The sequence below is a fragment of the Rutidosis leptorrhynchoides genome, chromosome 3 (genome assembly GCF_046630445.1).
Source record: "Rutidosis leptorrhynchoides isolate AG116_Rl617_1_P2 chromosome 3, CSIRO_AGI_Rlap_v1, whole genome shotgun sequence".
Classification (NCBI taxonomy): domain Eukaryota; kingdom Viridiplantae; phylum Streptophyta; class Magnoliopsida; order Asterales; family Asteraceae; genus Rutidosis; species Rutidosis leptorrhynchoides.
This window is the reverse complement of record NC_092335.1, coordinates 244,538,132-244,610,220: the sequence shown is the minus strand read 5'-3', so window position 1 is coordinate 244,610,220 and position 72,089 is coordinate 244,538,132. Positions and strand designations below refer to the sequence as shown.

At 32.7% G+C, this 72,089-nt stretch overlaps 4 protein-coding genes across 4 annotated transcripts; 3 read left to right on the top strand and 1 right to left on the bottom strand.

The window, feature by feature from the left end:
- The first annotated feature begins 15,270 nt into the window (after positions 1-15,270).
- On the top strand, positions 15,271-15,951 carry LOC139900920 (uncharacterized). The gene has a single exon (XM_071883668.1). The coding sequence runs from the start codon at positions 15,271-15,273 to the stop codon at positions 15,949-15,951; it is 681 nt and encodes a 226-aa protein (XP_071739769.1).
- An 831-nt stretch (positions 15,952-16,782) lies between these two features.
- On the top strand, positions 16,783-24,586 carry LOC139900919 (uncharacterized). The gene is made up of 6 exons (XM_071883667.1): positions 16,783-17,169; positions 17,359-17,843; positions 22,020-22,027; positions 22,128-22,139; positions 22,234-22,273; positions 24,463-24,586. Exons 1-6 carry the CDS (start codon positions 16,783-16,785, stop codon positions 24,584-24,586), a joined length of 1,056 nt encoding a protein of 351 aa, XP_071739768.1.
- Positions 24,587-25,336: 750 nt separating this feature from the next.
- Positions 25,337-28,317, bottom strand: LOC139897328 (GDSL esterase/lipase At5g45670-like). Its single transcript, XM_071880022.1, has 5 exons — positions 28,027-28,317; positions 27,044-27,168; positions 26,703-26,948; positions 25,766-26,021; positions 25,337-25,672 (listed from the first exon to the last, which is right to left on the bottom strand). Exons 1-5 carry the CDS (start codon positions 28,280-28,282, stop codon positions 25,449-25,451), a joined length of 1,107 nt encoding a protein of 368 aa, XP_071736123.1. The 5' UTR covers positions 28,283-28,317; the 3' UTR covers positions 25,337-25,448.
- Positions 28,318-29,449: 1,132 nt separating this feature from the next.
- On the top strand, positions 29,450-59,433 carry LOC139900918 (uncharacterized). The gene is made up of 5 exons (XM_071883666.1): positions 29,450-29,624; positions 29,668-30,498; positions 56,904-57,231; positions 57,715-58,912; positions 59,416-59,433. The coding sequence occupies exons 1-5, from the start codon at positions 29,450-29,452 to the stop codon at positions 59,431-59,433; spliced, it is 2,550 nt and encodes an 849-aa protein (XP_071739767.1).
- The last annotated feature ends 12,656 nt before the right edge of the window (positions 59,434-72,089 follow it).

Sequence of the window (72,089 nt, the reverse complement as noted above, 5' to 3'; positions counted from 1 at the left end):
GTCGTAATCTCCACGTACTCTTACCTATTTGTCTGCCATGGTATTATGGCATAAACACTCGAGGTTTTGAGCCTAGTAATGTTCATGCCGCATTTCATGCACCCAGCTTACTGAAAAGATTGTATGGAATCATCATCTCTTTTGAGGAAACCTAGTCAGATGACACTCTTGTTATTCCTTTGAATGCCCTTCGCATTGATAATAAAATGCACATCATAGAAGAGCCTGTAGAAGTTATGGATCGTAAGATTCAAATGCTTGAAACAGAACAATATTTTTGTATTAAAAATTCATTGGAATTCACGACATGGCTCCGAGTATACCTGGGAACGTGACGACCGAATGAAATGGAAAATATTCCCATCTCTCTCTTCTCAACCGCTGATGCATCCGAGAAGTCTACCTAAAACTTCGGGACGAAGTTTCCATTAACAGGGGGATACTATAACAACCCTCAAATTTTCATACTTGAAATGACTATTTAACCCCTAGGGTTTCTGCATGCTTATTAATATTGAAATTAATAAGTAATTACTCTACTTTAATACAACGTTGACCAGATATTAATTTTTAGTCGACACATTTTGTTAATTAAAGTTTATATTATTTTTATAATATACTTTAGTGAATATTACAAGTATTAAAAATTAATGAGTGACTACGTGTTAGTACATTTATACGTAAAACGATTATATTTCAATTAATCGTCTCGGTTTTCAATCCAACGATTATATATATTCGTGATTTCTAAATCCGAATTCTTTTATATGACATTCCTATTTCATTCGAAATAGTAAAATATTCCTATATTTTATTTCTTGAATAATTATTCATCTCGCGTATTATAAATCGTATCTCGCGTATTATAAATCGTGTAACGTTAATTTTGTTTCGAAACGCATTCGTTTAATCGTTCGGGCCAATGTATAAAATCAAAATTTGACGAGTGGGCCATTCCTAGCCCATTTGGCCGAACTCATTATGGGTGGCCATGGGTTGTTCATTTTCTTTTTAATTTAATTTAGCCCATTTGTAAATAAAGAGTTTAAGATTGAATCAACATTTAAATTGGTGATATAGTCAATTATGGATTATATTTCTAAAAAAAATAAATCTATTTTTACATCTAATTCGATCGACCCTTTTCCAAAGGGATACGCCAAAACCATTTAAATCTAATTTTATTGATAAAGTCAAATTATGTATGGATTTGTTTAAAAAAAATATTTATGTTGTTGTTTTGAAATCACGGTCGAAATCCCAAGTCCAAGACTAACTTTTTATTTTGATTGACAATACCTATATTTATCTATTTGTTTTAAAAAAAAAAATTAAATATAACCCCCCCCCCCCTCTAAACTCTCGGCCGACTCCCACAATATTTGGCCAAAATCCCTTTTGATTTTCATTACTTATTATTATTTTAAGTGATGGGATTATTTCTCTATAAAAAAAATAAACCTACAACTAATATTTTCTCTCATATTTTATTTTTTTTATTTTTTTTTTGCTACTTCCGACTTTCATCTTATCACCATCATCATCAAATATTCATCTCATCTCCATATTTGTTGATCTTTGTTCAAGATAATTAGTGTATTCATACTCCACTCGATCCGATCTTCATTTCTATATTGCTAGTTTTCTTGTTGGGTAATTTTCATAAACCCTAACCTTTTCAATTCTTATTATTTATATGTTATATTGATTGTATGTATAGTTATAGTACTTGTGGATAATTTTTATGGTGTTTGGATAATTAAAAACATGATTTTTGATGATTAAATAATTTGGACAGAAATATAAATATTTTTTTTGGGCACCTTGCCAATATTTTATGATGAAACTAACTTGCTCATTGTGATCCTCATGAAGAGTAGTGCAATTTACATATAAGATTTGCGTTAAACGGACGTATGAAACTCAAGTTATGAATTATTGAAGTTTATATAAATTTTATATATATACAAATAATCACAGCTGATGTAACCTTGAAAAACGTGACTGATCTGGACTGATTGGATATTACCATCATGTTGGGATTGATGTTGCGACTCAAAAATATATATATAAAGAACGTTAAAAACGGACGTACGGTTAAAAAGATACGATTAAAACAAGTTTTGGAATAAGTATATTTATACATACGAATCTGATCAGGTCACCTCGAGATGCGTACGACCCGATATCAAATTTCTGGGTTTACGAGTGTGTGTGTATCGAAAAATTAATAATTTTGGACTCTTTATTCATGTCGTTTGCAATTTTTATGAATTAGATATGATTTTTCAAAGTTTGTAAAAATAAATTTCTTTAAAGAATGCTGATTGAGAAAAAGAGTTTTTGTCGAAATCGTGTCGATCACCAAGGTCATTTAAACGCTGTAAAAATCGTCAAATAAATCATACAGTATCTTGATAGCAAGGGGAAGCTATTGGTTCTGCTCGTTTGTCAAACCGAGTCCCGAGCGTCGTTTTAAAAATTGTCAAAGTGGGTCTCCTGAGCACACTTGTACTTTTTCTGAAAAGCTGAAACGAAATTACTGAAATGTCAAAACGGCATCGGTTTCCACGAGTTGCTCAAATTGAGTTGGATCCTTAAAATTTTTTTGTAGTCTCTTTGTGGTAAAAACTAACACTTGGAATTGGCCGTTTTTCAAGTTAGGTCCCATTGATTTTTATAAAAATTCCCAAAGTGGACAGTTTAGGCATTTTTACAATATTTTTGAGTTTGTAATTTTTCTAAGTCATTAAATTACTAATACTAATATTATGATAATATGATTTTAAAATTAGTATAAATAAGTTTTAAAGATTTTTTTGAGTCTTGTTTACTTTCAACGCTGATCGTTGACTTTTGGGTTGACTTTTCGGTTGACTTTCTCATTTGACTTTTGTTTGACTTAAGTGGACTTTCTAAATAAAGAAACTTACTATAAAAAGAAACTTACCTAAAATAGAATATTTTTAAAAGAGGAAACTTACTAAAAATAAAAAGTAAACGTAATACTTATTCAAATCTTTTGTCACATAATTCCAAAGCCACTTCAAGCACTAGGACTATCATACAATGACATGACATAAGTTTGATATATTCAGACCTATCGTATTACTTAGGTTGGGGTCTAGACCACTCTTGATCTTCTTCATTCATGTACTCGTTATATCTTCAATGCACTCTAAGGTGAACTTTATAGCCCCACTTTTTAACTATCTTTATATACTTATTTTGAACTTTTGGGGTGAGACACATGCTTGCTTTCAAACTGTTTTACGCTTAGACACAAGTACATGAAAACTTTATTTTGATTAGTTCAAACTGTGCTATGACATGCTTTGTTTCATGCTTAATCCCTGCCATGATATCGTTAGTTGCTGGAATTTTGGCAAGCTTAATTGTTGTGGGTAGCGCTATTGAGAGTGACGTCTCTATCCGAATGACTGTTGGTCAATGGATACATAATAATGATTTAACGACACGAACGAATAAAGTGATCATGGCGTAACTTGTTTAGTTTCGATATCATACACCTCAGCACTACTAACGAACTGATTAAACTTTATAACTAAATCTTGTGGTCTAAAAACTTGGTTATTATTGATAAACCTATGTTGTTCACTCAACCTTTTGGTTGACACTTTAAGCATGTTTTGTCTCAGGTACATAGATATATTGCTTCCGTTGTAGAACTCTGCTGTTACTTAGAAGTCAAAACAAGCACTGGGGCCAGAGTAAACATTCGCGTCAATGGCGATTTTGGCGGGGTGTTACATTTCTCGGTAGTTTCTTGTATTATCTCCGGACCCGTAATCTGTCTATCCCCCACTTCACTCTAACAGATTGGAGACCTGCACTTTCTACCATAAAGTGCCTCAAACGGCGCCATTTCAATACTCGAATAGTAACTGTTGTTGTAGGAAAATTCTGCTAATGGTAGGTGTCGATCCCAACTGTTTTCGAAATCGATAACACATGCTCGTAGCATGTCTTCAAGGGTCTGTATCGTCCTTTCACTTTGCCCATCAGTTTGTGGATGATAAGCAGTACTCATGTCTAGACGAGTCCCCAATGCTTGTTGCAGTGTCTGCCAAAACCTTGAAACAAATCTGCCATCCCTATCAGAGATAATAGAGATTGGAATTCCATGTCTGGAGACAACTTCCTTTAAATATAGTCGCGCCAACTTCTCCATTTTATCATCTTCTCTCATTAGCAGAAAGTGAGCCGATTTGGTAAGACGATCGACTATTACCCAAATAGTATCATAACAACTTGCAGTCCTTGGAAATTTAGTAATGAAATCCATGGTAATGTTTTCCCATTTCCATTCTGGGATTTCAGGTTGTTGAAGTAGACCCGATGGTTTCTGATGTTCAGCTTTGACTTTAGAACACTTCAAACATTCTCCTACGTATTTAGCAATTTCGGCTTTCATACCCGACCACCAAAAGTGTTTCTTGAGATCTTTGTACATCTTCCCCGCTCCAGGATGTATTGAATATCTGGTTTTATGTGCTTCCTTAAGTACCTTTTCTCTCATATCTCCAAACTTTGGTACCCAAATTCTTTCAACCCTATACCGGGTTCCGTCTTCCCGAATATTAAGATGTTTCTCCGATCCTTTAGGTATTTCATTCTTCAACTTTCCTTCTTTTACAACTCCCTGCCGCGCCTCCTTTATTTGAGTAGTAAGGTTAGTACGAATAATTATATTCATAGCTTTTACCCGCATAGGTTCTCTGTCCTTTCTACTCAAAGCGTCGGCTACCACATTCGCCTTCCCCGGGTGGTAACGAATCTCAAAATATTAATCATTTAGCAATTCAATCCATCTACGCTGCCTCATGTTCAGTTGTTTCTGATTAAATATATGCTGGAGACTTTTGTGGTCGGTATATATGATACTTTTGACCCCATATAAGTAGTGTCTACAAGTCTTTAATGCAAAAACAACCGCGCCTAATTCCAAATCATGTGTCGTATAATTCTGCTCGTGAATCTTCAATTGTCTAGACGCATAACCAATTACCTTCGTTCGTTGCATTAATACACAACCGAGACCATGCTTTGAGGCGTCACAATATATCACAAAATTATCATTCCCTTCAGGCAATGATAATATAGGTGCCGTAGTTAACTTTTTCTTCAACAATTGAAACGCTTTCTCCTGCTCATCCTTCCATTCAAATTTCTTCCCTTTATGCGTTAATGAAGTCAAGAGTTTTGCTATTTTAGAAAAATCTTGGATGAATCTTCTTGTAGTAACCAGCTAGTCCTAAAAATTGGCGTATATGCTTCGGAGTTTTCGGGGTTTCCCATTTTTCAACGGTTACAATCTTTGTCGGATCCACCTGAATATCTTCTTTGTTCACTATGTGACCGAGAAATTGAACTTCTTCCAACCAAAATGCACACTTTGAAAACTTAGCGTACAGTTTTTCTTTCCTTAACAACTCTAGCACTTTTCTTAAATGTTCTTCGTGCTCTTGATCATTCTTTGAGTAGATAAGTATGTCATCGATGAAGACAATGACAAACTTGTCAAGATATGGCCCACACACTCGGTTCATGAGGTCCATGAACACAGCTGGTGCGTTAGTTAAACCAAACGGCATAACCATAAACTCATAATGACCATAACGCGTCCTAAAAGCAGTCTTCGGAATATCATCCTCCTTCACCCGCATTTGATGATATTCGGAACGTAAATCAATCTTCGAATAAACTGACGAACCTTGTAGTTGATCAAATAAGTCATCGATTCTCGGTAGTGGGTAACGGTTCTTTATGGTAAGTTTGTTCAACTCTCGGTAGTCGATACACAACCTGAATGTACCATCTTTCTTCTTGACAAACAAAACAGGGGCTCCCCACGGTGACGTGCTTGGTCGAATGAAACCTCGCTCTAAAAGTTCCTATAATTGGCTCTTGAGTTCCTTCATTTCGCTAGGTGCAAGTCTATATGGAGCAAGGGCTATTGGTGCAGCTCCTGGTACCAAGTCTATTTGAAATTCAATGGATCGGTGTGGAGGTAATCCCGGTAATTCTTTTGGAAATACGTCGGGAAACTCTTTTGCGATGGGAACATCATTGATGTTCTTTTCTTCAGTTTGTACTTTCTCGGCATGTGCTAGAACAGCATAGCAACCTTTTCTTATTAGTTTTTGCACCTTCAAATTACTAATAAGATTTAGCTTCGCGTTGCTCTTTTCTCCGTACACCATTAAGGGTTTTCCTTTTTCTCGTATGATGCGAATCGCATTTTTGTAACAAACGATCTCTGCTTTCACCTCTTTCAACCAGTCCATGTCGATTATCACATCAAAACTCCCTAACTCTACTGGTATCAAATCAATCTTAAATGTTTCGCTAACCAGTTTAATTTCTCGATTTCGACATATATTATCTGCTGAAATTGATTTACCGTTTACTAATTCGAGTAAAAATTTATTATTCAAAGGCGTCAATGGACAACTTAATTTGGCACAAAAATCTCTACTCATATAGCTCCTATCCGCACCCGAATCAAATAAAACATAAGCAGATTTATTGTCAATGAGAAACGTACCCGTAACAAGCTCCAGGTCTTCCTGCGCTTCTGCCGTATTAATATTGAAAACTCTTCCACAACTTTGCCCATATTTTTCTCTGGGTTCGGGCAATTACTCCTAATGTGGCCCGGTTTTCCACATCCATAACAAACAAAGGCGGCATTACTTGTTCTAACATTATCTGTTCTTTTATTTCTGTTATTCATTGGGCCGTAGACCTCACACTTTCTCGAACCATGGCCAGTTCTTTTACACTTGGTGCAAAATGTCATGCAGAACTCATTCGGGTGGTATTCTTCAAACCTTTGGCATGGATTTTTCTGATTATTATTGTTATAGGAATTGTTGTTGTTGCGGTTGTTATTGATGTTGGGACGATTGTTGTGGTGGTTATTGTTGTTAGGATGGTTGTTGTAGTTATTGTTGGAACGATTGTTGTTGCGTTTGTTGTTGCGATAATTGGTGCGATTGAAGTTGTGATTGTTGTGTTGATTGTTAAAATTGTGACCCTTGTCACTGGTTTCTTCCCACTTTCTTTTGATTTGTTTCGTGTTGGCTTCTTTGGCCGTCTGCTCTTTAACTCTTTCCTCAATCTAATTTATGAGTTTATGAGCCATTCGACTCGCCTTTTGTATGGAAGCGGGCTCGTGTGAACTTACATCTTCTTGGATCTTTTCTGGTAACCCTTTTACAAATGCGTCGATTTTCTCCTCTTCATCTTCGAACGCTCTCGGACACAATAAGAACAACTCCGTGAATTGTCATTCGTATGTGGTAATATTGAATCCTTGTGTTCGTAATCCCTTAAGCTCTACTTTTAGCTTGTTGACCTCGCTTCTGGGACGATACTGCTCAGTCATCAGATGTTTGAATGCTGACCACGGTAGTGCGTACGCAGCATCTTGTCCCACTTGTTCTAGATAGGTATTCCACCATGTTAATGCAGTACCTGTGAAGGTATGCGTAGCGTACTTTACTTTGTCTTCTTCAATACACTTACTTATGGAAAACACCGATTCAACCTTTTCGGTCCACCGTTTCAATCCGATTGGACCCTCGGTTCCATCGAATTCCAGAGGTTTACAGGCAATGAATTCTTTGTAAGAACATCCTACACAATTTCTTGTGGCGTTATTTGCATTGCTAGATTCAGAGTTATTATTGTTATTTTGCCTGTACTGCGGCTATGTTTGCTGCAAGGAAAACACGGAAGTCTTCCTCGTTCATGTTCAAATTCCGACGAGTCGTCGGTGCCATTTCCTTCAAAAATAGCCCAAAAGAAATAAGTTAATCATATAGAATATTAAGAGTAGTCAATAGGATTTCGTAGCATAATATGAACTCATTTATAAAAGCTTTTTCTTCATATTAGCGTTTTATAGTTTTAATTCGGGTAGTACCTACCCGTTAAGTTCATAGTTAGTAGCTAATATACCATTCAACTACTACAATTCTATATGAAAAACTGATTGTAATAATATTTCGCATTCAAACTTTTATACAAAAATTTACAAACTTACAATACCGCTATTATACATATAGCATGAAATATAGCACACAATCACTATGATACAAAATAGTTGTGACAACAATCCTAGTTAATACGCAAGTTGTTCAACAAAGGCAATAAAAACACGTAATTCATAAGTCCAGAAACAAGTCATTTATTCTGGTTTTACTAAGACTAGTTCTCATCCTTGGTCTTGTGGAAAATAACCGTCATGACCGTTGGCTAGGCAACATGTTGTAACGTCGTCAAAAGGACGAGGGTTTCGTAATGCCCAACAGCCCCATAATAATCTAAAAACCTTGTTTCTCACCCCCAACTACTGAATCCGTCACTTGTGAGAATGTTTTATTTAACAGTCGTAATCCGATGTTCTTTTTCTTACTTTGGTGAGAAGCGAACATCACTAACCCGTAAGCATAACATGCTTTTTTATGTTGCATGTTAGAAGCTGTTTCTAACTCACGAAGTCCTAGGTTGGGATATGTTGAGTCAAAATAGGTTCTCAACCCGTAGCGTAAAATTGCATTTGGGTTCTCCGCATTTAACGCTTTAAAGAAAACACGGCGTAACTTACGGTCTCCCTAATGTGATATACCCCATCTTTCAAATGAAAGCCTTTTATAAACTAAGGCATGCCTGGAACGTTCATCAAATGTTCTACACACTAATTTCACCGTAAATAATTATGTCGACGAATTTTGACCGACTTTATACAAGATTTCATCAATCATGTCCCCGGATAGGTCTTCTAAAATTTTTGGTTGTTTATCCTTAACATCCATTTTTTTTTATACTGTAAAAATAGACGAGAGTTAGATTCGTAAAAGATAATTATCAAATAATACAAGTAATTTTCACATACAACAAGAAAAATACAAGCACACTTATTTTACACCTCATGATTATAACTCTTTATTCTGACTCACTAGTTTCTTCTTCTTCGGACCTGTTTCGTTTTGCAAATTTTCTAGGGATATATGATGTTCCTCTAATACGAGCCGTTGTTTTCACAAATGGTTTAGAAAAACCTGGTGGCTTAGAGGTTCCCGGGTTATTGTTACAACTTAAGAAATACGGGTGTTGACGATACATATAAAATTCATCGATGTTGGAATCAGATTTCTCTATTTTGATGCCCTTTCCCTTATTATTTTCTTTTGCTTTTTCAAATTGGGTCGAGGTAATTCCTATAACATCATCGGAATCCTCATTGGGGTCCGATTCATCGAAAAATTGGTAATCTTCCCAATATTTTGCTTCCTCGACGGAAACACCATTGACCATTATTAAATTTGGTCCATTGGTAGAGGATTTTATTTTATTTATCAGTTTTTTTGTGGTTCCTAATATTTCCTCCTCCGGAACCTCTTCTTCCGGTTCCTCTTCTTCCGGTTCCTCCTCTTCCGGTTCCTCTTCTTCCGGTTCCTCTTCGAAAATTTGTGAATCTTCCCAAAATATATTCGACTCTTCATTATTATTGGGTGAGTCAATGGGATTTGTACTAGAGGTAGACATCTATCACACAATATCAAACACGTTAAGAGATTAATATATCACATAATATTTACATGTTAATAATATATAGTTTCCAACAAAAACTGTTAAGCAATCGTTTTTAAAGAAAACACGGTCGAAGTCTAGACTCACTAATGCATCCTAACAAACTCGGTTAGACACACACTAATGCAATTTCTGGTTCTCTAAGACCAACGCTCGGATACCAACTGAAATGTCCCGTTCATATTGATTATAAACGTTCCATATTAATTGATTTCGTCGCGAGGTTTTGACCTCTATATGAGACATTTTTCAAAGACTGCATTCATTTTTAAAACAACCATAACCTTTATTTTATCGATAAAGGTTTAAAAAGCATTACGTAGATTATCAAATAATGATAATCTAAAATATACCGTTTACACACGACCATTACATAATGGTTTACAATAAGAATATATTACATCAAAATAAGTTTCTTGAATGCAGTTTTTACACAATATCATACAAGCATGGACTCCAAACCTTGTCCTTATTTTAGTATGCAACAGCGAAAGCTCTTGATAATCACCTGAGAATAAACATGCTTATAACGTCAACAAAAATGTTGGTGAGTTATAGGTTTAACCTATATATTATCAAATCATAATAATAGACCACAAGATTTCATTTTTATAACATATCTCATATCAGGCAATACATTAACAAGATGCATATAGAATATCCCCATCATTTCGGGACACCCATCGGACATGATAAACTCGAAGTACTAAAGCATTCCAAATTCCAGAATGGGGGTTGTTAGTTCCCGTAAATCTACCTTTAGGATTCGCGTCAATTAGGGGCCAGTTCCCTAATTCGTAGGCTACCAAGCTAAAAAGGGCATATTCGGTTTAATAATTCAACCATAGAATGTTGTTTCGATTACTTGTGTCTATTTCGTAAAACATTTATAAAACTGCATGTATTCTCATCCCAAAAATATTAGATTTTAAAAGTGGGACTATAAATCACTTTCACAGATTTTTACTTTGTCGGAAATAAGACTTGGCCACTGGTCGATTCACGAACCTATAACAAATATGTACATATATATCAAAGTATGTTCAAAATATATTTACAACATTTTTTTATTACGTTTTAATGATTTGAGTTTGTTAAGTCAGCAGTTCTCGTTAGTAACCTACAACTAGTTGTCCACATTTAAATGTACAGAAATAAAGCAATATATATTATCTCAAATCATTCCACGACCCAGTGTCTACAAGTCTCAGACTCGATCACAACTCAAAGTATATATATTATTTTGGAATCAACCTCAACCCTGTATAGCTAACTCAAACATTACTACATATAGAGTGTCTATGGTTGTTCCAAAATATATATATAGATGGGTCGATATGATATGTCAAAACCTTGTATACATGTCTATGGTATCCCAAGATTTCATAATATGTATAATACAATATAAATTAGTTAGGATATGTTTAGTTTAGATTTGTTACAAAATTTTCGTAGCTAAAACTAGCAAATTTATCCAATTTTGTTTTACCCGTCATTTCTTCGTTTCAAATCCGTTTTGAGTGATTCAAGTTGCTATGGTTTCATATTGAACTTAAGTTTATGAATCTAAACAGAAAAAGTATAAGTTTTTAGTCGGAAATTCAGGTTACAAGTCAATATTATAAGAGGTAGTCATTTTAAGTCGAAAGAACGACGTCTTGATGACCATTTTGAAAAACATACTTTCACTTTGAGTTTAACCATGATTTTTGGATATAGTTTCATGTTCATAAGAAAAATCATTTTCCCAGAAGAACAAATTTTAAATCAAAGTTTATCATAGTTTTTAGTTAACTAACCCAAAATAGCCCGCGGTGTTACTACGACGGCGTATGTCCGATTTTACGGTGTTTTTCGTGTTTCCAGGTTTTAAATCATTAAGTTAGCATATCATATAGATATATAACATGTGTTTAGTTGATTTTAAAAGTCAATTTAGAATGATTAACTTTGTTTGCAAACAAGTTTAGAATTAACTAAACTATGTTCTAGTGATTACATGTTCAAATCTTCGAATACGATAGTTATATATATATATATATATATATATATATATATATATATATATATATATATATATATATATATATATATATATATATATATGATTCGAATGATATTATGAACATCATTACTACCTTATGTTTAGTAGGTAAACCTACTGGAAGTGAAAAGAAATGATCTAGCTTCAAAGGATCCTTGGATGGCTTGAAAGTTCTTGAAGTAGAATCATGACACGAAAACAAGTTCAAGTAAGATTTTTACTCGAATTAAGATAGTTTATAGTTATAGAAATCGAATCAAAGTTTGAATATGAATATTAGATTGAATTAGGATGTTAACCTACTGTAAATAACAGAGAGTTCTTGATTTTAGATGATTACTTGGAATGGATTAGAAAGCTTGGAAGTAAACTTGCAAACTTGAAAATATTCTTGATTTTATGAAACTAGAACTTATAGAATTTATGAAGAACACTTAGAACTTGAAGATAGAACTTGAGAGAGATCAATTAGATGAAGAAAATTAAAGAATGAAAGTGTTTGTAGGTGTTTTTGGTCGTTGGTATATGGATTAGATATAAAGGATGTGTAAGTTTGTTTTTTTGTAAATAATTCATGAATGATTTATCATACTTTTGTAATTTTGTGTAATCATTCATGCTAGTTGCCAAATGATGGTTCCCATATGTTTAGGTGACTCATTAAGGCTGATAAGAGCTGATCATTGAAGTGTATATACCAATAGTAAATACATCTAGAAGCTGGGTATTGTACGAGTACGAATACGGGTGCATACGAGTAGAATTGTTGATGAAAATGAACGAGAATGTAATTGTAAACATTTTTGTTAAGTAGAAGTACTTTGATAGTGTCATGAAGTCTTTCAAAAGTGTATTAATACATCTTAATACACTACATGTATATACATTTTAACTGAGTCGTTAAGTCACCGTTAGTCGTTACATGTAAGTGTTGTTTTGAAACCTTTAGGTTAACGATCTTGTTAAATGTAATTAATTCATTGTTATTATACTTAAATGAGATGTTAAATTGTTATGTTAATAAGATAACATGGTGTATGAATATATCTTAATATCATATATGTATATATTAAAATACTATTACAACGATAATCGTTACATATATATATTGTTTCGAAATCCTTAAGTTAGTAGTCTAATCTTACTTGTATAGTTCATTGTTAATACACTCAATGATATACTTAATTATCATTTTATCATGTTAAATATAGTATATCAATAACTTATTACAATACATATTTATTTAGTAAGACGTTATTATAACGATAATCGTTATGTATATCATTTCGAGCTTTATAATTCAATATTCTCATTTTTATGTATATCACACATTGTTAATATACCTAGTGAGATTCTTACATAACATAATCTGATGTTAACCATATATATGTCCATATATATAACATCATGTTGTTTTTACAAGTTTTAACGTTCGTGAATCGCCGGTCAACTTGGGTGGTCAATTATCTACATGAAACTCATAACAAATAATCAAGTCTTAACAAGTTTGATTGTTTAACATGTTGGAAACATTTAATCATATTAATATTAGATATCATTTAATATATATAATTATGGAAAAGTTCGGGTCACTACAGTAAATATATTTGTTGTTTTTTTTTTTGAAAAACATAATGACATTAAATAGATGCAAAGATCAACAAATACAACCGATATAAAAGTTAACAAAAACTTTGAGCCCTAGTCAACAAACAACCTAAAGAAACGAAACCACAACATGATGAAAACGTGTTTGTCTAACAATTAAAATGTGACTAAAGCCATAACACTTGGAAACCTAAGTATCTGCTAAAGTAAACCATTCTCACGGGCTCAAAAGCCAACGAATAGAACACTGGAGGCCTCCAAGTTTGCAGAAATCAGATAATAACATAGAGACGAGCAGGAGAACATCAGGCACCAGAAAACACTAGCAGCCATAAACCACCTCAAGCCATAGCACACGGAGATCTCCAATAGAGAGATCGTTCGCCTGGTACAACTCAAGAGACGAAACCATGTAGGAGTGATATCGACGAAGAACCTAAGGCTGTGAACCTCAAGAAATTGAGCCCCCACCAAATACTACATCAACCCTCAAAAAAAGCAGTTGCCACTATAACCACCAAACCCAATGACACCACCACCACCACTCGAGACCAAAAGCGACCGCCACCAACAGGGTGTTGAACCGCTAAGCCTCCTACGAGAGATACCCGGCAAACCACCGGTAACCCACGTTGTGCCACCTTCATCCGTGACAGCAAGCACCCATCACCAATTGGCTAGGGCTGCCACTTGCCGACAGATAGAAAACTAGAGGACGGCCACCCCAACGAGCACAAAACTAACATTAACGAAGAACGTACACCTGAGACAGATGACTACCAACACCAATAGGGTGGTGAGCCTCCCCACCACTGGTAAGAAGAGGCTAGAAACCAAACTTTAATGAGGAAACAGTCAGATGAGGTGATACAAGAGCAGAGCACACACACCGATGAAAGAAGGAGTAATAAACCACCTAGAACCCAACCACCATAAGAACAACATTGGAGAGAGGACCGAGTCGCTAGATTTAACCTGAATCTTAGGAAAAAGGAAAAACAAAGCACCGAAACTCAACTCTATTTAATGTAGATTTCGGGTTCATTGTTAGGGTTACGAACCTAAACTCAACTCTAGCCGTGAATTCGATTCTCTGAAGGTCTAGCACTCTGGTATATTGATCTATAACATCTAAAAGTCGATTTAATCAATTAGATCATAGTAATTGAGTCATTTTTGGTCTGTAAACTCTCTCTCTCTCTCTCCAACGGCTCCATCACATCTCCAAGTTTACAACATAATTTCTTACTGTAATTTACTCTCTGATCTTGGTCTCTTTGAGTACACCACCACCACCACCACCGATTAACAGGAAATTCTTTTACGATCAAAACCCGGTAAATCTCAACGGCAGCAGAACTCTCACGCGCCACGCGCCACCCTGCCGGAATCTTGTTTTCCTGATCAGTGTAACATCACCACTGACACCTTGCCGGAGTTATTGTTGTTGCCATCTCCACACCTAGTTGGTTGGACGTTTCTGACTCTCAGAACACCTGAAAACTTGGTTCCTTGACTGGGTTATTTCTACTCCCTTTTTACCTCTTTCTAATTCACAATTTAATTATCTACACTACGTTCATATTATTACTTATTGCCATTAATTTCTGTGGTATGCTCACTTTGCTATCAATATTAGTGCTGCACTTGCTTCCCTGATATTAAATTCTCTTACTGTTATACTAAGATTAATTATTAATTGTAAATCTAATATATTATATTAATTAGATATTCGATCAATATTAATTTTTTACTATTATTTGTATTAGTAAAGTGGCATATATACTAATTAATTTTATTATTCTATTGACTTGGTAATATTATTGTGTAAGTCAATATTTATACGTTAAATTTTACTAAGAGTCTAGTATTATATTCGGTATTGTTATTACTAGTGTTAATTTTTGTTATTACTAGTTGTAATTTTTCTGTTCATTTATCGCTCTCGTTTCATAGGGGAAGATAGACTTTAGTCATTCTCATGGTTACTTGAGGTCATGTTCTTCGAGCTCAGGGCGGGTAGGTTTGTAGGATCTAGAAGCGGCAATAGGTTAGCGAAGCCGGTTAGGATTAGAGCAGGTAGTTGGAATGTGGGCACTTTGACCGGCAAACGTTATGAACTAGTGGAGACTTTACGTAAACGTAAAGTGGACATTTTGTATGTCCAAGAGACTAGATGGAAGGGTCGAGGGGCAGTTAAGATCAAGGACTACAAGCTGTGGTTCTCGGGATCGAGAGTAGCTAGAAACGGTGTTGGGATTTTTATTGGACCACCCTATAACGAGAATGTCGTGGATGTGAGTAGAAGGTGCGATAGGATTATGTCGGTTAGGTTAGTTATCCAGGAGGTGACCTACACGGTCATTAGCACTTACGCACCGCATGCGGGCCTTGGCGCAGCTGAAAAGAGACACTTCTGGGAATCGTTAGACAAGGTTGTGAGGATGTGCCCTCCGGACCATCGTTTACTTATTGGGGGGGACCTAAATGGTCATATAGGATCGAATGTCGAGGGTTATCCGGGTGCCCATGGGGGCTTTGGGTACGGAGTAAGAAATGAGGAAGGGCTCTCTATTCTCGATTTTGCTGTTGCTCACGATTTGGTTGTTGCGAATTCGCTCTTCAGGAAGACGAATGCCCAGCTAGCAACTTTTCATAGCGGGGGTCATAGTACCTAGATTGACTATTTGTTACTTCGCAAAGGGGATATTAGGACATGTGGGGACTGTAAGGCCCTGACGGATTTGACGTGCTCCTCCCAGCACAGATTGTTGGTTATGGATTTGGTTCTCCGGAGACGGGTCACCAGGAGTGTAAGGCCCGTCCAACCTAAAATCCTATGGAAGAAGTTGAACGGAGAGAAAGCAGAGACTTTTAAAACTTTGGTTGTGGATAGAGTTGAGGCAGAATTGGAAATGGTATCTCAGGATGAGGCGGACCAGATGTGGACCTTTCTGGCGTCCACCATTAGAGAGGCAGCCAAGGAAGCCTTAGGTGTAGCAGTAGGAACATCGAGAGGACATAGGTCGGATAGAGAATCATGGTGGCTTAGCGACGAGATTCAAAGCAAAGTCGCGCTTAAGCAACTAAGGTTTAGGGAGCTCATCACTTGTCGGGAGGGGACTCCGGCCGGTAGAACTAGGGCTAAAGAGAGATATAAAGAAGCTAAAAGAGAAGCTAAGAAGGCTGTAGCCCGTGCAACATATGAAGATTTATATAGGAAACTAGACTCCAAAGAAGGAGCAAATGATATCTACAGGATAGCCAAAGCTAGGGAGCGAAGGCGCAGGGACCTAGATAACATCAAGTTTATCAAAAATGAAGCTGGTCAAACCTTAGTAAAGGAAGATGAAATTTGGAAAAGATGGGAAGGGTATTTCTCATCCCTTTTGGCTGAAGGAAGACCCGAATGTCACGAAGATCCGCATGTTTCTGATATAGAACAATCTCGGAACAACTTAGATTGTGGGAGGATCAACCAAGAGGAAGTAAGATCGGCACTATGAAAGATGGGGAGAAATAAAGCTGCAGGACCGGACCAGATCCCCGTTGAGGCGTGGCGGTGCCTCGGCGACGATGGTGTTAGGTGGTTGACTTGCCTTTTCAACAAGACGTATCAAAGCTCTAAAATGCCTTTGAAATGGAGAGTGAGCGAGATTATTCCCATCTATAAGAACAAGGAGGATGCTCAAACTTGCGGTAACTATAGAGGTATAAAATTACTTAGTCATACTATGAAATTCTGGGAGAGAGTGATCGAGACTAGACTTCGACGCGTAACAAATGTTTCGGAAAACCAATTTGGTTTCATGCCAGGGCATTCTTCGATAGAGGCTATCCATATTACTAGGAACCTTATGGTGAAGTATAGAGAAAAGCAAAAGAACCTTGAGATGGTTTTCATAGACCTAGAAAAGGCCTACGATTGCGTTCCACGAAATTTGATTTGGAAGACCCTTAGAGATAGAAGTATCCTGAGTAGATATATTAGTGTTATTAGGGATATGTACGAAGGGGCGAAGTCTTGCATCTGAACGCCGGTGGGAAATACCGAAGTTTTTCCACTAGAAGTTGGCCTGCATCAGGGATCGGCCCTTAGCCCTTTTCTTTTCGCTTTGATTCTTGATGAGTTGTCTCGAGGGATACAAGAGCGTATCCCTTGGTGCTTAATTTTTGCAGATGATATTGTGCTTGTTTCCGAATCTAAGGAGGAGCTTAATAGAAGACTAGAGCAATGGAGGGGGGCCTTAGAAGGTAATGGTCTACAAATTAGTAGACAAAAGACGGAATATCTTAGATGTGATTTCGATAGAAACAATGATGATCAAGATGATGGAGTGAACATCTGCATTGGAGACCAGATCTTGCATCCACAAACCTCGTTTAGGTACCTAGGTTCGATGCTCTACAAATTGGGGAGGATAGATGAAGACGTGTCCCACCGTATTAAAGTAGGGTGGGTGAAGTGGAGAGCAGCGACTGGAGTCTTATGCGACAGGAAGATCCCTCTAAAGTTGAAAGGAAAATTCTTCAAGGTGACAATTAGACCTGCCATGCTATACGGATCAGAGTGTTGGCCAATGACGAAGGCGCAAGAGAGAAGGATGGAGGTGGCAGAGATAAGGATGCTTAGGTGGACATGCGGTAAGATGATGTTGGATATGATTCCAAATAGTGTTTTTAGGGAGAACCTAAAAGTTAGAAGCATCATCGACAAGCTAAGAGAAGAACGGCTTCGATGGTTTGGGCATGTGAGGAGGCGACCCCTTACTGCACCTGTTAGGAGAGTCGAGGCACTTACAGTTGACGGTGTAAGGAGAAGGGGTAGACCCACACGTAGGTGGGAGGATAGAATAAAGCTCGACTTGAAGGAGCTTTTACTGACCGAGGACATGACTTCTGATAGAAATGCCTGGAGGGCTAGAATTAGAATAGACTAGTAGGCTTTGATTTGTATGTGTCTTTGCGGGTAGGGTTGCTTGTGGGTATGTGTAGTGACATGAACTTTTCCATGTTTATATATATTAAATGAAATTGTTATTTACATGATTAAGTGTTTCCAACATGTTAAGCATTTAAACTTGTTAAGACTTGATTAATTTAAATAGGTTTCATATAGACAATTGACCACCCAAGTTGACCGATGATTCACGAACGTTAAAACTTGTAAAAACTATATGATGACATATATATGATTATATATATAGTTAACATGATATTAGTATAAGTAAGTATCTCATTAGGTATTTTAACAATGAGTTATATACATAAAAATGAGACTATTGAATTTAAGAAACTCGAAAACGATATATATAACGATTATCGTTATATCAACGTCTTACTAAGTACATATGAATCATATTAAGATATTGATACACTTGATTAATTATGTTAAATGATAAGTAAATATATCATTAAGTGTATTAACAATGAACTACATATGTAAAAATAAGACTACTAACTTAATGATTTCGAAACGAGACATATATGTAACGATTATCGTTGTAACGACATTTAACTGTATATATATCATACTAAGATATATTATATATCATAATATCATGATAATGTAATAATTTACCATCTATTTAGATATAATAAATATTGGGTTAACAATATTTAACATGATCGTTAACTTAAAGGTTTCAAATCAACATTTACATGTAACGACTAACGATGACTTAACGACTCAGTTAAAATGTATATATATGTAGTGTTTTAATATGTATTCATACACTTTTGAAAGACTTCAAGACACTTATCAAAATACTTCTACTTAACAAAAATGCTTACAATTACATCCTCGTTCAGTTTCATCAACAATTCTACTCGTATGCACCCGTATTCGTACTCGTACAATACACAGCTTTTAGATGTATGTATTATTGGTATATATACTCCAATGATCAGCTCTTAGCAGCCCATGTGAGTCACCTAATACATGTGGGAACCATTATTTGGCAACTAGCATGAAATATCTCATAAAATTACAAAAATATGAGTAATCATTCATGACTTATTTACATGAAAACAAAATTACACATCCTTTATATCTAATCCATATACCAACGACCAAAAACACCTACAAACACTTTCATTCTTCAATTTTCTTCATCTAAGTAATCTCTATCAAGTTCTATCTTCAAGTTCTAAGTGTTCTTCATAAATTCTACAAGTTCTAGTTTCATAAAATCAAGAATACTTCCAAGTTTACTAGCTCACTTCCAATCTTGTAAAGTGATCATCCAACCTCAAGAAATCCTTGTTGTTTACAGTAGGATATTATTCTAAATCAAGGTAATACTCATATACAAACTTTGATTCAATTCCTATAACTATAACTATCTTAATTCGAGTGATAATCTTACTTGAACTTTTTTTCGTGTCATGATTCTACTTCAGGAACTTTCAAGCCATCCAAGATCCTTTGAAGCTAGATCATTTCTTGTCACTTCCAGTAGGTTTACCTGCTAAACTTGAGGTAGTAATGATGTTCATAACATCATTTGATTCATACATATAAAACTATCTTATTCGAAGATTTGAACATGTAATCACTAGAACATAGTTTAGTTAATTCTAAACTTGTTCGCAAACAAAAGTTAATCCTTCTAACTTGAATTTTAAAATCAACTAAACACATGTTATATATCTATATGATATGCTAACTTAATGATTTAAAACCGGAAAACACGAAAAATACCGTAAAAACGGATATACGCCGTCGTAGTAACACCGCGGGCTGTTTTGGGTTAGTTAATTAAAAACTATGATAAATTTTGATTTAAAAGTTGTTCTTTTGGGAAAATGATTTTTCTTATGAACATGAAACTATATCCAAAAATCATGGTTAAACTCAAAGTGGAAGTATGTTTTCCAAAATGGTCATCTAAACGTCGTTCTTTCGACTGAAATGACTACCTTTACAAAAATGACTTGTAACCTGTAATTCCAACTATAAACTTATACTTTTTCTGTATAGATTCATAAACTTAAGTTCAATATGAAACCATAGCAATTGGATTCACTCAAAACGGATTTAAAACGAAGAAGTTATGGGTAAAACAAGATTGGTTATTTTTGCTTGTTGTAGCTACGTGAAAATTGGTAACAAATCTATATTAATCATATCCTAGCTAACTTATATTGTATTATACATGTATTGTAATATATTATGTAATCTTGGGATACCATAGACACGTATACAAATGGTTTGACATATCATATCGACCCATCTATATATATTATTTGGAACAACCATAGACACTCTATATGCAGTAATGTTGGAGTTAGCTATACAGGGTTGAGGTTGATTCCAAAAATATATATACTTTGAGTTGTGATCTAGCCTGAGACGTGTATACACTGGGTCGTGGATTGATTCAAGATAATATATATCGATTTATTTCTGTACATCTAATTGTGGACAACTAGTTGTAGATTACTAACGAGGACAGCTGACTTAATAAACTTAAAACATTAAAACGTATTAAAAATGTTGTAAATATATTTTGAACATACTTTGATATACATGTACATATTTGTTATAGGTTCGTGAATCGACCAGTGGCCAAGTCTTACTTCCCGACGAAGTAAAAATCTGTGAAAGTGAGTTATAGTCCCACTTTTAAAATCTAATATTTTGGGATGAGAATACATGCAGTTTTATAAATGTTTTACGAAATAGACACAAGTAAATGAAACTACATTATATGGGTGAATGATCGAAGCCGAATATGCCCCTTTTGCTTGGTAACCTAAGAATTAGTAAACCGATCTACTAATTGACGCGAATCCTAAAGATAGATCTATTGGGCCTAACGAACCCCATCCAAAGTACCGGATGCTTTAGTACTTCGAATTCGTTTTTATCATGTTCGAAGGATTTTCCGGAATAATAGGGGATATTCTTATATGCATCTTGTTAATGTCGGTTACCAGGTGTTCACCATATGAATGAATTTTATCTCTATGTATGGGATGTATATTGAAATATGAAATCTTGTGGTCTATTATTATGATTTGATAATATATAGGTTAAACCTATAATTTACCAACATTTTTGTTGACGTTTTAAGCATGTTTATTCTCAGGTGATTATTAAGAGCTTCCGCTGTTGCATACTAAAATAAGGACAAGATTTGGAGTCCATGCTTGTATGATATTATGTAAAAACTGCATTCAAGAAACTTATTTTTGATGTAATATATTCTTATTGTAAACCATTATGTAATGGTCGTGTGTAAACGGTATATTTTAGATTATCATTATTTGATAATCTACGTAATGCTTTTTAAACCTTTATCGATAAAATAAAGGTTATGGTTGTTTTAAAAATGAATGCAGTCTTTGAAAAACGTCTCATATAGAGGTCAAAATCTCGCGACGAAATCAATTAATATGGAACGTTTATAATCAATATGAACGGGACATTTCAGCATGTGGGCATGGGTGAATGTGTGTATGTGTCTTCTTTTATTGTGATGTTCGCATGAATGTTGTGTACGTATGTATCTTCTTGTTTGTGTATTTTCGGCTTTGCATTTAACCAGGACCCCGTCTTGGTTTGGATGCTTGCATGTTTAGGTTAGGATGTTTTTGAGTATGTATGATTATGGTTGTTTTTATGTGTGCATTTATGCTTGCCTGGTGTATGTTTATGGATGTTTGTAAGTATGTTTTTGTATGGAAGTATGTATGCCTTTGTAAGTATGCTTATGTTTGTTTCTATGTTTTGTATGTTTAGGGATGTAGGTATGTTATTGGGTATGTATGTATGCGTATATGTGTGTACTTTTTTTTTTTTTTTGTACGCATGTATGTTTCATGTATCTATGTTTTATGTTTCGTTTAGGTAAGGTTTTATGTATGTATGAGTGGGTGTATGGATGCATGTTTGTAGGCTTATGTTTTGTACATATGTATACATTTTTTTTTTTTTTTTTTTTTTGTGTGTGTAGCATTTCTCAATTTGTCTGGAGCCCTCCACAGCTGTATTAGGTACGTTCCCATATACTTATATATAGTTTTTTTTTCTGTAGTTATTTACTATTATTACTAGTATTACTATCAATAATATTATTATTATTATTATTATTATTATTTTTTTTTTACATATATATATATATATATATATATATATATATATATATATATATATATATATATATATATATATATATATCCCTAATTTTGGAGGCAACATCAAGCGTCAATTTATGGGCGACTTGACTGCCGCTTAGAGGCTAAATTGAACTCAAGCTTGATTTAAAACCCATGAAAATTTGTTTCTACCATTCTCATCGGGTTTCTTTTTTATTACTTTTTATCATGTACGGACCTTTTTTTTTTTTTACCTTATTTATTTTTATTTGGTTTTGTTTTGTTTTATTTTTATTTTTTGTTTTTCTACTCTTTGGGCCGGAGGTCCTCTTGGAATCAATCTCTTTATGAATAGAGGGAGGGAGGACTCTCTCTACTCTTGTGAGTGTTTCACTCGGGGTGGAGAAATGATTTCTCTTTATTCTAAGATAGAGGAAGGATTGTCTACGTCCCACCTCCCCCATACCTCACACATGTGGGATTGGGTATGTTGTTGTTGTTGTTGTTGTTGTTGTTGTTGTTGTTGTTGTTGTTGTTGTTGTTGTTGTTGTTGTTGCTGTAATTGAGTCGTTTTTGATTTAAACTCAATATCGAGTTATTACGCACTCGATATTGAAGATTTGATCGATTAATACCGTTTAATCGTTCCTACATCTTCGATACAAAGATGGTCAACGAATGTAACCCCACCATTTGTAGACTTTAACCCAAATTTTCCGAACATTTTTACAAGTAAGAAGAGAATGATCTAGCGTCTCAATATCGTCATCACATAGCGGTCAACGAATGGAGTGAAGATCGATGCTCCGTTTATCTAATTCCGATAAAACGGATAATCTTTTTCGTTTTGCCCGCCATACGAAAACTTCCATTTTTTTTGAAACCATATTATTTATCAAAGTTTCGCAAGAAGAGATACATGGAGGAACAATTTTTGCAAAAATTAAAGGGAAAATTGTTTGAAAATACGTTGAACTTTCACTCAATTACTATTGTATGCATCCAACTTTCATACTTACTATTGTATGCGTTAAACTATTTACTTCGTTCTATTGTATGCAAGTTATGGGCTATAGTAGGTTAACAGCTTATGTGTATCCGGTCACAACCGCATAGGATCCAGTCAACTCTCATTTTTCTCCATGTCATCTTCCAAATAGGATCATATTCCACCGCCACCACCACTCCGTTCATCATCAACACCCCCAAACTCATTTTTAACCTCTCATAACAAAAATCCCATAAAATTCACTCCTAATTTCCCTAGATCATATACCACCCCCACCACTTCGTTCATCATTGACACCCCCAAAATAATTTTTTAACCTTTTATACAAAAAATCCAACATCATCTGAACATGAACCCTTCTTATAACCACCACCACTACCTACTTTAACTCGTTCGTTCATATCCAAAATCGTCGTCGCCTCCACTGTAAATCCATCGCGGGCGACGGTTGTTGGTGATGAGACCAAATTTTGTTACCGGAAACCCTAAATTTTACTTGAAATGTTTTGTTTAACTTCCTCCTTTACATTAGAAGAACAATTGGTAAACACGCTTTATTAAGTTTATCTGTGAAAAGTTTAGTCAAAATGATAGAAGCAATAATTTGTATACTCTCAAGTTTTTATGCAAGAAGATAAATCACCTAATTTTTCCTCAAAAAGTTTTCTCCCAACTGGGGAAACGTTAAGGGAATGTAAGGGTGCATTTGGCTGTTATAATAATTTTGATTTGAACATATATTTCTGTGTTGTCCCATACAACTTAAACTGTTGTTGACACTTTTCACCATTTTTAGGTGATTGTTAGCGGAAAGATTAAGGCTCAGCGTGCAAGAACATGACGATGATGATGGAGTAATAGAGATGACGATGATGATGGTTTCCTCAGGTCAATCAGTTAAGGAGTATATTGACTGTTGTTTTTTGATTTTCATTGTTAAAATTGGGCTTTAATGAAACTGATAATTTTAGATTTCTTCGTGTTTAGGATCTTGATTTGTTTCTAGATTTAAGTGATAGGTTTAAATGATGAAGCTGATAGGTTTTTCCAATTTGATTTAGTTTAAAGATTGTCATAGGTGTGGCAGAGGTGGTGGCGGAGGTGGCCGGAGGTGTGGCGGAAGTGGTGGCCGGAGGTGGGTTTATACTCTACATTTTACCACTTCGGTTGAAGCTGAAGGTGTTAAATTATTATCCACATAATCAGAACTTTAACTATTAATATAAAAAATATATAAATTATTATCCTATGTGGCAACAAAACCAAAAAAATGACCTAATACCGGAAGTGTAGGTAATTCAATGTATACAATAGAACAAAGTAAATAGTTTAACGCATACAATATGAAGTATGAAAGTTGAATGCATACAATAGGAATTGAGTGAAAGTTCAATGCATTTTCAAACAATTTTTCCAAAATTAAAACAGAGAACTTTAGTGACGAACTTTATTTCTAAGCTTTTATTTATACTTTATATAAGATATTTAAGATTAAGATATCTAACGGAGTAAATTTGGTTCAGCAATATCGTACAGGGTCTTTGCAATAATTTTTACTTTTGATGACCTTTGTTGTGTTTTTTTTTCTCCATATTCAGCGTCAGTTGTTTTTCTATTACAAATTTTTAACTTCATTCACTTGATATTAAAAATAGGGAATTACTCCGTAGTATTTAATTATTACAGTATTTATTGTTATTATTATTATTAATTTTGTAATTAGCTATGTTTTAAAATTGTAAATACTAATAGTGGCAGACCAACTCAATCTTGTTAGCACAAAACAGCCTGGTGTATCTTTAGCAAGAATTTTCATTTGATTTTTTTAAAATATTGCAACAAAGTATGCCCAAGGCATGCTGATTGTTAGTAATCACAGACCATGATTAAGATATGCAGTAAGATTTGTTAAACATGTACTGTACTACTTAAAATTATGGTATATATTTCATTTAAAAAATATGATAAGTACATTATCATTACAATTCAATACTAAGCCAATTATCATAAATTCAAGGTTGATACACACTATTAAATAGTACAAGTATGCAAAACATGATAAGTTCAAAGCTGGGCCAATTGACTAATATCCGTCGGATACGCATCGGATGACGCCTGAGCACGGTAAGATCTACGGCCAACGATCACATTCGCAGCTTCAGTTGGGTGAAAAGCATCCCAAAAAAGATGCTCATCTCTATTTTGACATGGTGTCTGACCAGGTAAACAAGTGATCTGACCATTGTTCTTTCCCACTCCACAACATCCAGCATTTGTCACTGTGAAACCTGCACTTTTCAAAACATTACCTTAAAAACTCTGAAATATTCATTATGCAGAACGACCAGATTAAAATGTTCTTTATAGAAGTATTTACGTACCATAAGACTGAGGGCTATTGATAATATCTTGAAAAATGTCGTAATTATTGATATAGATGAATTTGGCATCTGTTAATTCATTGTTCAAATTATTAACAAGTGATTTCAGTAAGTTGTTGAACATTTGGTTCGCGGAGTTGATCTTTGCGACACATGTAGATCCGTCTGCGCTGTTTTGAGCTAACGCGTTTGGACTACATCCAATTTGTCCGATTCCATTCAATACAAGTTTCCTTGCTCCATAGTTATACAATTCCTAAACATCCCCAAAAACATCGTTACTACTTGATTAGTAACTAGAACGTAAACTGTAACCATCAGCCTTTATCATTTTGTCAATTAAAACTTTATTGTAATTGTATGTATAAAACTTCCAATTATTGTTTTTGTATTTACACAACTTCTTATCAAAAATGGTAGATTGCTGACATGGCATTGGTTTTTTTTAAGACATGACTATATAGGTGTAAACAAGCCAAGCTATAATCGAGTTCAACTCCTTAAAGATTGATTCGATCCGAGCTTAAACGAGTTCGAGCTCAAGTTTGAACATATTTTGAAGCTCGTCGTTTAGTAAACAAGCTCGAACAAATTCATGAGTCTAAACAAGTTGTACATTCATATACAATTAATTATTATTATTATTATTGAAATATGATACACATATATACATAATTATATAATAATGACTATTTTATTTGTAAACGAGTCGAACTCGTACCCAACTTAGAGCTTGTAAGATTTCAAACAAGCCAAGCTAGAGTCTGAAACTCGAAGAGCTCGAGCTCTTTGAATTTTAAACGAATCAACTTGACTCATTTACACCCCCACAACCTGATATGGGAGTATATATGGTTACCATGTCAGCAAAAACATAACAATATAACATGTTTAATTTGCCTTATTTTCAAATTGGAAAAAGAAGTGTACTGCTTACCCTTATAAGCTGGGAATATTGCTGAATAAGAACAGAGGCATACTGTTCTGGTGTATATTGATTGCTAGTTTGGTAATAATTAGGCATGAAATAGTTATTAAGGTAATCATTGCTTCCTAATCCAACTGAATATATGCATTGTCTAAGATAATTTGAAGCTGAATCTTTGTCCCCAAGTATATCCACCACTTGCGACACCGTACTTTTGTAATTATTTACCTGCCCGCCAAAGCTAATTCGCGCTCCCTGTAATACAATACATTCGAATAGATATGTAAGATATGATTACTTTATACCATGTAGCAAACCCAATTATTAATTGAATTATAGAATGTGTGTACCAATTGTTGGCCAGTTTCGTCTCTAATTCCAGCTGCAGCTGAAGCGTAATTCACACCGTTAAGTACATCACGGCCTCTAACATTTGCATATGGTGGAATATAGCCATTAAACCCTAGCAGCTCAGCTGCAAAATGAAGAATATGACGCTCAGTATAATTTATATAATATAATATATATGTAATGTAATAGTATGCACTATGCAGTATGTAATATGTAATACTGATCGGTTTCAAGGTTTCCTCCCGGGCAGCAATGGAGGCGGGATTTATCACTGCATCGGCATAGTCGAAACGGGAGATGATCGCAACGGGTGGTTAAAGTCCCTCTCGGGTGATCCTAATTGCTGTTAATATATATATATATATATATATATATATATATATATATATATATATATATATATATATATATATATATATATATATATATATATATATATATATATATATAATATGTATATGTATAGCTATGTCAAAAGAGGGATGATTCTCACACACACTTTTTGATCCTCACACACCAATTGAGTATTATTAGAAGAGTAAAAGGTTAAAATAGGTGTGTGAGAATCAAAAAAGTGTGTGTGAGAATCATCCCCCATGTCAAAAATATCCTCATACTTAAGGGCGGATCCATAGTAGAGTAAATGACTCAACCGCCCCTGACCAATGTTTTTAGGGTATTTATGCTAAAGTTTAATGTCTTAAGTTATTATATCATTTTTTTTCTTTCTGTTTTTAAAGTTTTACCCGGCCACGTCGAACAAATTCCCTGAATCCGCTACAACGTACTATGAACTACTACCAAACTTAATCAATAAATAAAAATGCAACATCTGAAAACATCATTTAGATGAAATAAAAAGACCTATACTAAGCATTTGTATATTAAGGAATGTAGACAACAAATAATTGTAGAAAGTATCTGCAAATACTGCATCACCTTAACAGAGCAAATAAAAACAAAAGTGAAAAGGCTTAATTACCAACAGTGTCAACAACTGTTTTGCCGTTCGAAAACCTTCCGGTCGGGCCATCGGGAAAATCAATACCGTAAGGCAAGTAATTCGCTCTAGCTAACGACGTGATACGATTATTATTTCCATTATCAACCAAAGAATCACCAAAAATGAAGTAACATGGAACTTGAGGGTCACCATTAACCACAAAAGAAACCATTTGTAAAGCTAACATTGTTACCATTATATGCATAACAAACCATCTTTTTTGTTCACTTGACATTTTGTAGCTAATTAAAGTGATACAAAAAGATTGTTATTAAGGGCAAAAGGTCATGAGATGATATTCAGTGTCAAGATTGTTGTCTATTTATACACAAGTGTAAAGTGTGTTTCTAACGAATGAAAAAATAAAGAGGACCAAGTCTGATGTCTTTATGAAGTGTTACAGTTGGGGAGTTTGATAGATGGATTTACATTAAATTCAAGTAGCGTGGGTTGCAACAATGAGCACAAGTTTTATTTTCAGTTCATTGACAAATAAGAAACCATGCCTCGTTGGTGCAATAAACCCATGTACATTCAGATTCAAAGTCACTTAAATTGTTATTGTAAGACTCGTCACAACCAAAGAACTAGAAAGACGAATGACACCTCGATGTCACGTCAACACTATAACATACTGAACACGCTTTTTTTTAGAACGGCAATTTTGACATCATATACTCTCATTTGTCACTCACACACCAGTTAGGAAAAAACTCCTCATATCTATCGCGCAAAACGTACCCGAAATGCTTTATGTTAACTGTTTGGCTCACACAAAGTGAAGAATACCAGATGCACAACCTTAAAAAAAACTCCCCAGTGAAGGACACACAGTTAATCATACATTTATTATATACACAAAACAAAACTGAAAAAAAGAACCCATTCTCCTCAGTGTTAGTTCTCTCCGTCTTTTTGTGAATTGTAATTTCCTTCGAAATGAAATGGAGACGAACGTTCCCATCGATGCTAACATTTTCGATGCGTCCAATTCGTTATAAGTAGCTTTCTAAGTCATTATATTAAGATAAATGATGCAGATACAAGCGAACAAGAACAATCATTGGGCTCAGCTTTTATTAGGCCCAATCAGGCCACCACTCTGCAGGATTATTTCGTGGGCCTGAAACTAAAGTCCAACAAGTGAAAAGTTGCATACGGATGAAGTCAGAAAGGAGCAGCTGTTATCTTATGTTTATGTTTATCTATTGGGTGTTTTTTCCTATTTTCTTGTTAAGTTGTTGAACTCTAGTTAAGTAGGAGTCAAGTTGTTTTGGAACTCAGTTTTTTTTTCATTATTCTTATCATGAAATAAAGAAGAGTCGGTCTGATTTCTTTTGTGCATATTCGATTTCTTATTCAGCCTCGATCAGGACATTATCAGGTATCAGTGACGCAGGCAATGGCTGAACGAAGGTATCGTGGAGGACCCCGGGGGTACGACAATGGCCGATACGCCGACAGAGGCAGCGGTGTTGATCCGCGTGATGCAGAAATTGAGCGCTTGAACAAGCGTATAGCCGAGTTGGAAGTACGCCAACACCAAACATATGAAGACTATGATTCTGAGGAAACGGGTGATCAATGGAATGATCATAATCCATTTGCTGATCATCCCAGAGACAAGAGACAATGGTAGGGGTTATCGAGATGATCCCCTTCGCACTTTGGGAATAAAAGTCAAAATTCCCGAGTTTGCTGGAGCTTCTCATCCGGACGATTTCATTGAATGGATTAGTACGGTTGAGAGGGTGTTTGATGTTAAAGAAATTCCTGACTACTTGAAGGTGAAATTGGTGGCGATCAAGCTCAAAAAACATGCATCATTGTGGTGGGATCATGTTAAAAAACAAAGGGCCACCGCTAGAAAATCTAAGGTAGAGTCATGGGATAAAATGAAGAAATTGATGCAACGAAAGTTCTTGCCCGACAATTTTCGACAAGAGGCTTTCTTAGAATATCACAACTTGCAACAACGTTCTTCGAGTGTTGAAGAACATACACACGAATTCGAGAAACTTAGGATGAGATGTGGTGCTAAAGAGGAGGATGAACAACTCGTGGCTAGGTTTCTAGGCACGCTTAACCATGACATAGCAGATGTCGTAAGTCTCCAACCCTATCTTACCTATGAAGATGTATGTCGATTAGCTCTCAAAGTGGAGAAACAACAGGTGCATGGTAAAAACAAAATGGTCTTTAATCGTGGGTTATCCAGCCCAAAATCCAGCTTAAAACTCAGTCCAGTGGTGTCTGATAAAAAGCCTGAACAGGCCCAAAAATCAGCAGGCCAAAGCAGTAACATTCGGGCCCCTAAATGTTTCAAGTGTCAGGGTTTGGGCCACTATGCTCGTGACTGTCCAAACCAACGGACTGTCACCCTATGGGATGATTCACAAGCACCTATTTATGACACTAGTGACGAACAGGAGGACTTTATTGAAATGTCCCGTTCTTATTGATTAAAAACGTTCCATATTAATTGATTTCGTTGCGAGGTTTTGACCTCTATATGAGACGTTTTTCAAAGACTGCATTCATTTTAAAACAAACCATAACCTTTATTTCATCAATAAAGGTTTAAAAAGCTTTACGTAGATTATCAAATAATAATAATCTAAAATATCCTGTTTACACACGACCATTACATAATGGTTTATAATACAAATATGTTACAACAAAATAAGTTTCTTGAATGCAGTTTTTACACAATATCATACAAGCATGGACTCCAAATCTCGTCCTTATTTAAGTATGCGACAGCATAAGCTCTTAATAATCACCTGAGAATAAACATGCTTAAAACGTCAACAAAAATGTTGGTGAGTTATAGGTTTAACCTATATATATCAAATCATAATAATAGACCACAAGATTTCATATTTCAATACACATCCCATACATAGAGATAAAAATCATTCATATGGTGAACACCTGGTAACCGACATTAACAAGATGCATATATAAGAATATCCCCAACATTCTGGGATCCTCCTTCGGACATGATATAAATTTCGAAGTACTAAAGCATCCGGTACTTTGGATGGGGTTTGTTAGGCCCAATAGATCTATCTTTAGTATTCGCGTCAATTAGGGTGTCTGTTCCCTAATTCTTAGATTACCAGACTTAATAAAAAGGGGCATATTCGATTTCGATAATTCAACCATAGAATGTAGTTTCACGTACTTGTGTCTATTTTGTAAATCATTTATAAAACCTGCGTGTATTCTCATCCCAAAAATATTAGATTTTAAAAGTGGGACTATAGCTCACTTTCACAGATTTTTACTTCGTCGGGAAGTAAGACTTGGCCACTGGTTGATTCACGAACCTATAACAATATATACATATATATCAAAGTATGTTCAAAATATATTTACAACACTTTTAATATATTTTGATGTTTTAAGTTTATTAAGTCAGCTGTCCTCGTTAGTAACCTACAACTAGTTGTCCACAGTTAGATGTACAGAAATAAATCGATAAATATTATCTTGAATCAATCCACGACCCAGTGTATACGTATCTCAGTATTGATCACAACTCAAACTATATATATTTTGGAATCAACCTCAACCCTGTATAGCTAACTCCAACATTCACATATAGAGTGTCTATGGTTGTTCCGAAATATATATAGATGTGTCGACATGATAGGTTGAAACATTGTATACGTGTCTATGGTATCTCAAGATTACATAATATACAATACAAGTTGATTAAGTTATGGTTGGAATAGATTTGTTACCAATTTTCACGTAGCTAAAATGAGAAAAATTATCCAATCTTGTTTTACCCATAACTTCTTCATTTTAAATCCGTTTTGAGTGAATAAAATTGCTATGGTTTCATATTGAACTCTATTTTATGAATCTAAACAGAAAAAGTATAGGTTTATAGTCAAAAAAATAAGTTACAAGTCGTTTTTGTAAAGGTAGTCATTTCAGTCGAAAGAACGACGTCTAGATGACCATTTTAGAAAACATACTTCCACTTTGAGTTTAAGTATAATTTTTGGATATAGTTTCATGTTCATAATAAAAATAATTTTCTCAGAATAACAACTTTTAAATCAAAGTTTATCATAGTTTTTAATTAACTAACCCAAAACAGCCCGCGGTGTTACTACGACGGCGTAAATCCGGTTTTACGGTGTTTTTCGTGTTTCCAGGTTTTAAATCATTAAGTTAGCATATCATATAGATATAGAACATGTGTTTAGTTGATTTTAAAAGTCAAGTTAGAAGGATTAACTTTTGTTTGCGAACAAGTTTAGAATTAACTAAACTATGTTCTAGTGATTACAAGTTTAAACCTTCGAATAAGATAGCTTTATATGTATGAATCGAATGATGTTATGAACATCATTACTACCTTAAGTTCCTTGGATAAACCTACTGGAAAAGAGAAAAATGGATCTAGCTTCAACGGATCCTTAGATGGCTCGAAGTTCTTGAAGCAGAATCATGAAGATTGTTATAGTTATAGAAATTGAACCAAAGTTTGAATATGATTATTACCTTGTTTTAGAATGATAACCTACTGTAAGAAATAAAGATTTCTTGAGGTTGGATGATCACCTTACAAGATTGGAAGTGAGCTAGCAAACTTGAAAGTATTCTTGATTTTATGTAACTAGAACTTGTAGAATTTATGAAGAACACTTAGAACTTGAAGATAGAACTTGAGAGAGATCAATTAGATGAAGAAAATTGAAGAATGAAAGTGTTTGTAGGTGTTTTTGGTCGTTGGTGTATGGATTAGATATAAAGGATATGTAATGTTGTTTTCATGTAAATAAGTCATGAATGATTACTCATATTTTTGTAATTTTATGAGATATTTCATGCTAGTTGCCAAATGATGGTTCCCACATGTGTTAGGTGACTCACATGGCCTGCTAAGAGCTGATCATTGGAGTGTATATACCAATAGTACATACATCTAAAAGCTGTGTATTGTACGAGTACGAATACGGGTGCATACGAGTAGAATTGTTGATGAAACTGAACGAGGATGTAATTGTAAGCATTTTTGTTAAGTAGAAGTATTTTGATAAGTGTATTGAAGTCTTTCAAAAGTGTATAAATACATATTAAAATACTACATGTATATACATTTTAACTGAGTCGTTAAGTCATCGTTAGTCGTTACATGTAAGTGTTGTTTTGAAACCTTTAGGTTAACGATCTTGTTAAATGTTGTTAACCCAATGTTTATAATATCAAATAAGATTTTAAATTATTATATTATCATGATATTATCATGTATGAATATCTCTTAATATGATATATATACATTAAATGTCTTTACAACGATAATCGTTACATATATGTCTCGTTTAAAAATCATTAAGTTAGTAGTCTTGTTTTTACATATGTAGTTCATTGTTAATATACTTAATGATATGTTTACTTATCATAGTATCATGTTAACTATATATATATATATATATATATATATCCATATATATGTCATCATATAGTTTTTACAAGTTTTAACGTTCGTGAATCACCGGTCAACTTGGGTGGTCAATTGTCTATATGAAACATATTTCAATTAATCAAGTCTTAACAAGTTTGATTTCTTAACATGTTGGAAACATTTAATCATGTAAATATCAATCTCAATTAATATATATAAACATGGAAAAGTTCGGGTCACTACAGTACCTACCCGTTAAATAAATTTCGTCCCGAAATTTTAAGCTGTTGAAGGTGTTGACGAATCTTCTGGAAATAGATGCGAGTATTTCTTCTTCATCTGATCTTCACGCTCCCAGGTGAACTCGGGTCCTCTACGAGCATTCCATCGAACCTTAACAATTGGTATCTTGTTTTGCTTAAGTCTTTTAACCTCACGATCCATTATTTCGACGGGTTCTTCGATGAATTGGAGTTTTTCGTTGATTTGGATTTCATCTAACGGAATAGTGAGATCTTCTTTAGCAAAACATTTCTTCAAATTCGAGACGTGGAAAGTGTTATGTACAGCCGCGAGTTGTTGAGGTAACTCAAGTCGGTAAGCTACTGGTCCGACACGATCAATAATTTTGAATGGTCCAATATACCTTGGATTTAATTTCCCTCGTTTACCAAATCGAACAACGCCTTTCCAAGGTGCAACTTTAAGCATGACCATCTCTTCAATTTCAAATTCTATATCTTTTCTTTTAATGTCAGCGTAGCTCTTTTGTCGACTTTGGGCGGTTTTCAACCGTTGTTGAATTTGGATGATCTTCTCGGTAGTTTCTTGTATAATCTCCGGACCCGTAATCTGTCTATCCCCCACTTCACTCTAACAAATCGGAGACCTGCACTTTCTACCATAAAGTGCTTCAAACGGCGCCATCTCAATGCTTGAATGGTAGCTGTTGTTGTAGGAAAATTCTGCTAACGGTAGATGTCGATCCCAACTGTTTTCGAAATCAATAACACATGCTCGTAGCATGTCTTCAAGCATTTGTATCTTCCTTTCGCTCTGCCCATCAGTTTGTGGATGATAGGCAGTACTCATGTCTAGACGAGTTCCTAATACTTGCTGTAATGTCTGCCAGAATCTTGAAATAAATCTGCCATCTCTATCAGAGATAATAGAGATTGGTATTCCATGTCTGGAGACGACTTCCTTCAAATACAGTCGTGCTAACTTCTCCATCTTGTCATCTTCTCTTATTGGCAGGAAGTGTGCTGATTTGGTGAGACGATCAACTATTACCCAAATAGTATCAAAACCACTTGCAGTCCTTGGCAATTTAGTGATGAAATCCATGGTAATGTTTTCCCATTTACATTTCGGGATTTCGGGTTGTTGAAGTAGACCTGATGGTTTCTGATGCTCAGCTTTGACCTTAGAACACGTCAAACATTCTCCTACGTATTTAGCAACATCGGCTTTCATACCCGGCCACCAAAAATGTTTCTTGAGATCCTTGTACATCTTCCCTGTTCCAGGATGTATTGAGTATCTGGTTTTATGAGCTTCTCTAAGTACCATTTCTCTCATATCTCCAAATTTTGGTACCCAAATCCTTTCAGCCCTATACCGGGTTCCGTCTTCTCGAATATTAAGATGCTTCTCCGATCCTTTGGGTATTTTATCCTTTAAATTTTCCTCTTTTAAAACTCCTTGTTGCGCCTCCTTTATTTGAGTAGTAAGGTTATAATGAATCATTATATTCATAGATTTTACTCGAATGGGTTCTCTGTCCTTCCTGCTCAAGGCATCGGCTACCACATTTGCCTTCCCCGGGTGGTAACGAATCTCAAAGTCGTAATCATTCAACAATTCAATCCACCTACTGTGACAACCCGGAAATTTCCAACCAAATTTAAACTTTATCTTTATATTATTCCGACACGATAAGCAAAGTTTGTTAAGTTAAATCTCAAGAATTTTAAATTGTGTTCATACATTCATTATAACCTCGACCAAATTCCGACGATTCACGAACCGTTATATATAAATAAATATGTATATATATGTATATATATATTATAACTTGAGAATATTAATAAAGTATTAAACGTATAATACTTTACATGAACGTATTTGTTTCAATATGTTTATCGATGGAATTAGAAGATAATATCAAATGATTGATTTATCAGATACATTATGATATCATTACGGGTCTATGTTATGAGGTCCACTGTGATTTAAGAAATCTATTCTTTTTGACAACATTCGGAAAATGGTAAAGTGATTTATAAGTAAGAACGTGAAGTGTAAATAACTTAGATGTTGGATATCGACAAGTTAAGTAACTCGACATTTTTCATTAAGATGATTTCATACGTTTATTTAACCTTTGAACTTTATCTCATGCTTCACCAACAAACTGTAATTTAAAAACTTGAAACCTATTATGAATATATATGATTCTACTTTTCTAAAACATTTTATGATATATAACGATTTCCATTATTTTAACCTTTAAACAAAATGATTCTTAAAAATATATTTGGTTTTGGAAAACAAAATTATTATATTTATTTGATTTAGTTTCAAACGTACAAAAACGTTTTCAGTTTAAAAAGAACTTTATTATTAAAACGTATATAACTTTTATAAATATCTAGAACCACTTTTGACAACTCATTACTTAACCAGTATGATAAAGATAATGATATTTATATTTTATTTTATTAAATATATATAACGATTTAAATTAATATTATATATATTTATACGCGTATTATACGTACATAGTTTTATACTTTTACTATACTTAAACTTTACCTTTACTTTATTTTTACTTTAATTTAACTTTAATAATTCACTTTAATAATTCATACTTTAATAATTCATACTTTAATAATTCACTTTAATAATTCATACTTTAATAATTTACTTTAATAATTCATACTTTAATAATTTACTTTAATAATTCATACTTTAATAATTCACTTTAATAATTCAAAAATCTATTATAAATAGAATTCAATAGGTTTCATTATTTCATAGAAATTTAAAAATATTTTTCTCTAAACTCTAAACTCTCTCAATCGATTTACATATATATATTTACTCCGTATTATTTCAAGATATTATTAGTATACATAAAATATTACGTCAGAGTGCTGTCCGAGTGATTTCGAAATTGTTTTTCAAGTGGGATTGGATTAAGGAAATTATGGGTTATAGCTATGGAGGTGATTGGGTATGGTTCATGGGTATGCTCGTGAGGTCAATATAGTGTTTATCATCTCCGTTGCGTCTACGTACCTTTCCTGCAATATTGAATCTCAATATTGATACGTGAGTACTCATAATTTAACTTTTACATACTAATAGTGTATCCCTGACTAGTGCTCGAGTATATAGGATTATGCATGTTTGTACTTTTGATATTGCCTTTAGTTAGGTTATGTTGAATCCTGAATTAGTTATATATGCGACTGAGATAAGGTATAAGATATGCATGTCGTTGTAAAGCTAGTGAAAAATTAAGAACTTTTCATTTAGATATCGAATGATTTCGATGAACGGATTTGAAGTTATAGTCCATCGAATTTTTGTATTATTATTAAAAATGATTATTATTATCGTTGTTATTATCGTCGTTCTAGTTTTATATTATTATTATTATTATTATTATTATTATTATTATCTTTATCAATAAAAGGATTTATCATTAAAAATGTTATTTTTTTTTATTATTACTATCGTTATTATCGTTAAAGTTATAATTATTATTATTATTATTATTATTATTATTATTATTATTATTATTATTATTATTATTATTATTATTATTATTATTATTGGTATTATTATTATTATTATTATCACTATTAATATATATATATCATTATTTAAAAATGGTTATTGTTATTGTTATTATTATTATTATTATTACTATATTATCATTAAGATAATTATTAGTATTATCGTTAATAATGTTATAGTAACTATCATTATTAATATTAGTGTAATTAAAACAAATATTTGTAACACCTAATTATTTTGATTACTATTATTATCATTATTACCAACACGATATAAAAGACGATTAAAAGCTATTAAACGAAAGGATTAGGAAATAATGGGTAAGAGTATCATGATGAAATTAAAATATTATAAGATATTGATTTAGATAAAATTATCGTTCTTATTATTTTTATCATTACTATTATTATTAAAATTATCGTTAGTATTAAAACTATCATTTTAACAAAAATTATCATTTTAATAGAAATGTCATTGTTACTATAAAATATCATTATTATTATTATTATTATTTTAAATAGAATTATTATTTTAAAGATAATATTAAAAATTATCGTAAATATTAAAGTTATCATAATTAGAATTATCGTTTTATCATAATGTCAACTTAGTAATTCTAAATATTGATATTTTTATAATAATAATTATTATTACAAAATAATACAACTTTTACTTACTATCATTATAGATATTATTTTATCAAATAAATATTTGATACAAACATATTTTACTACGTGTAATAACTTACTTTAATAATACTTATCATATAATCTTTATAATATTAAATGAACCCTATAAATTTTATTACTTAATATATATAAAAGTATATTTTATTATATAAATATAATATAAAATTTTATTTATTAATAAATAAATTATATTATTTACTCTAATAAATCTTTTAAAAATATTTAAAAATATAAAACGACGATATTTAAACTATATATTAATCATGTATAGATTTTTGGAAATTATTTTGAGTCAAATTTACTTTTGTTGACTTTTGCATATTAGTCTCGAGCATTAGGATTGTGGTACACTATGACTTGACCAAATTTGTTAGACAAATATTGACCAACACATAAATATATATATAATTAATTTAGGTTCGTGAATCCGAGGCCAACCTTGCACTTGTTCAATGACGTTATATGTATTTTTACTACGAAATACAGTATGGTGAGTTTCATTATTCCCTTTTTATACACATTTTGGGGCTGAGAATACATGCAAATGCTTTATTAACTGTTTTACAATATTTATATGCGTGAGTTTCATTTACCTTTTAACCTTTATATTTTTGGGACTGAGAATACATGCGCTTTTATAAATGTTTGACAAAATAGACACAAGTAATTGAAACTACATTCTATGGTTGAATTATCGAAATCGAATATGCCCCTTTTTATTAAAGTCTGGTAATCTAAGAATTAGGGAACAGACACCCTAATTGACGCGAATCCTAAAGATAGATCTATTGGGCCTAACAAACCCCATCCAAAGTACCGGATGCTTTAGTACCTCGAAATTATATCATGTCCGAAGGAGGATCCCGAAATGATAGGGGATATTCTTATATGTATCTAGTTGATGTCGGTTACCAGGTGTTCACCATATGAATGATTATTTTTTGTCTCTATGCATGGGACGTATATTTATGAGAACTGGAAATGAAATTCTTGTGGTCTATTAAAATGATGGAAATTAATGATTATGATAAACTAATGAACTCACCAACCTTTTGGTTGACACTTTAAAGCATGTTTATTCTCAGGTGTTATAGAAATCTTCCGCTGTGCATTTGCTCATTTTAAAGATATTACTTGGAGTCTTTCATAGCATATTTCGAAGAACGTTGCATTCGAGTCATTGAGTTCATCAAAGATTATTATTAAATCAATTTATAGTTGGATAGTGGATATTATGAAATGGTATGCATGCCTGTCAATTTTTTGATGTAAAGAAAGATTGTCTTTTAAAAACGAATGCAATGTTTGTAAAATATATCATATAGAGGTCAAATACCTCGCAATGTAATCAACTATTGTGAATCGTTTATAATGTATATGAACGGGTCCTTTCAGTTGGTATCAGAGCGGTGGTCTTAGCGAACTAGGTCTGCATTAGTGTGTCTAACTGATAAGTCGTTAGGATGCATTAGTGAGTCTTTACTTCGACCGTGTCTGCATGTCAAAAGTTTTGCTTATCATTTCTAGTCAGAAATCATCTGCTTATCATCCATAGGAAATTACCTGCTTATCATTATTAGTCTAGACACGTCTTGCTACATTAATTTCATGAGTAGTGTATAGACAAAATTCATATCTTAGCGTATCTGCTAAATCATATCTTATCGTATCTGTTACTTTAAACTTTGCCTGACATATCCCGCAAATTCCTCCGTAATCTATGAAATCTTTTGATCTCTATATATAGATATCCTATGTAAATAGAATACCACCCGATAGCCGAAAAATAATTTTTATATCGAAAATCCTTTATCCAATCGTACGAAATGGAATTTGTCATCAGTTCAAGTCACTCGGATTCCGAAATGGAATCTCACTCAAACTCCGAAAGCAGTGTGACCGGAATGGATCAACCAATCAGACATCACCTATTCTGGATGAATTGGGGATGGGTTCGTAGCCTCCTCAATCATTGGAAACAGGAAGAAGGCGATCCTTTCCATCCACCACATTGCCCTCTTGGCGAAGAACCTGAAGCACTTACCGGCGAACCTGTTCGAGACATCATTTTCTCTCTCATTTCCAGGGTATCTCATCACGATTATATACTACATCAAATTCTAGATTTTATTTATCTGCTCGTTCCGACCGACAATCATCCTGGAATAATAGAAGAAGTCAACGAACTTCGCGCTCGGGTAGTGGCTTTGGAGAATATGGTGCAGAGATTACAAACACCAGCAGCAGCACCAGCAGCATAACCAGTACCACCATCATCAACGCCAACAGTACCATTACCACCTCCAACCACAACCGCGTTGTAAACCTCAACTTCACAATCTATCCCACGAGCATCAACGTCATACGCACCATAGATACCAAGGAGTACCAACAACAATAACTGACGAAGTATTAATTCATAACTTCATTGGAGAAACATTCCGCGGCGATTATATAATCTCTAAAGTCTTAGAGATTATCTAATCTAGCCCTAACCATAAATCAGTTAAGCGAACCAAAATGATAGAAGGAAGAGTAGAAACCCTGATAAAAATGGTGTGTGATTAACAAGTTAAACTTGTTTTACCAACAGCATCAACAGTACCGTCAACGTCACCAGCATCGTTAGTACAGTCAACATCAGAATCAACAACACCTATAACATCACAAACTCCGTCAGTTCAAGAATCACTGTGGACATCATTACGAATCAATAACGTGTATATTGTATCAACAAGTTATGAAGAATTAACTCATTCCCTCTGAAGATATTATATATATTATATATATATATATATATATATATATATATATATATATATATATATATATATATATATATATATATATATATATATATATATATTGAAATAAAAAATAAATCTTTCCGTGCTAAGCTATTGTGTGTGAATCTTAACTACTCGGTTAATTCATATTACAAATATGTAATAATGTACGTCCCTCGCCCGCGACTTAACCATCGTTAACTACAATCTCTGTCTCAATTCAACAAATTCCAATTCCTAATAAATCAAGTATATATTTGATTTTACACTTCATCATTGATGTAACCGAAACTTTTCAGATAACATCATTCGTACTTTGCGAAGTTCACAAGAATTTAACGAAAACCAACATCACATCTCAACAAATAACGAAGTATTGATTCATAATTTCAATATTATTGAAGAAATACTTATGTAACCTCTAAAGCCTTCAAGGAATTATTCAATTCTAGTTCCAACCGTAAATTGAATGAGTTTAATTTAGTATTAACTCATTAAAATCTATGTTACATCTGAGGAGAATATATACATATATATTTTCATAAAGACTGTAATAAAATTCTTATGTACAAAATATTAATTGTGAAATTTTTTTTAACGGGTAGGTAATACCCGAGAGATATATATAAATTCACAATTAATATGTTACATTCTTCGAATCAGATTAAGCAAATTATCAATTATGCTTCCTACTTTCACAATAATATACATTCTTTCATAGAAATCAAAACAATCATACTCATTCAAATCCAATTACATATTCTGCTTTTAAAATCTCAGAATTCAATTCGAGATATAACCGGTACCATCACTTTTAGATTCCTACATCTTTCAAAGCTATACTTTGACTTCAAAAGTGTGTTAGAACATCAAATGTATACAAACGATTACAATCTGTGTTCAAACCCTTCGAAAATCTCTGAAGACACTTCAAATAATGAGCAATCGAGATGATGATCCAACCACATATTACCCACAGTTATGTACTTAAAAAGCTCTCGAAACCAAAGTCATAATTCAACACATATCTGTGTCAGATCTTTTGGCATTTATTAGCAAAAATAACCTTGCAATTCCTTTGCAAAGTAGCAAATTATATCACAGCTCCAGCAAGACAACTTCGATTTTTTCATTCGGAGTAGCCTTATCATAATTTTGATATATGTGATTACCCTTTTGTTACCGGAGAACCTTTCATATTCCACCACATTAGCAATAAACTTACCAACAACTTCACTGATCTTGGGCATTCCGAAGAATCTTTATATTTATCGAAACCTCATCATTTACTCATCTGCCTCTTGTAACGAGAATTGCCATACGAATCATTAAGAATTAGCAATCAGTATTTTGAAATCTCACAGCATGTTGACGCCAACAGTTATACATAACGTCTATTTCCAAGGCTTACATACTTCGAATGTGAAGTTTCTGAAAAACACTCTGAACCGCGAACTAGTTCTCGAAATGCTGATGAAGCAACAAAAACTGTAAACGACCTTAGCAGTAAAAAGTTTGATGATAAAGATTAGTGTATTAACAAAGCTCAGAAATAGAGAAGTTTTGGAACTGAAAAATGGATTGAGCAAAGTATGAAGGAGGCTGTGGACAAATCACAAAGACTGAACCTGCCTTCAAAGAATCCAAATGATTCAGTGTCTGCTGAAGTCATTAACAAATACCTTGCTCCTGATACTAAACCCTTACAGACAATATTCTTCATCATTCTCTGATATTAGAAATTTTAAGATATCATCGTATCTTTCATTATAAATATCCTCCATATTTCTGAAGATATTTCCATAACTATTCTTATCTGGAATCATTTATCTCTTTACGCTATCTGTATTACATCAAAAAGGAAACTGTTTAGTTCCTATACTCTGTAAACCTTTAAGTTTAAAATATGAATGTTTTTGAAGTAGTGTTGGAAACTGAAGCATGAGTTAGTATAATATAATGACACTTGATCAACGTGATTATATTACAGTAATTCATGCTGAGTTTCTAAATGGAACGTGATGATTCACAGATCATAACATCACCATGTGCCATGTTATACGACTCTTTTATTCTATTTAACCTCTAAAATATCAAGAAAATATTTCTTGATGATTCGGCCTTTTCCAAGGTATTCTAGTAATTTGACAAGTCAAGATCGTGCCATCACAATTTCCTTCCAAGAACATTAACAATGTTCATTCTGAAATTCATATCTGTGAATTCTGGACCATTACAAGCGGTGCTTAATCGCAAGAAGAAGAAACGAAAGGACAAAACTCCGAAATAGAAATTGGGGTATAAATTGCAGCAAATAAAAGAGAGCATTAACTATGGATGCCAATGATTATAGAAGATAGAAATAGAGACTTTGAAATATAAGGGAAGATATAAAGCCCAACGACAAACCAAAAAAATTATAAATCATATATATCGATGCATATAGCAATATAAAGACACGGGAGAACTAGAAACACTATAAACCCAAGAGTATAGTAGAAGTAAATAAATTCTTCCGGCGGTAGATGAAAAAGAAGAATGACCGATATGAAAGTTATAAGTATATCGAGAATCAGAACTGGATGGAGCATATTGATGAATACTTTAAAATATGAGTTGAGGGGGAAAGAATAGAAGGTGATGAAACATGACTAGGAACTTAGAAATCAACAGATTTAACTCACACAATGACAGAATAAGTAAATCAAACCCTCTAGCGAATAGGTTAAGCTTTTTGGGATTAATTTAGTCATACCACAACTAAATCAAGTGTGATTAGATCAACACCTAGAGCTATTATTCACCACCTGGGTGATTTGGGTTGAGAGAGAATCGGAGGAGCTCACCATATCTGAGTGTGTGTAACAAATGAGAGGCTTAACCTAAAATGAAGAACATAAAACTTTATATACCCCTACTATTGACTCACCCGTACGATTCATCCATCACACATACGAGTTGGCTTCATCAGCCGTACGGGTGATCACTCACTCGTGTCTTCTCATTTTGGTTGTAATTGTGACTTAGCTCAGCATCAACCGTGCGTATGAGCCTGTCAGCTGTACGAATGAGGCTTCACTCGGACGTCTGACTAATTCTAACATAGACAAACATCTAAATCTCGTTTCTGCAGTTGCTGTAACCACATACAAATACGGATAGGATAATAACGAACGATCATGGTGGCCTGTAAACTGTTGTACCTGCAATGGACGTGGGTAGATGTCCAGGGACTTGCATAAAATGCATCAACAGAAGGTGTGAGTTGTAAGAAAACGAAGGAGGTGAATTTATAAGAAAATCTCCGACAGAACAATTAAAATGGACGATCGCATTAAAAGCGGATCCTAATTCCTTTTGTTATCGGAGACAAATCTTATTACAAAGATTTTCTTCAAATCCCTTGAAATCTAGAAATCAATCATATCTACGTCAAATGATAAGATGAATCTACACTTACTCATTTCACTCTTCTATGTTAGCTTCATTCGTACTCTTCATATAAATGGATTGTTTATCCAAATTATTCGCTGATGATAAAACTCTAATTTTCAGCCTGTATGCATCATGAAAACATACTTATTATCATTCACGACCTTTCCACTCAAATTTCGAGATGAAATTTCTTTAACGGGTAGGTACTGTGACAACCCGGAAATTTCCAACCAAATTTAAACTTTATCTTTATATTATTCCGACACGATAAGCAAAGTTTGGTAAGTTAAATCTCAAGAATTTTAAATTGTGTTCATACATTCATTATAACCTCGACCAAATTCCGACGATTCACGAACCGTTATATATAAATAAATATGTATATATATATATGTATATATATATATATATTATAACTTGAGAATATTAATAAAGTATTAAACGTATAATACTTTACATGAACGTATTTGTTTCAATATGTTTATCGATGGAATTAGAAGATAATATCAAATGATTGATTTATCAGATACATTATGATATCATTACGGGTCTATGTTATGAGGTCCACTGTGATTTAAGAAATCTATTCTTTTTGACAACATTCGGAAAATGGTAAAGTGATTTATAAGTAAGAACGTGAAGTGTAAATAACTTAGATGTTGGATATCGACAAGTTAAGTAACTCGACATTTTTCATTAAGATGATTTCATACGTTTATTTAACCTTTGAACTTTATCTCATGCTTCACCAACAAACTGTAATTTAAAAACTTGAAACCTATTATGAATATATATGATTCTACTTTTATAAAACATTTTATGATATATAACGATTTCCATTATTTTAACCTTTAAACAAAATGATTCTTAAAAATATATTTGGTTTTGGAAAACAAAATTATTATATTTATTTGATTTAGTTTCAAACGTACAAAAACGTTTTCAGTTTAAAAAGAACTTTATTATTAAAACGTATATAACTTTTATAAATATCTAGAACCACTTTTGACAACTCATTACTTAACCAGTATGATAAAGATAATGATATTTATATTTTATTTTATTAAATATATATAACGATTTAAATTAATATTATATATATTTATACGCGTATTATACGTACATAGTTTTATACTTTTACTATACTTAAACTTTACCTTTACTTTATTTTTACTTTAATTTAACTTTAATAATTCACTTTAATAATTCATACTTTAATAATTCATACTTTAATAATTCACTTTAATAATTCATACTTTAATAATTTACTTTAATAATTCATACTTTAATAATTTACTTTAATAATTCATACTTTAATAATTCACTTTAATAATTCAAAAATCTATTATAAATAGAATTCAATAGGTTTCATTATTTCATAGAAACTTAAAAATATTTTTCTCTAAACTCTAAACTCTCTCAATCGATTTACATATATATATTTACTCCGTATTATTTCAAGATATTATTAGTATACATAAAATATTACGTCAGAGTGCTGTCCGAGTGATTTCGAAATTGTTTTTCAAGTGGGATTGGATTAAGGAAATTATGGGTTATAGCTATGGAGGTGATTGGGTATGGTTCATGGGTATGCTCGTGAGGTCAATATAGTGTTTATCATCTCCGTTGCGTCTACGTACCTTTCCTGCAATATTGAATCTCAATATTGATACGTGAGTACTCATAATTTAACTTTTACATACTAATAGTGTATCCCTGACTAGTGCTCGAGTATATAGGATTATGCATGTTTGTACTTTTGATATTGCCTTTAGTTAGGTTATGTTGAATCCTGAATTAGTTATATATGCGACTGAGATAAGGTATAAGATATGCATGTCGTTGGAAATCTAGTGAAAAATTAAGAACTTTTCATTTAGATATCGAATGATTTCGATGAACGGATTTGAAGTTATAGTCCATCGAATTTTTGTATTATTATTAAAAATGATTATTATTATCGTCGTTCTAGTTTTATCTTATTATTATTATTATTATTATTATCTTTATCAATAAAAGGATTTATCATTAAAAAATGTTATTTTTTTTTATTATTACTATCGTTATTATCATTAAAGTTATAATTAGTATTATTATTATTATCCTATTATTATTATTATTATTATTATTATTATTATTATTATTATTATTATTATTATTATTATTATTGGTATTATTATTATTTTTATCATTATTAATATATATATCATTATTTAAAAATGGTTATTGTTATTGTTATTATTATTATTATTATTATTATTATTATTACTATATTATCATTAAGATAATTATTAGTATTATCGTTAATAATGTTATAGTAACTATCATTATTAATATTAGTGTAATTAAAACAAATATTTGTAACACCTAATTATTTTGATTACTATTATTATCATTATTACCAACACGATATAAAAGACGATTAAAAGCTATTAAACGAAACGATTAGGAAATAATGGGTAAGAGTATCATGATGAAATTAAAATATTATAAGATACTGATTTAGATAAAATTATTATTCTTATTATTTTTATCATTACTATTATTATTAAAATTATCGTTAGTATTAAAACTATCATTTTAACAAAAATTATCATTTTAATAGAAATGTCATTGTTACTATAAAATATCATTATTATTATTATTATTATTTTAAATAGAATTATTATTTTAAAGATAATATTAAAAATTATCGTAAATATTAAAGTTATCATAATTAGAATTATCGTTTTATCATAATGTCATCTTAGTAATTCTAAATATTGATATTTTTATAATAATAATTATTATTACAAAATAATACAACTTTTACTTACTATCATTATAGATATTATTTTATCAAATAAATATTTGATACAAACATATTTTACTACGTGTAATAACTTACTTTAATAATACTTATCATATTATCTTTATAATATTAAATGAACCCTATAAATTTTATTACTTAATATATATAAAAGTATATTTTATTATATAAATATAATATAAAATTTTATTTATTAATAAATAAATTATATTATTTACTCTAATAAATCTTTTAAAAATATTTAAAAATATAAAACGACGACATTTAAACTATATATTAATCATGTATAGATTTTTGGAAATTATTTTGAGTCAAATTTACTTTTGTTGACTTTTGCGTATTAGTCTCGAGCATTAGGATTGTGGTACACTATGACTTGACCAAATTTGTTAGACAAATATTGACCAACACATAAATATATATAATTAATTTAGGTTCGTGAATCCGAGGCCAACCTTGCACTTGTTCAATGACGTTATATGTATTTTTACTACGAAATACAGTATGGTGAGTTTCATTATTCCCTTTTTATATACATTTTGGGGCTGAGAATACATGCAAATGCTTTATTAACTGTTTTACAATATTTATATGCGTGAGTTTCATTTACCTTTTAACCTTTATATTTTTGGGACTGAGAATACATGCGCTTTTATAAATGTTTGACAAAATAGACACAAGTAATTGAAACTACATTCTATGGTTGAATTATCGAAATCGAATATGCCCCTTTTTATTAAAGTCTGGTAATCTAAGAATTAGGGAACAGACACCCTAATTGACGCGAATCCTAAAGATAGATCTATTGGGCCTAACAAACCCCATCCAAAGTACCGGATGCTTTAGTACTTCGAAATTATATCATGTCCGAAGGAGGATCCCGGAATGATAGGGGATATTCTTATATGTATCTAGTTAATGTCGGTTACCAGGTGTTCACCATATGAATGATTATTTTTTGTCTCTATGCATGGGACGTATATTTGTGAGAACTGGAAATGAAATTCTTGTGGTCTATTAAAATGATGGAAATAAATGATTATGATAAACTAATGAACTCACCAACCTTTTGGTTGACACTTTAAAGCATGTTTATTCTCAGGTGTTAAAGAAATCTTCCGCTGTGCATTTGCTCATTTTAAAGATATTACTTGGAGTCTTTCATAGCATATTTCGAAGAACGTTGCATTCGAATCATTGAGTTCATCAAAGATTATTATTAAATCAATTTATAGTTGGATAGTGGATATTATGAAATGGTATGCATGCCTGTCAATTTTTTGATGTAAAGAAAGATTGTCTTTTAAAAACGAATGCAATGTTTGTAAAATGTATCATATAGAGGTCAAATACCTCGCAATGTAATCAACTATTGTGAATCGTTTATAATGTATATGAACGGGTCCTTTCACCTACGCTGCCTCATATTCCGTTGTTTCTGATTAAATATGTGTTGAAGACTTTTGTGGTCGGTATATATAATACTTTTGACCCCATATAAGTAGTGCCTCCAAGTCTTTAATGCAAAAACAACCGCGCCTAATTCCAAATCATGCGTCGTATAATTTTGTTCGTGAATCTTCAATTGTCTAGACGCATAAGCAATCACCTTCATTCGTTGCATTAATACACAACCGAGACCTTGCTTTGATGCGTCACAATAAATCACAAAATCATCATTCCCTTCAGGCAATGACAATATAGGTGCCGTAGTTAGCTTTTTCTTCAATAACTGAAACGCTTTCTCTTGTTCATCATTCCATTCAAATTTCTTCCCTTTATGCGTTAATGCAGTCAAGGGTTTTGCTATTCTGGAAAAGTCTTGGATGAACCTTCTGTAGTAACCAGCTAGTCCTAAAAACTGGCGTATGTGTTTCGGAGTTTTTGGGGTTTCCCACTTTTCAACAGTTTCTATCTTTGCCGGATCCACCTTAATACCTTCTTTGTTCACTATGTGACCGAGTAATTTAACTTCTTCCAACCAAAATGCACACTTTGAAAACTTAGCGTACAATTCTTCCTTCCTCAATACTTCTAACACCTTTCTCAAATGTTCACCGTGTTCTTGGTCATTCTTTGAGTAAATAAGTATGTCATTAATGAAAACAATGACAAACTTGTCAAGGTATGGTCCACACACTCGGTTCATAAGGTCCATGAACACAACTGGTGCATTAGTTAAACCAAACGGCATGACCATAAACTCGTAATGACCGTAACGTGTTCTGAAAGCAGTCTTTGGAATATCATCTTCTTTCACTCGCATTTGATGATACCCGAAACGTAAGTCAATCTTTGAATAAACAGACGAGCCTTGTAGTTGATCAAATAAGTCGTCGATTCTTGGTAGTGGGTAGCGGTTCTTGATGGTAAGTTTGTTCAACTCTCGGTAGTCGATACACAACCTGAATGTACCATCTTTCTTCTTGACAAACAAAACAGGAGCTCCCCAAGGTGATGTGCTTGGTTGAATGAAACCACGCTCTAAAAGTTCTTGTAATTGGCTTTGCAGTTCTTTCATCTCGCTGGGTGCGAGTTAGTAAGGAGCACGAGCTATTGGTGCAGCTCCTGGTACAAGATCTATTTGAAATTCAACGGATCGATGTGGGGGTAATCCCAGTAATTCTTTCGGAAATACATCGGGAAATTCTTTTGCAATGGGAACATCACTGATGCTCTTTTCTTCAGTTTGTACTTTCTTGACGTGTGCTAGAACAGCATAGCAACCTTTTCTTATTAGTTTTTGTGCCTTCAAATTACTAATAAGATGTAGCTTCATGTTGCCCTCTTCTCCGTACACCATTAAGGGTTTTCCTTTTTCTCGTATAATGCGAATTGCATTTTTGTAACAAACGATCTCTGCTTTCACTTCTTTCAACCAGTCCATACCGATTATCATATCAAAACTCCCTAACTCTACTGGTATCAAATCAATCTTAAATGTTTCGCTAACCAGTTTAATTTCTCGATTCCGACATATATTATCTGCTGAAATTAATTTACCATTTGCTAATTCGAGTAAAAATTTACTATCCAAAGGCGTCAATGGACAACTTAATTTAGCACAAAAATCTCTACTCATATAGCTTCTATCCGCACCCGAATCAAATAAAACGTAAGCAGATTTATTGTCAATAAGAAATGTACCCGCAACAAGCTCTGGGTCTTCCTGTGCCTCTGCCGCATTAATATTGAAAACTCTTCCGCGGCCTTGTCCATTCGTGTTCTCCTAGTTCGGGCAATTTCTAATAATGTGGCCCGGGTTTTCCACATTTATAACAAACTACATTGGCATAACTTGCTCCGACACTACTTGCTCCGCCATTACTCGTTCCGACACCATTTGTTCCTTTAGTTCTATTAACCCCTGGTCCGTAGACCTCACACTTCACCGCGCTATGACCATTTCTTTTACACTTGTTGCAAAATTTGGTGCAGAACCCCGAGTGATACTTTTCACACCTTTGGCATAGCTGCTTCTGATTGTTTTTGTTGTTGCGGTTATTATTGTTGTTGGGATGATTGTTGTAGTTGCTGTTGTTGTTGTTGTTGTTGTTGTTGTTGGGCCGTTTGTTGTAGTTGCGATTGATGTTGCGATTGTTGGGATAATTGTTGCGATTATTGTTGTATTTGTTGTTGTTGTTGTATTGGTGATTCTTATCACCGTTTTCCTCCCACTTTCTTTTGACTTGCTTCACATTGGCCTCTTCAGCAGTCTGTTCTTTAATTCTTTCTTCAATCTGGTTCACTAGTTTGTGAGCCATTCTACATGCCTGTTGTATGGAGGCGGGCTCGTGTGAACTTATATCTTCTTGGATTTTTCCGGTAATCCTTTCACAAACGCGTCGATCTTCTCTTCCTCATCTTCGAATGCTCCCGGACACAATAGGCACAATTCTGTGAATCGTCTTTCGTACGTGGTAATATCAAATCCTTGGGTTCGTAACCCTCTAAGTTCTGTCTTGAGCTTATTGACCTCGGTTCTGGGACGGTACTTCTCATTCATCAAGTGCTTGAATGCTGACCACGGTAGTGCGTAAGCATCATCTTGTCCCACTTGCTCTAGATAGGTATTCCACCATGTTAACGCAGAACCTGTGAAGGTATGCGTAGCGTAATTCACTTTGTCCTCTTCAGTACACTTACTTATGGCAAACACCGATTCGACCTTCTCGGTCCACCGTTTCAATCCGATCGGTCCTTCGGTTTCATCAAATTCTAAAGGTTTGCAGGTAGTGAATTCTTTGTAGGTGCATCCTACACGATTTCCTGTACTGCTAGATCCAAGGTTATTGTTGGTATGTAGCACAGCCTGTACTGCGGCTATGTTTGAAGCTAGAAAAGTACGGAATTCCTCTTCATTCATATTCACGGTGTGTCGAGTAGTCGGTGCCGTTTCCTTCAAAATAGTCAAATGGAACAAGTTAATCATACAGAATATTAAGAGTAGTTAATAGTATTTCGTAGCATAATATGAACTCATTTATAAAAGCTTTTTCTTCATATTAGCGTTTTATAAGTTTAAATTCGGGTAGTACCTACCCGTTAAGTTCATACTTAGTAGCTAATATACAATTCAACTACTACAATTCTAAATGAAAAACTGATTATAATAATATTTCGCGTTCAAACTTTTACACAATATTTTACAAACTTACAATACCGCTTATTTTACATATAGAATGAAATATAGCACACAATAAATTTGATACAAGATGGTTGTGAAGATAATTCTAGCTAGTACACAAGTTGTTCAGCAAAGGCAATAAAGACACGTAATTCATACGTCCAGAAACAAGTCATGCATTCTGGTTTTACTAGGATTACTTCCCATCCTTGGTCTTTTGGAACATAACCGTTATGGCCGTTGATAAGACAGCGTGTTGTAACGTCATCAAAGGGACGAGGGTTACGTAATGTCCAACAGTCCCGTAACAATCTAAAAACCTCATTTCTTACCCCAATTTCCGACTTCGTCACTTGGGGGAACGTTTTGTTTAATAGTTGTAGCCCGATGTTCTTGTTCTCACTTTGGTGAGAAGCGAACATTACTAATCCGTAAGCATAACATGCTTCTTTATGTTGCAAGTTAGCCGCTTTTTCTAAATCACGAAGTCCAATATTCGGATATATTGAGTCAAAATAATTTCTTAACCCATTGCGTAAAATAGTATTTGGGTTCCCCGCAATATATGCGTCAAAGTAAACACATCGTAACTTATGGATTTCCCAATGTGATATCCCCCATCTTTCGAACGAAAGCCTTTTATAAACCAAGGCATTCTTGGAACGTTCTTCGAATGTCTTACAAACTGATCTCGCCTTAAATAGTTGTGCCGAAGAATTCTGACCGACTCTAGACAAGATTTCATCAATCATGTCTCCTGGTAGGTCTCTTAAAATATTGGGTTGTCTATCCATTTTGTGTTTTTATACTGTAAAATAGACAAGAGTTAGATTCATAAAAAAAAATACTTATTAATACAAGCAATTTTTACATATATCATAAAGCATAAGCACACTATATTACATATATTACACCACATGAATACAACTATCTTATTCCGACTCGCTTGTTTCTTCTTCTTCGGTTTTGGTTCGTTTTGCCAAGTTTCTAGGGATATATGATGTTCCCCTAATACGAGCCGTCGTTTTCTACATTGGTTTAGAAAAACCTGGTGGTTTAGAGGTTCCCGGGTCATTGTTACAACTTAAGGACTTCGGGGGTTGGCGATACATATAAAGTTCATCGGGGTTGGAATTAGATTTCTCTATTTTTATGCCCTTTCCCTTATTATTTTCTTTTGCCTTTTTAAATTCAGTTGGGGTAATTTCTATAACATCATCGGAATTCTCGTCGGAATCCGATTCATCGGAGAATTGGTAATCCTCCCAATATTTTGCTTCCTTGGCTGAAACACCATTGACCATAATTAACCTTAGTCGGTTGGTTGAGGATTTTCTTTTACTTAACCGTTTTATTATTTCCCCCACCGGTTCTATTTCTTCATCCGGTTCCGATTCTTCTTCCGGTTCCGATTCTTCTTCCGGTTCCGACTCTTCTTCCGGTTCCTCTTCGGGAACTTGTGAATCAGTCCACGAATCATTCCAATTTACATTTGACTCTTCATTATTATTAGGTGAGTCAATGGGACTTGTTCTAGAGGTAGACATCTATCACATAATATCAAACGCGTTAAGAGATTAATATATCACATAATATTCACATGTTAAAAATATATAGTTTCCAACAAAATTTGTTAAACAATCATTTTTCAAGTAAACACGGTCGAAGTCCAGACTCACTAATGCATCCTAACAAACTCGATAAGACACACTAATGCATCTAAAAGATCCTGTTTACACACGAGCATTACATAATGGTTTACAATACAAATATGTCACAACAAAATAAGTTTCTTGAATGCAGTTTTTACACAATATCATACAAGCATGGACTCCAAATCTCATCCTTATTTAAGTATGCGACAGCGGAAGCTCTTAATAATCACCTGAGAATAAACATGCTTAAAACGTCAACAAAAACGTTGGTGAGTTATAGGTTTAACATATATATATCAAATCATAATAATAGACCACAAGATTTCATATTTCAATACACATCCCATGCATAGAGATAAAAATCATTCATATGGTGAACACCTGGTAACCGACATTAACAAGATGCATATATAAGAATATCCCCATCATTCCGGGATCCTCCTTCGGACATGATATAAATTTCGAAGTACTAAAGCATCCGGTACTTTGGATGGGGTTTGTTAGGCCCAATAGATCTATCTTTAGAATTCGCGTCAATTAGGGTGTCTGTTCCCTAATTCTTAGATTACCAGACTTAATAAAAAGGGGCATATTCGATTTCGATAATTCAACCATAGAATGTAGTTTCACGTACTTGTGTCTATTTTGTAAATCATTTATAAAACCTGCATGTATTCTCATCCCAAAAATATTAGATTTTAAAAGTGGGACTATAGCTCACTTTCACAGATTTTTACTTCGTCGGGAAGTAAGACTTGATCACTGGTTGATTCACGAACCTATAACAATATATACATATATATCTAAGTATGTTAAAAATATATTTACAACACTTTTAATATATTTTGATGTTTTAAGTTTATTAAGTCAGCTGTCCTCGTTAGTAACCTACAACTAGTTGTCCACAGTTAGATGTACAGAAATAAATCGATAAATATTATCTTGAATCAATCCACGACCCAGTGTATATGTATCTCAGTATTGATCACAACTCAAACTATATATATTTTGGAATCAACCTCAACCCTGTATAGCTAACTCCAACATTCACATATAGAGTGTCTATGGTTGTTCCGAAATATATATAGATGTATCGACATGATAGGTCGAAACATTGTATACGTGTCTATGGTATCTCAAGATTACATAATATACAATACAAGTTGATTAAGTTATGGTTGGAATAGATTTGTTACCAATTTTCACGTAGCTAAAATGAGAAAAATTATCCAATCTTGTTTTACCCATAACTTCTTCATTTTAAATCCGTTTTGAGTGAATCAAATTGCTATGGTTTCATATTGAACTCTATTTTATGAATCTAAACAGAAAAATATAGGTTTATAGTCGGAAAAATAAATTACAAGTCATTTTTGTAAAGGTAGTCATTTCAGTCGAAAGAACGACGTCTAGATGACCATTTTAGAAAACATACTTCCACTTTGAGTTTAACCATAATTTTTGGATATAGTTTCATGTTCATAATAAAAATCATTTTCTCAGAATAACAACTTTTAAATCAAAGTTTATCATAGTTTTTAATTAACTAACCCAAAACAGCCCGCGGTGTTACTACGACGGCGTAAATCCGGTTTTACGGTGTTTTTCGTGTTTCCAGGTTTTAAATCATTAAGTTAGAATATCATATAGATATAGAACATGTGTTTAGTTGATTTTAAAAGTCAAGTTAGAAGGATTAACTTTTGTTTGCGAATAAGTTTAGAATTAACTAAACTATGTTCTAGTGATTACAAGTTTAAACCTTCGAATAAGATAGCTTTATATGTATGAATCGAATGATGTTATGAACATCATTACTACCTTAAGTTCCTTGGATAAACCTACTAAAAAAGAGAAAAATAGATCTAGCTTCATCGGATCCTTGGATGGCTCGAAGTTCCTGAAGCAGAATCATGACACGAAAACAAGTTCAAGTAAGATCATCACTTGAAATAAGATTGTTATAGTTTTAGAAATTGAACCAAAGTTTGAATATGATTATTACCTTGTTTTAGAATGATAACCTACTGTAAGAAACAAAGATTTCTTGAGGTTGGATGATCACCTTACAAGATTGGAAGTGAGCTAGTAAACTTGAAAGTATTCTTGATTTTATGTAACTAGAACTTGTAGAATTTATGAAGAACACTTAGAACTTGAAGATAGAACTTGAGAGAGATCAATTAGATGAAGAAAATTGAAGAATGAAACTGTTTGTAGGTGTTTTTGGTCATTGGTGTATGGATTAGATATAAAGGATATGTAATTTTGTTTTCATGTAAATAAGTCATGAATGATTACTCATATTTTTGTAATTTTATGAGATATTTCATGCTAGTTGCGAAATGATGGTTCCCACATGTGTTAGGTGACTCACATGGGCTGCTAAGAGCTGATCATTGGAGTGTATATACCAATAGTACATACATCTAAAAGCTGTGTATTGTACGAGTACGAATACGGGTGCATACGAGTAGAATTGTTGATGAAACTGAACGAGGATGTAATTGTAAGCATTTTTGTTAAGTAGAAGTATTTTGATAAGTGTATTGAAGTCTTTCAAAAGTGTATAAATACATATTAAAACACTACATGTATATACATTTTAACTGAGTCGTTAAGTCATCGTTAGTCGTTACATGTAAGTGTTGTTTTGAAACCTTTAGGTTAACGATCTTGTTAAATGTTGTTAACCCAATGTTTATAATATCAAATGAGATTTTAAATTATTATATTATCATGATATTATCATGTATGAATATCTCTTAATATGATATATATATATATACATTAAATGTCTTTACAACGATAATCGTTACATATATGTCTCGTTTAAAAATCATTAAGTTAGTAGTCTTGTTTTTACATATGTAGTTCATTGTTAATATACTTAATGATATGTTTACTTATCATAGTATCATGTTAACTATATATATATATCCGTATATATGTCATCATATAGTTTTTACAAGTTTTAACGTTCGTGAATCACCGGTCAACTTGGGTGGTCAATTGTCTATATGAAACATATTTCAATTAATCAAGTCTTAACTAGTTTGATTGCTTAACATGTTGGAAACATTTAATCATGTAAATATCAATCTCAATTAATATATATAAACATGGAAAAGTTCGGGTCACTACATTTATGAACCAACCAAGTGTTGAAGATGAAGTTGTCTATCCGGACAAAGGTGAATCGTTGGTCATACGGCGTGCACTAAATGCTACTGTTAACAGTCAGGTGGACGAACACTCCTGGCTACGGAATAACATATTTCACACTAAAGTTACTACCAAGGGGAAGGTTTGTAGTATGACAATCGACGGCTGAAGTTGTGAAAACGTTGTCTCTACTGAAATGGTCGATAAGTTGGGGCTCAAACCAGTCGCACATCCTGAACCTTATAAATTGACTTGGTTGCGGAAAGGTAATCACGTGACAGTTAACCAGCGATGTTTAGTTCAATTTTCAATTGGGAAGAGGTATAACGATGAAGTGTGGTGTGAAGTCATTCCTATGGACGCATGCCACGTTTCGTTGGGACACCCGTGGCAGTTCGATTGACGCACCAAACATGATGGGTTTAAAAACACATATACGTTTCAAAAAAATGGAGTAAATATTACACTTGCGCCACTTGATACTCGACACACACCTCCTGATGATCCTAGCCTTTTCATGAATCACAATGAGCTTCTCACTGCTACTCGCGCCACTTCAATCATTTTTGCTTTGGTTGTTGAAGAAGCAAATGAAGAGGTCAGTGACATACCCATAGAAGTGCAAGCGTTGTTAGAAGAATTTTCGAATGTACTGCCAACCGAAATTCCTGCGGGCCTACTTTTAATGTGCGATATCCAGCATTGTATTGATTTCATCCCGGGCTCGGCTATCCCTAAAAAACCCGCCTACCGTATGAACCCCGCCGAGTTTCAAGAACTTCGGTGACAGGTGACAGAGTTATTAGAAAAGGGACTTATACGGGAAAGCATGTCGCCGTGTGCAGTCCCGGCATTGCTCGTTCCTAAAGAAGGTGGTACTTTTTGGATGTGTATAGATAGTAGAGCAGTTAATAAAATCACCATCAAGTACCGCTTTCCAATCCCTCGTTTTGATGACTTGCTCGATCAACTCTATGGTTCCACCGTTTTTTCCAAAATAGATTTGAATAGCGGGTATCATCAAATTCGAATGCTCCCCGGTGATGAGTGGAAAACAGCGTTTAAAACTCGGGATGGCTTATATGAGTGGATGGTGATGCTTTTCGGTTTGTCGAACGCACCGAGCACGTTTATGCGTTTAATGAATCAAGTCTTCAAGGATTTTATCGGTAAATTTTTGGTCGTTTATTTCGACGACATACACATCCACAGTGTCACAATGGAGGAGCACCTGCAACATCTTTGAAAAGTTTTTTATGTGCTCAGGGAACAAAAACTTTATGCCAACTCAAAAAAGTGTCATTTCCTAACCAACGAGGTAACATTTTTTGGCTACATTATTTCTGAAAGTGATATTCGCATGGACCCGGTAAAGATAGATGCGATTTTACAATGGCCCATTCCGAAGAACCTTCATGACACTCGAAGCTTCCATGGCCTCGCTTCTTTCTATCTCCGTTTCATCAAGAATTTCAGCATCATCATCGCACCCGTCACCGAGTGTATGAAGGGTGGCAAATTCCTTTGGACAGACGCAGCCACTAATGCATTTAATGACCCAAAATCTAAGGTAACTCAAGCTCCTGTCCTTGCTCTACCTAATTTTAATGACGTTTTCCAGGTTGAGTGTGATGCCTCAGGTGTTGGAATCGGGGGCGTGTTAAGCCAAAATTGTCGCCCGATTGCATACTTTAGTGAAAAGCTAAATGAAGTTAGACGTCGGTATTCTACATATGATAGAGAATTCTATGCTATCGTTCGATGCTTGAGGACATGGCGTCACTATCTATTTCCATATGAGTTTGTGTTGTATTCAGACCACGAGTCACTGAAGTATATCCACGGACAGCACAAACTAAGTCCGCGACATGCTAAGTGGGTTGAAACTTTGCAAGCCTACTCGTTTGTCATTAAGCACAAGGCTGGAACTCAAAATCAAGTTGTCGACGCATTGAGTAGACGACACCTTCTACTTTCCACTGTTCGAACAAAAGTACAGGGATTTGACACTTGGAGATCTTTATACAAAGATGACCCTGACTTTCACCAAATTTGGGCTAAATGTACACAGGGAACTTACTTGAATTTTTCTATGCATGATGGGTTCCTTTTTTGTGGGTTGACACTTTGCATCCCGAGAGGTTCCCTACGGGAAGCTATTATCATTGAGAGCCATGATGGCGGATTAGTAGGCCACATCGGCCTAAATAAAACATTGGCATTAATACGTGGGCATTTTTTCTGGCCGCACATGGAGCTGGACGTTAATCGCATGGTTACTAGGTGTCGAGTTTGTCACATAGCAAAACTGCAGGGGTCAAATGTCGGGTTATATCTTCCTTTGCCTGTACCGGTGAAACCGTGGGAAGATGTTAGTCTTGACTTTGTAATGGGCTTGCCGCGAACCCAACGTAACAAGGATTCAGTTATGGTTGTCGTTGATAGATTCTCTAAGATGGCACATGTGATGACCCGGGAATTTCGGACCAAATTTAAACTTGAATCTTATATGGTTTCGACACGATAAGCAAAGTCTGTTAAGTTGAGTCTAGAAAAATATTTTGAACTGTTTCATGAAATCATTTGACCATGACTATTCCCGACGATTCACGAACGATTGCTTGTAAATATATGTACATGTATATATATAATAACTTGAATTAAATTAATAAACTATTATATATATATATATATATATATATATATATATATATATTACTTGTATATATATATATTGTTATAATAAATTTAATTACTTAACATATATAATTAATATATTCATTTGTGTAATAAAACTTGCTATTTAAAACTCTTTATATATAGAAAGAGAATATATTAAAAATAATTGATTTCGAACTTAATTAATAAAAATCAGCAATACTCGGTTGATGTTTTGTTAGTTTTAATATAGATATGGTACATGTTTATGATGGATTAAAATAAAAGTTGAACTGTAAATCGATTCAGGAGATTTTAGATTGTTAAATGTATTTTTACCTTTTTAAGTTTAAATATTAGTACTCTGTACATATAAATCGAAACAGAAAATAAATAATTTTTGAACCTTTTTTATTAGGTTTCAACTAGTTAAGGAGTGAAATAATTAATTATATTTAATCTAAAAATTTTTGAGTTATTTTTTAGAAACACTTTTATGTATTAACTGTTTAGCAATGGACACGATATTATATCCAGTTGATAGTGTCGGCAGAATTGCATTTTGATATTTGCACGTTGTTGTTTATGGCCTTTGTTTTCTTCTTCTTTCACTTTTTGACTAAAGTTGCAATTATTATTATTTTTATTAATTATTAATTAGTATAATTATATATGATATATACATATACATACTTACATAATATATAGATAACATATAGAAAGATAGAAATTTAATTATTATTATTATTCTTATTATTATCTATTATTATTATTATTATTATTATTATTATTATTATTATTATTATTATTATTATTATTATTATTATTATTATTATTATTATTATTATCAAAATTATCATTTGGGTTATTATTAACAACAACATATGATTATCAATATATTTTCAAGCTATTATTATTATATATCTTATTATTAATAAATAATGTAATTATTAATTAGTATTAATATTATTAATAATGTAATTATTAATTATTAAAAATTAAATACATAAACTATATAAAAGAAAAAGGTACGTAATTGGTTGCAATCCACATCAAACTGTAATGGAGTTGTTTCCTTGTCACTAATCTTATAATAAGAATCGAATACAAGCAGATACATCCAAATTCGGTTATCAATCGACTTCCATTTTATTTTTTTATCCATTTTCTGAACAATGGTCTGTCGACCATCCTTTATTGTGAATAATTGATTCCATTCAGTGTTAATTAGTTCATATAACCTGTTATCGTCAACTATAACCCATACATTACAATCACATGCCTTGATTGATCGAATTAAATAGAAAATATTATGAAAAACAGTAGACTGTCCCTGTTTCATCTTCATTCGTCAATTTGATCGATTCTTAAATAGATTTCAAAATTTGTTAATGAAGTATTGTTAGAAAGATTTCGTTTAAACTAACTGCAAGGTTGCAGGTTCCAATTTTCCATAACAAGTCCAAATTTTTAAAGTCAAAGATCATATGAAAAAGTCAACAGATTCTTCTTCTTTCGAATTCGTAAGTTATATGTTATTTCTGTATCAATTGAGGGTTCAAACAGTTTCTAAAAAGGATTATAAACCATTTTCATGTAGAGATCATAACCCAATACTGCTTGGATTTTAAAATCGAATTAATTGTTCATCGTGTTCTTCATAAAAAAATATTACAGTATATTTCTTTTTTAATTTCTCTCAGTTTTAAGCAATTCTAAAAAAAAACAACCAATTGATTTCTGTTTCATTTTGATATTTTAAAAACAACATTGTATTTATTATTACATGGTCTTGATCTCTGGTCGATTTAATATTAAGAAGGAAGAAGATGAATAGGGACAGAGTTAATACGGGTTAAATAATGATAGTTGGGGTTACAAATCAGAAAAATAATTCAGAGTAGCTGGTTTGATCATTTGAATGGTGAACGAGTGGTCTCGGGTTCGAGTCCCACATGGTGCATTTCTTTTTACTTGAAGTTTTCAAGGGTATACACACTTTCTTTTACTTTTATTATTATTATTTTGATTATTACTATTATTGTTATGATTATTATTATTAGTTATTAAAGTTATAATTATGATTATAAATTGTTATTCTTACTAGTATTATTATTATTAAAGGTATTACTAATAGTACTAGTATTATCATTATAATTATTAGTATCACCATTATAATTATTATTATTATTAACATTAATATTATTAATCTTATCATTTAGGTAGTATCATTATTATTATTATTATTATGTTTATTAATGTTATCATTATTCTTAATTAATATCAGTATTAGTATCACTTTTAAGCATTAGCACTATTAACCTAATTATAATAAATATTACTAAACTTTTCATTACCATTATTATAAGATTTATTAATAAAACTATCATTAATATTATTATTAGGAGAATCATTAAAATTATTATCATTATTATTAATACTAGTATTCTCATTATTATCATTACTATCATTATAATCACTACTAATATTATTCTAGTATTGTTATAATTACTATTTTTTAACAAACAAATGAAATATATATATATATATATATATATATATATATATATATATATATATATATATATATATATATATATATATATATATATATATATATATATATATATATATATATATATATATATATATATATATATATATAATATAACATATGACATAACAAAATTTATATTTTTATATAAAATTTATATATATAATTAATGAAATATACAAGTTACTAATATAAAAATTATATCACTAAAAATAATGTATATTGTTCGATTACGATTTTACGTTTTAATATATATATACAAATGATATAGGTTCGTGAATCCGAGGCCAACCCTGCATTGTTCATTATTGTTATATGTATTTTTACTACAAAATACAGTATGGTGAGTTTCATTTACCCTTTATATTTTTGGGCTGAGAATACATGCGCAATTTTTATAAATGATTTACAAAATAGACACAAGTACGTGAAACTACATTCTATGGTTGAATTATTGAAATCGAATATGCCCTTTTTATTAAGTCTGGTAATCTAAGAATTAGGGAACAGATACCCTAATTGACGCGAATCCTAAAGATAGATCTATCGGGCCCAACAAGCCCCATCCAAAGTACCGGATGCTTTTACTTCGAAATTTATATCATGTCCGAAGGAGGATCCCGGAATGATGGGGATATTCTTATATGCATCTTGTGAATGTCGGTTACCAGGTGTTCAATCCATATGAATGATTTTTGTCTCTATGCATGAGACGTATGTTTATGAGAATTGGAAATATGAAATCTTGTGGTCTATTAAAATTATGAAATGATTCTTTATGATAAACTAATGAACTCACCAACCTTTTGGTTGACACTTTAAAGCATGTTTATTCTCAAGTGTTAAAGAAATCTTCCGCTGTGCAATTGCTCATTTTAAAGATATTACTTGGAGTCATTCATGACATATTTCAAAAGACGTTGCATTCGAGTCGTTGAGTTCATCAAGATTATTATTAAGTCAATTATAGTTAGATATATTATAAAATATTATGCATGTCATCAACTTTCGATGTAACGAAAGATTGTCTTTTCAAAAATGAATGCAATGTTTGTAAAATGTATCATATAGAGGTCAAGTACCTCGCGATGTAATCAACTGTTGTGAATCGTTTATAATCGATATAGACTTCGTCCGGATGGATTAGGATGGGGTATGATAGTTGGTATCAGAGCGGTGGTCTTACCGAAACAGGTCTTGCATTAGTATGTCTAACTGATAGTTGTTTACATGCATTAGTGAGTCTGGACTTCGACCGTGTCTGCATGTCAAAAGTTTTACTTATCATTTCTAGTCGGAAATCGTCTGCTTATCATCCTTAGGAAATTACCTGCTTATCATCCTTAAAGTCTAGACACGTCTTACTGCATTTAATGCATCGATAGTGTATAGACAAAATTCATATCTCTGCGTATCTATTATAGTAGACTTTACATAACAGCTTTCGTAGATTCATCCGTAACTTATGGGATTTTAGTATTATATATGCATATGTAAATTATGTATTGCAGGGTACTAATCTACATCCTATAATCTATTTCTTATCGAAAATCCTTCATCTGATCGTACGATATGAATCCCTCAACCAGTTCAAGTTCGTCGGATGCCGATAACTATTTCGATATGGATTTTCACTCAAGCTCTGAAAGCAGTGTTACCGGAATGGATCAACCGATTAGCCATCATCTATTCTGGATGAATTGGGGCTGGGTTCGTGGCCTCCTCAATCATTGGAGACAAGAATAAGGTGATCCTTTTCATCCACCACATTACCCTCTTGGCGAAGAACCTGAAGCACTTACCGGCGAACCTGTCCGAAACACCATTTTCTCTCACATTTCCAGAGTAGCTCGACATGATTATATTCTATCCATAATTTGAAACCTTATTCATCTGCTCGTTCCGATCGACAATTATCCCGGAGTAATACAAGAAGTCAACGAACTTCGAGATCAAGTAATCAATTTGGAGAATATGGTGCAAAATGTACCAGCTTCAGCAACATCACCGGCATCAACAGTACCACCAACAACACAAGTTTCAACATCACATGCCCCAATATCTCATTCTGTACCTCAAGCATAATCATCATTCTACATTATCTATCTTCGTTCGACATAGCGATTATGTAATCTCTAATGTTTTAGAGATTATATATTATTGTTCTAACGGTAAATCAAATGAGTTTAATATCATATTGACTCATTAAATCCATGATTACATCTGAAGAAAATATATAGGTATATATATTTTTTCATAAAGATTGTAAATAAAAATTCTTTTGTACAAACTGTTAATGGTGAAAATATTTTAACGGGTAGGAAATACCCGAGGAATATTTAGATTTCACATTAATAAGTTACACTGTACATTCTTCAAATCTTATTCAAACATTCATTTATTATCTTACTTACATCTACATAGATACGAATCCGTTCACCGCAAAATAACCATTTTCATTGAATTTCATATTTGGATTTTGACCTATCAGAATCCAACAAGTGGCATAATGAAGAAAACATTGGACAAAATAAAATTTGTTAGAAACAAACAGATTAATTATGAGAAATTTTGTTAAGAATCCACGCTAACTGTTCCTAGCTAACTGTTAATTCATTATTACATTTTATTTATTTATCGCAATTTAATTATCGCAATTTACATTCTCGCAATTTTATTTATCATCATTTAATTTATGTTATTTACTTTACGCACTTTATTTATCGTCATTTAATTCCTGTTATTTATTTTACGAACTTTAAATATCGGGACACGTATACAAGGTTTTGACATATCATATCGACGTATCTATATATATTATTTGGAATAACCATAGACACTCTATATGTAGTAATGATCGAGTTCTCTATACAGGGTTGAGGTTGATTCTATAATAATATATATAGTTTGAGTTGTGATCGAGTCTGAGACGAATACGGGTCACGATACGTATTAATTAATTCGAATATTATATATTAAACTATATATGAATTATTGAATTGCTAACTGTGGACTATCAACTGTGGACTACCAACATTGGACAATTAAAATGAATTAAAATATTGACTATAACATATGAAACTAAACAATTCTTCAAGTTTGCCACTTGATTTCATCTTAAACTTCATTTGTATCTTGACGATTACAATCTGCGTTCAAAATCTTTCATGATTCTTGAAAACACCTCAATCTAGAGGAATGAACCAACCGCACATCATCTACGAAAGAAAAGATTGATATATATAGTTATGCACCTGTAAACACTCGGAACCTGGATAAATGCTTAACATGTATCTGTGCTAGCTCCTTTGGCATTTATTACCAAAAACAACTTTTCAATTCCTTTTTCAAAGTAGCCAATTATGTCACAGCTTCAACAAACCAATTTCAACTTTTCATTTGAATAAACCTTATTATAACTTTGATATATAAGTTTACCTTTCGTCATCATTACCGGGGAACTGTTTATATTCCACCACCTTAGAAGTAAACTTGCCAGCAACTCCATTGATCTTTGACTTTCCGAAAAATCTTATTACTCATTGAAACTCTATCATATACTCATTCACATCTTATAACGAGAATTGCCATTCTAATTACCGAGAATTTGCAATCAGTATTTTGAAATCTCACAGCATGTCTACACCAACAAATATATGAATACATATAACATTTATATCTTAGAATTATGATCTTTTATTCTGAAATTCTGAAAAGTACCTAGTCTGCGAATCAATACGCTAAATGTTGAAAAGGCTGAATGAAGCAGCAGAAACCGTAGACAACCGTAAACGACCTTAATCATCAGAAGTTTGATGATAAAGAATAGTATGTTGGAAAAGCTCAGAAAAGTTGGAACTGGAAAACGGATTGAACTAACCACGAAGGAGATCAAGGACAAATACAAGGACTAAACTTGTATATTAAGAATCCTGATGATTCTATTTCTGATGAAATCTTTAGCGAATAGCTTGTTCCTTAATCGCTCTAAATCATCGTGAATGAAATTCTTCATCACAATTTGATTCTAAAATTCCAAGATATCATCGTATCTTTCATTATAAATATCCTCCATATTCTGAAGATATTTTCATAACTATTCCTATCTGAATCATTAATCTATTAGTGCTATCAGTGTTACATCATAAAGAAACTGTTAGTTTCTATATTCTTTAAACTTTCGAGCTTTAAATATGAATGTTATTGAAGTAAGGTTGGGAACTGATGCATGAGTTAGTATAATATAATGACACTTGATCAACGTGATTATATTACATTAAGTTATGCTGAGTTTCTAATGGGACATGATGATTTACAGATCATAACATTATCACGTGCCATGTTACATAACTCTTTCATTCTGCTTAACTTCTGAACATATCAAGAAAGTATGTTCTTGATAGTTCTATTCTCAGTGACTCAGGTAATTTGACAAATCAAATCGTGCTATTACGTTCTTTCTTATTTAGAACATTAAGTTCATTTGAAACTCCATACTTACGAATTCTGGACCGTTACTCGCTTTACAAGAGGTCGAGAAGACAATAAAAAGGCAAAGAGATCCAAAATATAAGAGAAAATATAAAGCCCAATAACAACCCGAAGGTTACAAACTACGGATATTAATACGAATAGCAATATAAAGAAACGGTATAATTAAGAATAGTATCATCCCAAGGTAATAGTATAAGTAAACAAATTTTTCTGGTGGAATATTAAAAAGAAGGATGACATAAATGATAATTAGGAAAATATCATAGATTAGAATTGGATTAAGCATTTTCACAATCTTTTGGATATATGAACTAAGAAAGAGAGTATAGAAATGGTGAGAATAATGGAACGGAAGAGCTTAATTTATAATGGAAATATCAGACAGAGAAATCGAGGCAGATCACCGTATTTAATTATAGAGATCTTAATTTCCGTATTCGCCGAAGAATCAAATCTTTTAGATTTCGAATATTTTCTTTAAATCCCTTGAATTCCAGAATTCAACCATGACTAGTCAAAAGTTATGACGAAACATGTCTTTTTCATTTCACTATTTAGTGATAGCTTCATTCGTACTATTCGAATAATCAAATTGTTTTATCCATATTACTCAACAATGATAAAACTCTATTCATCAACTCATATTCGTCATGAAAACATTTTTATTGTTAACCATGACCACCTCACTCAAATTTCGGGACGAAATTTCTTTAACGGGTAGGTACTGTGATGACCCGGGATTTTCCGACCAAATTTAAACTTGAATCTTATATGGTTTCGACACGATAAGCAAAGTCTGTTAAGTTGAGTCTAGAAAAATATTTTAAACTGTTTCATGAAATCATTTGACCATGACTATTCCCGACGATTCACGAACCATTGCTTGTAAATATATGTACATGTATATATATAATAATTTGAATTAAATTAATAAACTATTATTATATATATATATATATATATATATATATATATATATATATATATATATATATATATATATATATATATATATATATATATATATATATATATATATATATATATATATATATATGAATATTACTTGTATATATATATTATTATAATAAATTTAATTACTTAACATATATAATTAATATATTCATTTGTGTAATAAAACTTGCTATTTAAAACTCTTTATATATAGAAAGAGAATATATTAAAAATAATTGATTTCGAACTTAATTAATAAAAATCAGCAATACTCGGTTGATGTTTTGTTAGTTTTAATATAGATATGGTACATGTTTATGATGGATTAAAATAAAAGTTGAACTGTAAATCGATTCAGGAGATTTTAGATTGTTAAATGTATTTTTACCTTTTTAAGTTTAAATATTAGTACTCTGTACATATTAATCCGAACAGAAAATAAATAATTTTCGAACCTTTTTGATTAGGTTTCAACTAGTTAATGAGTGAAATAATTAATTATATTTAATCTAAAAAATTTTGAGTTATTTTTTAGAAACACTTTTATGTATTAACTGTTTAGCAATGGACACGATATTATATCCAGTTGATAGTGTCGGCAGAATTGCATTATGATATTTGCACGTTGTTGTTTATGGCCTTTGTTTTCTTCTTCTTTCACTTTTTGACTAAAGTTGCAATTATTATTATTTTTATTAATTATTAACTAGTATAATTATATATGATATATACATATACTGTAGTGACCCGAACTTTTCCATATTTATATATATTAAATGAAATTGATATTTACATGATTAAGTGTTTCTAACATGTTAAGCAATCAAACTTATTAAGACTTGATTAATTGGAATAGGTTTCATATAGACAAATGACCACCCAAGTTGACCGGTGATTCACGAACGTTGAAACTTGTAAAAACTATACGATGACATATATATGGTTATATATATAGTTAACATGATTTTATTATAAGTATGTATCTCATTAGGTATTTTAACAATGAGTTATATACATAAAAATGAGACTATTAAATTAAGGAACTCGAAAACGATATATATAACGATTATCATTATAACGTCTTACTAGGTACATATGAATCATATTAAGATATTGATACACTTGGTTAATTATGTTAAATGATAAGTAAATATATCATTAAGTGTATTAACAATGAACTACATATGTAAAAATAAGACTACTAACTTAATGATTTTGAAACGAGGCATATATGTAACGATTATCGTTGTAACGACATTTAATGTATATAGATTATATTAAGAGATATTCGTACATCATAATATCATGATAATATAATAATTTAAAATCTCATTTGATATTATAAACATTGGGTTAACAACATTTAACAAGATCGTTAACCTAAAGGTTTCAAAACAACATTTACATGTAACGACTAACGATGACTTAACGACTCAGTTGAAATGTATATACATGTAGTGTTTTAATATGTATTCATACACTTTTGAAAGACTTCAAGACACTTATCAAAATACTTTTACTAAACAAAAATGCTTACAATTACATCCTCGTTCAGTTTCATCAACAAATCTACTCGTATGCACCCGTATTCGTACTCGTACAATACACAGCTTTTAGATGTATGTACTATGGGTATATACACTCCAATGATCAGCTATTAGCAGCCCATGTGAGTCACCTAACACATGTAGGAACCATCATTTGGCAACTAGCATGAAATATCTCATAAAATTACAAAAATATGAGTAATCATTCATGACTTATTTAAATGAAAAGAAAATTACATATCCTTTATATCTAATCCATACACCAACGACCAAAAACACCTATAAACACTTTCATTCTTCAATTTTATTCATCTAATTGATCTCTCTCAAGTTCTATCTTCAAGTTCTAAGTGTTCTTCATAAATTCCAAAAGTTCTAGTTTCATAAAATCAAGAATACTTCCAAGATTGCAAGTTTACTTCCAAGTTTTCTAAATCCATTCCAAGTAATCATCCAAGATCAATAAACCTTTGTTACTTACAGTAGGTTATCTTTCTAATACAAGGTAATAATCATATTCAAACTTTAATTCAATTTCTATAACTATAACAATCTTATTTCGAGTGGAAATCTTACTTGAAATTGTTTTCGTGTCATGATTCTGCTTCAAGAACTTTCAAGCCATCCAAGGATCCTTTGAAGCTAGATCCATTTTTCTCATTTCCAGTAGGTTTATCCAAGGAACTTGAGGTAGTAATGATGTTCATAACATCATTCGATTCATACATAAAAAGCTGTCTTATTCAACGTTATAAACTTGTAATCACTAGAACATAGTTTAGTTAATTCTAAACTTGTTCGCAAATAAAGTTAATCCTTCTAACTAGACTTTTAAAATCAACTAAACACATGTTATATATCTATATGATATGCTAACTTAATGATTTAAAACCCGGAAACACGATAAACACCATAAAACTGAATATACGCCGTCGTAGTAAAACCGGGGGCTGTTTTGGTTGGGATAATTAAAAGCTAAGAAGAACTTTGATTTAAAAGCTATACTTCTATAAAAATGATTTTTATTATGAACATGAAACTATATTCAAAAATCATGGTTAAACTCAAAGTGAAAGTATGTTTTTCAAAATGGTCATCAAGATGTCGTTCTTTTGACGGAAATGACTACCTCTTTCAAAAATGACTTGTAACTTGTATTTCTGACTATAAACTTATACTTTTTCTATTTAGATTCATAAATTTAAATTCAATACGAAACCGTGGCCACTGGAATCACTCAAAACGGATTAGAAACGAAGAAATGGCGAGTAAAACAAGATTGATAAAAACTACTCATTTTACCTACGTGAAAGTTAGTAATAAATCTATTCCAACCATAACCTAATCAACTTATATTGTATATTATGTAATCTTGAGATACCATAGACACGTATACAATGTTTCGACCTATCATGTCGACCCATCTATATATATATATTGCGGAACAACCATAGACACTCTATATGTGAATGTTGGAGTTAGCTATACAGGGTTGAGGTTGATTCCAAAATATATATATAGTTTGAGTTGTGATCAATACTGAGATACGTATACACTGGGTCGTGGATTGATTTAAGATAATATTTATCGATTTATTTCTGTACATCTAACTGTGGACAACTAGTTGTAGGTTACTAACGAAGAAAGCTGACTTAATAAACTTAAAACATCAAAATATATTAAAAGTATTGTAAATATATTTTGAACATACTTTGATATATATGTATATATTGTTATAGGTTCATGAATCAACTAGTGGCCAAGTCTTACTTCCCGACGAAGTAAAAATCTGTGAAAGTGAGTTATAGTCCCACTTTTAAAATCTAATATTTTTGGGATGAGAATACATGCAGGTTTTATAAATGATTTACAAAATAGACACAAGTACGTGAAACTACATTCTATGGTTGAATTATCGAAATCGAATATGCACCTTTTTATTAAGTCAGGTAATCTAAGAATTAGGGAACAGACACCCTAATTGACGCGAATCCTAAAGATAGATCTATTGGGCCTAACAAACCCCATCCAAAGTACCGGATGCTTTAGTACTTCGAAATTTATATCATATCCGAAGGGTGTCCCGGAATGATGGGGATATTCTTATATATGCATCTTGTTAATGTCGGTTACCAGGTATTCACCATATGAATGATTTTTATCTCTATGTATGGGATGTGTATTGAAATATTAAATCTTGTGGTCTATTATTACGATTTGATATATATAGGTTAAACCTATAACTCACCAACATTTTTGTTGACGTTTAAAGCATGTTTATTCTCAGGTGAATACTAAGAGCTTCCGCTGTTGCGTACTAAAATAAGGACAAGATTTGGAGTCCATGTTTGTATGATATTGTGTAAAAACTGAATTCAAGAAACTGATTTCGATGTAATATATTTGTATTGTAAACCATTATGTAATGGTCGTGTGTAAACATGATATTTTAGATTATCATTATTTGATAATCTACGTAAAGCTTTTTAAACCTTTATTTATGAAATAAAGGTTATGGTTTGTTTTAAAAATGAATGCAGTCTTTGAAAAAACATCTCATATAGAGTTCAAAACCTCGCAACGAAATCAATTAATATGGAACGTTTTTAATCAATAAGAACGGGACATTTCAGTTGGTATCTGAGCGTTGGTCTTAGAGAACCAGAATTTTGCATTAGTGTGTCTTATCGAGTTTGTTAGGATGCATTAGTGAGTCTGGACTTCGACCGTGTTTACTTGAAAATGATTGCTTAACAAATTTTGTTGGAAACTATATATTTTTAACATGTGAATATTATGTGATATATTAATCTCTTAACGTGTTTAATATTATGTGATAGATGTCTACCTCTAATACAAGTCCCATTGACTCACCTAATAATAATGAAGAGTCAAATGTAATTTGGAATGATTCGTGGACTGATTCACAAGTTCCCGAAGAGGAACCGGAAGAAGAATCGGAACCGGAAGAAGAATCGGAACCGGAGGAGGAGGAACCGGAAGAAGAAATAGAACCGGTGGGGGAAATAATAAAACGGTTAAGTAAAAGAAAATCCTCAACCAAACGACCAAGGTTAATTATGGTCAACGGTGTTTCCGCCAAGAAAGCAAAATATTGGGAGGATTACCAATTCTCCGATGAATCAGATCCCGACGAGGATTCCGATGATGTTATAGAAATTACCCCAACTGAATTTAAAAAGGCAAAAGAGAACAATAAGGGAAAGGGCATGAAAATAGAGAAATCTGATTCCAACCCCGATGAACTTTATATGTATCGTCAACACCAATATTTCTTAAGTTGTAACAATAACCCGGGAACCTCTAAACCACCAGGTTTTTCTAGACCAATGTGAAAAACGACGGCTCGTATTAGGGGAACATCATATATCCCTAAAAACTTAGCAAAAAGAACCAAGTTCGAAAAAGAAGAA

Coding starts and splice junctions, on each gene's coding strand:
- LOC139900920 (XM_071883668.1), top strand. CDS start 15,271: ATGTTCTTCGAGCTCAGGGCGGGTAGGTTTGTAGGATCTAGAAGCGGC.
- LOC139900919 (XM_071883667.1), top strand. CDS start 16,783: ATGGGGAGAAATAAAGCTGCAGGACCGGACCAGATCCCCGTTGAGGCG. Junction 17,170..17,358: donor AGCAAAAGAACCTTGAGATG/GTTTTCATAGAC, acceptor GGCCTGCATCAG/GGATCGGCCCTTAGCCCTTT. Junction 22,274..24,462: donor GCCCTCCACAGCTGTATTAG/GTACGTTCCCAT, acceptor AGATTGTCATAG/GTGTGGCAGAGGTGGTGGCG.
- LOC139897328 (XM_071880022.1), bottom strand. CDS start 28,282: ATGTCAAGTGAACAAAAAAGATGGTTTGTTATGCATATAATGGTAACA. Junction 26,022..26,702: donor AATATTCCCAGCTTATAAGG/GTAAGCAGTACA, acceptor GGGGATGTTTAG/GAATTGTATAACTATGGAGC. Junction 25,673..25,765: donor CAATAGCCCTCAGTCTTATG/GTACGTAAATAC, acceptor TGAAAAGTGCAG/GTTTCACAGTGACAAATGCT.
- LOC139900918 (XM_071883666.1), top strand. CDS start 29,450: ATGGCTGAACGAAGGTATCGTGGAGGACCCCGGGGGTACGACAATGGC. Junction 29,625..29,667: donor CTATGATTCTGAGGAAACGG/GTGATCAATGGA, acceptor TGATCATCCCAG/AGACAAGAGACAATGGTAGG. Junction 30,499..56,903: donor GGACTTTATTGAAATGTCCC/GTTCTTATTGAT, acceptor AAAAAAATGGAG/TAAATATTACACTTGCGCCA.